This window comes from Papaver somniferum, chromosome 2, assembly GCF_003573695.1.
Source record: "Papaver somniferum cultivar HN1 chromosome 2, ASM357369v1, whole genome shotgun sequence".
Classification (NCBI taxonomy): Eukaryota; Viridiplantae; Streptophyta; class Magnoliopsida; order Ranunculales; family Papaveraceae; genus Papaver; species Papaver somniferum.
The window spans coordinates 62,036,632-62,108,720 of record NC_039359.1 but is presented as its reverse complement, the minus strand read 5'-3'; the positions used below and the strand labels follow the sequence as shown (position 1 = coordinate 62,108,720).

Here is a 72,089-nt window from a genome sequence, read left to right as displayed (position 1 = left end):
TGGGAATCATTCAGAGTTTTGATAGCATAATAAATCCCATGAAGTAATTTGTTTTCTCGGTGTCCTAAAACGACGCCTATAGCATAATATGAAGAATCACACATAATCTCAAAGGGTAGGTTCCAGTTAGGTACCTGGACTATCGGGGCAGTAGTGAATAAAGTTTTATGCTTCTCAAAAGCCTCTAAACAAACATCATCAAAGACAAACTTAACATCTTTTGCAAGAAAATTGCAAAGAGGTCTAGAAATCAAGCTAAAATAATTAATGAATCGTCGGTAAAAACCTGCATGCCCTAGGAATGACCTAATATCTTTTACGGTTTTTGGGACCTGTAAAGTCTTAATAAGGTCAACTTTGGCTTTGTCTACCTCTATACCCTTTGAAGAGACGATGTGCCCTAATACAATTCCTGATTTAACCATGAAATGAAATTTTTCCCAATTAAGCACTAAATTTTTTTCCTTACACCTAGTCAACACTAATGTCAAATGATGCAAGCACTCATCGAAAGATGAACCAAACACTGAAAAATCATCCATAAAGACCTCTAAGAACCATTCTACCATATCAGAAAATATGCTCATCATACAACGCTGAAAAGTTGCAGTTACATAGCCCGAAAGGCATGCGTCTATACGCAAAGGTACCAAAGGGATAGGTAAAAGTGGTTTTCTCTTGGTCTTCTGGGGAAATAACCGGAGTAGCCATCTAAGAAGCAATAGTGACTATGTCCAGTTAATCGTTCTAGCATTTGGTCGATAAAAGGAAGGGGAAAGTGATCCTTCCTTGTGACCTTGTTCAATTTCCTATAGTCAATACACACACGCCATCCCGTGGTCACTCGGGTTGGGATTAATTCATTATTATCATTCTGGACTACAATGATACCTGATTCCTTGGGGACAACCTGAACAGGGCTGACCCACTTACTGTCTGAAATTGGGTAAATAATACCCGCATCTAACAACTTAAGCACCTCTTTTCGAACTACCTCTTTCATGTTAGGTTTCAGTCGACGTTGCATCTCCCTAGAAGGTTTGGAGTCTTCCTCTAAATGAATCTGATGCATACACACAGTAGGACTTATACCCTTAATGTCTGCTATAGTCCACCCTAAAGCTTCCTTATTGTCTTGAAGTACATTTACTAGGCTACTTTCCTGATCACTATCCAAATTGGAAGCTACAATCACAGGTAAAGTCTCGGATGCGCCTAAAAACACATACTTTAGAGTATCGGGTAGCGGTTTAAGGTCCAACTTTGGGGGCTCTTTTAAAGAAGGAATTAGGGTAGTCTCAGAAACTGGTAACGGTTCGAACCTAGCTTTCCATCTATCAGTGTCTAACACAGGGGTAGAATCTAATAGAGCATTCACCTGTTCAATAGTGCTATCGTCGTCAAAATCTAAACCAACATGGTATAGACAACTTTCTAATGGGTCTTCAGACAAGATGTTTGGTAATGACTCCTGAACTAAGGCTTATATCATGTTCACCTCCACAACACATGTGTCATCTAGATCATGAGGTTGCTTACTGACATTAAAAATGTTCATCTCCATAGTCATATTGCCAAAAGATAAACTCATCACACCATTTCGACAGTTAATGATCACATTAGACTAGCTAAAAATGGGCGACCTAAAATCACAGGTATCTAGTTCTCTGGGTCAGGGACAGGTTGGGTATCTAGGACCACGAAATCCATTGGATAAATAAACTTGTCGACCTAAATAAGAACATCCTCGATAACACCTCGAGGGATTTTAACAGACCTATCAGCTAACTGCAGTGTCATCTGAGTAGGTTTCATTTCACCAAGTCCTAGCTGTAAGTATGCATGGAATGGCAGTAAGTTCACACTGGCTTCTAAGTCAAGTAAAGCTTTTTCTACCCCGGAAGTTACCTATTGTGCAAGAAATGGTAGGAGAACCTGGGTCTTTGTACTTTGGAGTTGTGGTGTTCAGAATGATTGAACTTACGTGACTAGCTAAAAAGGATTTCTTATGGACGCTAAGTTTTCGCTTTCGCGTACACATATCCTTAAGGAACTTGGCATAAGCAGGAATTTGCCTAATTGCATCTAATAAGGGAAGGTTTATGGTAACTTCCTTAAAAACCTCCACTATGTCATTAAAGTTCGATTCCTTCTTTGTTGGTACTAATAGCTGAGGAAATGGGGCTCTAGGCCTAAAATCAGACCTTTCAGGAACCGAATTCACATCATCAGAAACTTTATCAGTCTCTTCAGCTGTTGGTCCTGAGAGGTAAGATCCTGAGGGGTGAACTACAGTATGTTCACTATCGGGCTTGGTTACCTTATTGTCTACAACTCTACCACTTCTAAGGGTTCTAACACATTCAATTGATTCGATGGTTTTGCACCTAATTCATGAACTCCTCTAGGGTTGGGTTGTGTTTGACTAGGAAACTTACCTTTTTCTCTCAAAGAATCACTTATCAGACCAACCTGGGTTTTTAACTCGGAAATAGCCTGACTATTTTCTTGTCCTATCCTGTTACTAGCTTGTAGACTCTGTTCTACGGATAACTGGAATTTTGCAGTTTGCTGAGTTAACAAGGCGAGAGATTCCTCTAAACTTAGGATTTTCTTATCTGACTGATTCTGAAACTGAGCTAGTCCTGAAGGATTCTTAGTATAGCCAAAACCTGGGGGAGCATTAGAATTACTAAACTGACCTTGACTTTGGCCCTTAGACCACGAAAGGTTCGGATGGTTTCTCCAACCAGGATTATAGGTTTCTGAATATGGGTCAATCTTTTGACGGTTATCAAATCTAGTGTTATTATAAAGAGCATTGGCCTGCTCTTCAATATTCTGGCCTTCCCAAAAAGGCTCCACTCTACCACTAGTCTGGCCCACTTCTAAGGCTTCTAACCTTTTTGCTATAGCAGCAATTTTGGCATCTGATTCATAGCCTCCTTCTACCCTATTAACGTTTCCTCTACTTAAAAGAATTGTTTTCTGGGGTGCCCTACTATTTTCCCATTGCTGGGTTTTTTCGGCGATTTCATTAAAAAATTCCATCGCCGCATCAACAGTTTGGTTTTCAAATCCACCAGTGCATAGAGACTCAACCATGGTCGTTGTGGAATAATCTAAACCCTCATAAAGGATCTGAACTAGCCTAACCTTTTCTAAACCATGATGAGGACACTGGGATAATAAATCATTGAACCTTTCCAAATACCTATATAAAGATTCTCCCTCTTGTTGTGAAAATGTGCATATTTGCGTCCTAATAGACGATGTTTTGTGCCTAGGGAAAAACTTATTGAAAAAGGCAGATGTAAGTTGTTCATATGTCTCAATTGACTCGGAGTCCAAACTATACAGCCACGACTTGGCCTTATCTTTCAGGGAAAATGGGAATAACCTAAGTTTCAAAGCATCATCATCTAAGCCTCTAATTCTTAGGGTACTACAAATTTCCTCAAAATCCCTAACATGGTAATAAGGGTTTTCATTTTCTTTCCCTAAAAAGATTGGGAACATCTGTAAGGTCCCAGGTTTCAGTTCATAGGGTGCCTCCGTTTCAGCTAACTTAATACACGAAGGACGGGTAGTCCTAGTTGGATTCAACAAAGCTTTCAAAGTTGCCATTTCTGGCGCTATCGGAGCAACAGGGATTCTCTCCTCAGTCAAAGAACGTTCAAAAACAGACTCTTCAAAAGCCGGACTTTCTAGATTAAGGTAATCGAGACGCTTCGAACTACCAGGTTTCTCTTTAACAAATCTACCTAGTGCGTCTCTTTTACGTTCAGGCATACAATAGAATTTTCTAAATTGGAAGGGTAAGCAAACACAGATCAAGGTCGACTCAACCAAATCAAACCTATTGATTTCTAGCAAACAAAAAGCATGATGGCTCCACTTAGATTGTTTCTAGACCAGCTTCTAATCCTTCGACCGGGAATTCGTTATAATTTAAGAAAACCCCTCTGGAATCAATCCGAGTTTACGTAAGTTGAATAGAGTCGAGGGAAGCTCGGTGGAGTTTTGATACCCAAGGCCTCACTGGTATTACAAGGCAGCGCTGTCACGCATTCAACTTACAGAAACCGTCAAGAACTTCGAAGTATGCTTAAAAGAGTAACCAATATTTTTCGAATGACTTTCCTGTTAAGCTCGTTACCCTATCGGCCTCGTTCTAGTCAAAATTTTAGACTTAGGTTCGCGTAGGTTACGTGTTCCTAAAGCGGGAAAGAATAGAACGGTGATGAAATCCGAACCCTTATCTTGTATGGCCAGGCCTTGCCCTTTACTAGAAAAATAAATGTCCGTTTTCAGTCCTCAACATATATGCATACGAAGGAGTCCAGTAACTCGCTGACAGGGGATTCACGAGTGTTTAGAATCTTACTACCCGTTCCAGACGGGGGATGAATCGGTTGTAGTCGACTCGGGCCACTGACTCCGATGTCTAGTGTACGAACCCAAGGTGCAGAGACAATATCGTAATTTTCCTCCTTCTCTGCAAAAAGTTTATATTAAAGTACCCTTCCATGGGGTAATAAAAAAAAATGTCCCAAAGTCCAAAAGTCCAACAAAAATAAAGAAAAATTACAAAAATAATAAACCCTAATACAGTTTTTTTTTTTAAAAATAAAATAAACAAACTCTAAACTAAAATTGTCTAAAATAAAATTGTCTTCTTTTCTGTTCTTTTTGCTTTAATCTTTAGCTCCAAGTCTTATGAAATCACCAAACTCCTTGGCTCAATTTTCTTTATGATCCAGAACCTGTAGACACAAGATAAATACCCAAAAACATAAAAAAGGACAAAAAAAATAAAAATAAATCTAAAACCCTAAAAACAAGTCCGCGTCGGCGGCGCCAAAATTTGATGTGATTTGTAGATAGTGGTAAAAGTGGTTCGATTCTCAGACTTGTGAAGGATATTAATTAGACTTAAATTCTAATATCAAAAACTCACTAAAAATTATAGCAAACTCAATCAAAGATGATATCAATACTAAAAGAAACACTGAGGATAAGATTCCACTATTATCCAAGTTCAAAGTGACTAAACCAATACTTATATTTATGCAATTTTCTTGTTTAATTTGATTCTAAAATATTGCAACAAGTAGATTTTCAAAAGTAATAATTGTAAATACCAAGTATGAAGCATCAAAAGTCTTAAGACTAAGCATACTCCATCAAAATAGATCACAATCACTCAAATAAAAATCATATTCAATAATAGTTCAAGGAAAATAATCATATAATTATTGCAAATAAAAAGATAAAATAGAATATACCACTTTTTATTGGAAAAATAGCTTCCTCTATCGCCTCAGCAACGGGGTTTAGCTCCTCATATTAATCATGATCTTAAAATGTGTGTTTGTTGCTCAAAAGATGATTAAAATAGTGAAAAGTAATAACACAGACTGTTTGCAACAGTGTATTGGTGTTACAAAACAACTGTTACAATGGAACTGTTACAGAAAAACTGTTGCTTTGTCGCTGATTTTAAGACCCTAAAATAAGACTTCCCTGAACAACTTAATGTTCTTCAGCTGTTAAACAATGACACTGTTCTGCAACTGTTTACCGAGCGTCAATGTTCTTCGCGTTTTTCTTTTTCAGCAGCAGCAGAAACAGAGTTTGGTAAAGCTCTGATTTCTTCTTCTCTGGCTCTCCTTAGGTTCCCAAACCCTCGACACCTCTTCTATATGACCCAAGACATCTATTTATATCAAAAATACCGATTAAATCTCTCCCAAATCTTTCAAAATCTCTTTCCTTCTCTTCACGGCCAAGTTGCGACAATTTCTTGTTTTAGGATTTCTACGCGTTTCTGAGCTTTCCTTGTTATTCTAAACTCTTCCTTAGATAGATACAAATCTTTGGGAAGGTTTACAACGCTTTAATCTCTCTAAAATTCCCTAAAACAGGTCACACACGTGACTTTCCATATTTTCTTGTTGTGAGAAAAATCCGTCGATTGAGCCCATTTTAATCAATTTAAATACCCATATCAGATTCCTAGACTCATAAGGAGTCTATCCTATGAAAATCAGAGGTTTAATCGACCTCAAACTCCTTCAAATCACGATTGCCAAAACTGCTCTTTAACTGTACTTTTTTCCCGCCAAAAACCTGATTTTTGAATGTTGAAGATGGGTGCCCCTTATCCAGAGTAGGGGTGTGATTAGAAACTGTCTGGAAATGGGATGACCCTTAGTAATTAGGTTACCCCTTATCCAAAGTTAGAGTCCGAATAGCAAATGTCCTCCGGGTGCTTTCCGACAACTTTTCGAGCCAATTTTTTCCAAAAATGTTTATTGGCCAAAAATACCTACATTTTTTCCCTAACAACATATAGAATCGAGACAAATCGGACACAAAAATGTGTCTATCACTGCAACCCAATCATCTACAACTTCTAAATCTTCTCAACTACACAACTTCTGAATCTTCTCAACTCCACAATTCCATACGGCACATAACCTTAGAACCCATTAAAAAAACACCAGATTCCCTTCATATTCTTCCACCAACTTCATAGCATAACAACACCATCACAATTCCTACTTCTTAGACATTCCACATATTCTTCTATCAATCATAACCTATCTGAAAATCGATCACAAACACCATCTTCATATCAGAAACACCATCACAACAAAAAATCCTAAAATCATAAAACAAGTACCCATATTAGAACAAACCCTAAAATCGGTTCATATTTTGAAACCCTAAAATAGATATTAACATAAAACCCAAAAACCAGTTTATATTTTGAAACTTATACCTCCTAAGTTGACAGAAATTCTTCAAAGTTCTTCAAACCATAAAATGAAATTAGAAAAAACAAATCGAATTAGATTTATAAAAAAACGAAACTAAGATGAAACAAATCATATTAGATTCACGGATTAACAAATCGAAGAACTAAAAAATAGATAGATGAAATGAAATCCTAAAAAACAAATCGATTGTAAAACCGATGAAGCCCTAAAAATCGAAAAAAAACTTAAGATGATTAACACTTACACAGATCAATGATTGAAGGTTATTGAAAAGATTGAAGAGATTTCTGTGATGGTTTCTAGGCTAATACGAATTTTGAGATGAAACTAGGGCTTCATCGTCTGAGAGGAAAGAAAAGAGGCAGGAGCAAAAGAGAGAAAAAAGAAAAATGAAAATGAAACTCGATCTGGTCGATTCACCAGGATATCTTCAAAATCACGCATGTGAATGGCACACGCATGGGAGGAAATATCCTCTAGCATTACTCATCGAGGGTGGAAATATAATGTCACGCATGTGAATGGCACACGCACATTTTAAAGGTGTTACCACCCTGGTGTGACCAAGCGTGTGACTGGCACGCCTAAAAAAAAATTCGTAACGGCTTACCCTGTTACGAATTTTTAAAAAATTAGTAACGGCTTCTGCCTGTTACGAATTTTTGTAACGACCATTTGTAACAGAAAATTTGTAACAGCCCATAAGCCGTTACGAATTGCTGTTACGATTCCGGGAATTTGGTGTAGTGACGTGTGAGGCATCGGACGGATCCAACAGTGAGGTGTGTATGGGGAGACGGGGCATTAATTGTTGCTGCAAAGCATGTGTGCGGAGAAGAAGAGTCAAGTCATGGTGGGCCCGAAGCCAGAAAGACAGTGCGATCTGATCGGGTATCGGGCAAAGACATATCGGAAGGTATACTCTTTGGATAAATATAGGTAAGAGTATTGGGTATCGTAATAAGACATTGGTAATTACCCTATAATACTAGCGAAGTTGATAAAATAAGACCAACACTGTAACCTTGTTGTATGAGCACCTCAGCTATAAATGAACGCATTTGTGTAGAGAGAAAGGCAAGTGATTAATAAGTGAGTAAGGAGAGAGGCTAAGTAGAGTTGAGAGATATCATTATTGTAACTTGAAAGAAATAATAAGATCATCCTTTGACCCTCGTGGACGTTGGTAATCATCCCAAACCATGTACTTCTTGTGTTAATCTTATATGTCTTGGTTGTGTCGAGTCAATTCATCTAGTAAATCCGGTCGTTTGAAAAATGGATACTGGCTAGGGATGGGGAATTATAAATACTTCATATCATCACTACCTTTACTTCTTTATTCTAATGAATCTTGATTCAAATCTTGATTGTTGAGGGTTCCTTTTTGATTAGTTTAACAATATGGAAACTCGAAGAGAAGATACTCAATCAATACCAGTTAGTGGCCGAATTACTAGGTTTTTTTATTCCTCTCTCCACCTCCATAAACGCCAATGAATCAACAAACACCTTCTCCCACCGCCAATCCGTGCTCACACACATCAGAAACTCAACTGCAACTTACATTACTTCACTCTATTAACTCTAAAAAGTACCATGGATTCACGCAAAGTACTCCATGCATGTATCCCATTGAAGAATCGTACTTGATTAAAGACAACCAGAAGACGAAGAATAAAAGCCTTTTTGAGGATTCGCAGCAAACCTTCTTCTCTTTTCCATCTACATATGTTTCGAGCAACACATAAAACCTTTCCAAAATAGAAAAGGAAACAAACCATAGATTTTCATCCAAACACTTAACAACCCATCATATCATAAAAGAGTGCAACCATTCAAACTATCAGAATCACCAAAAAAATTCAGAAGAAAAACCTTTTTTTATCAAAAAAGCCAAAAGATCTTCATATCCCTATTTTTCAGCTAACCAAAAGGATGCAGAACCTAATGTAATCCCACAATGAGCATAGTGTATCAGTAAAAGTGGTTGGAGGGTTTGAGGACTTTTCTAAAATCAAAAGAGCTTTGAGCAACAAAATATTCCCTATACAGATCCATTATATTGAGCCCAACACAACTTTTCAGGTAATTCAGATGTCTCTAAAACACAAATCTGACAAAGAGTTTATACTTTCGAATCATCCTTGGATAGCAGGATCGCATGTAATACTCTGTGAGGATTGGAATTTCTTTGTGCAACAGCCCAGTAACTGTTTGAAGTTTGCTCCGTTTTGGCTCCAAGCGCTTAATATACCTAGACTCTTCATGGATGAAGAGAAAATTAGAGAATCATATAACGTTCAGAAACGGTGCTACAAATTGATCTAGAGATTTCTCCACCTAGAGCCTTAGTCATGATGGACCTAAACAAACCCTTCATGATGGGAGTGATGTTAAGTTTAGGTAAGGGAGTTTGGGTTCAGTTTGCATATGAAGGGATATCCGCGTTATGCTTTGTCTGTGGTTTCCCTGGTCATGTCTTCAAAACTGTCACAACTCCAATGGTTTGAACCAACCTTTGCATCATAGGAAGTTCCCAGACTTTCCTTATTCAAAACTAAATGCAAAAATGAAGGCTTCAACCTCAAGAGGAACAAGACTCAATTCCATGCAAGAATATCGCACTACACAGGCACTCATGGGAGAGTCATCATCAACAAGAGTTGAAATGATAAAAGAACATAGAATGGATACTCATCAGACCGCTGAACAACCACAGAAAGGCAATAAGGAGCCGATCCAAGAAGGACAGAAGGAAGCGACTCAGGAAATTAGGGTAACTGAGTCGGCAAAAAAAAAAACACAACAAAACACTGTTCCCAGCTAAGTTATCAGAAGAAATGACTCGGCGAGGCCTTGCATGGAATCCGGTAAATCAACAAAAGAAAAATGACACAACTACTGATACAAGCCAGAAAACTCAGCCGCCACAAGGTAGCAATAAAGAGTGTTCCCATGCACAAACTGCTGAAAAAGCACCTGCGGGGATAAAAAATGTCGGGAAAATTGCTGAGGAGAAGGACCCACTTGCTGCCACGTCAGCCCTGCCAACTAAACCTTTAAATGGACCATACACACAGGGGAGGAACAACCATAACCAAATGGCTTGCCCGACCAAGACAAATCCCAACAACAAAGGGAAAGAAAAAACAACACCAGAAGAAGCCCAACCCACTAAATCTGGGTCGATGGATCAGATACGACACCCAATTCCGGAAGCTTCTCCGCAACCGAAATCCAAACCCGGTATCAATAGAATGTTAACTTTTTTTACACCTGAATATACTAAAGTTCTATTGAATAAAGTGCAAAACAGGGGCATGCAGGTGAACTTGCTAGTTCACATGGAAAACGACAAGACGGAAGTAACTGTAACAACCTCCTCTGCACCATCAATTCAAAAAGAAGTGCAGAACACCTACAAGGCTTCTAGAACATTTGATGCTCCCTAACACTCCAGAATTCGCGGCTCAACCACCTCCTGCCAAAGTCAGCAAATTTTTCTCGATAGCTCAGTTGGAACTGCAACAGACCACTAGACCAAGAGTCCCAACATTTGAAATACCAACAGTGAGACAACGGAATCCAAGGAGTGCAAGGAACATATTTCAACAGGCAAGGAATGTTAGTGCTGCTGATCAAACAACAAACTCCAAAGATAACACACATGTGGAGCGAAACAAAGGAAATGGCAATAACTCTACTTCAACCTCAGTCAAACCAGCTTGGAGATTATCCTCAGATGCAAGGACTATCGCAGAAGCTGAAGAAAAAATTGCGCGTGGTGTTGGTTTGAACCAACACACGCATAGGCCATGAGTTACTTGGCTTGGAACTGTCAAGGAATTGTCTCTAAATTACGTGACTACAAGCGTAAATTTAGACCATCCTTATTGTTCTTGTCTGAAACTTTGGCGATTGTGTTGCACATGACTTTTTTGGGTACTTCTTTAGGTTTTTTTGGTTCTTTTTCTGTTCCTTGTGAGGGACATGAAGGTGGCCTCTGCTTGATGTGGACATCCCACCTTAATGTCTCAGTTTTAGATGCTAATCAAAATGTTATCCATGCCTACATCACTCCAACTCGACCTCAGCTCACACCACCATGGATGTTCACTGGCGTCTATGGACCTCCCCAACCAACTCCAAGACTTGCATTGTGGAAATTTTTTGAAAAAATCATCACTCCACCAACCATCCCTTGGCTCCTTATGGGGGATTTCAATGAAATTATTGATCAACACGAAAAGAAAGGAGGAAGGCCTGTCACTAATAGTCAGGTCAGAATTATCAACAACTTCATAAACTCTCACGGCCTTATTGATTTAGGATTTCAGGGAGACACTTTTATCTAGACCAACAATGAAACTAATGGCAATTTCATCATGGAGAAACTAGACAGAGGCCTTGCAACACAACTATGGCTAGATAATCACCCACAATCACTACTCAGAAATTTACCAAGAATTGGATCATATCATGCACCACTTATTCAAAATGAAAAAGCAACGGCAAGAAGCCACGCAAAAAATTCCCGTGTTGAACACTTGTGGTTTGCCCACCCACAAATGAAGGGCGTTGTTATCACAACCTTGCAACAACACTTTTCTCATGGGGAGGCAGCTTCTGTGGGACAAAAGCTACTAACAAGAATGAGAGAAACTTCCATGGCATTGCAACAATAGCACAAGCAAACATTTTGTCACCTCCCGGAGCTCCTAAAAGAAGCGGAGTTTCAAATACAATTGGCTCAATCAAAATGTGCAACAACACGCAGTAAACTGATGTTTTGGCTATAATAAGAAAAGGAGCCTAGAAATTCACACCTCATGCTTCTGCACTGTCATGATGAATATTGGAAACAAAGAGCCAAAATCGATTGGTTGAACAATGGATATCTCAATACCATATTCTTCCATACAAATGCTACAATTAACAGTAGAATCAACCACATTCACCATCTCCAGGATGCAAACCAAAGATGGGTGTACAACCAAAGTCAAATAGTTACAATGATGATACAGCATACATAGCAGCACCAACAAGGATATACATGGAACTATTTGCCAACGTGACACCAAGAATATCTCACTATCATTGCAACCAGTTGATGAAACGTCCAACCATTGAGAAAATACACAAAGCACTAGAAAGTATTGGATTTGAAAAAGCTCCGGGGCCAGATGGATTTACAAGTATGTCTTTCAAGACCTTTTGGGACACAACCAAAACTCAAGTTATAGATCTTGTGACCAATTTTTTTGAAAATGTGGAACTTGCAAACCCATTCAACCACACCAATATTACCCTCGTACCAAAATCAGATATCCCGAATTCGGTAAATGAATATAGACCCATTGGCTTGTGCAATGTGGTTTATAAGATTATTTCCAAAGTTCTGGTAGATAGTTTGACAACAATATTAGAATTCATGATCAGTCCATACCAGAGTGCGTTTGTACCTAATAGAGTAATTCATGATAATATAGACATTGCCACTGAGATATTTCATCACATCCATTCCACACCTCCAACAAAAAACCCAAAAATTGCCATGAAATTTGACATCAAGAAAGCATATGACAGTCCCGACTGGGGGTTTGTGAGGCAAACTTTATGTTCATTGGGTTTCCCAGCTAAATTTGTGGAATATATAATGTTATGCATAACATCAGTGACGTATGCTATCAACATCAACGGAACTCCACAGGGCCACATCAATCCAACAAGGGGACTCAGGAAAGGAGACCCTTTGTCCCCTTACATCTTCATCATGTGCGCTGAAATTCTATCCACCAACTTGGCAATTCTGGAAAGTGAGGGAAAACTGAAAGGATTAAGCATTTCGACGAACAGACCACCGATACTCCACTTGATGTATGCAGATGACTTGCTTATTTCTTGTACGGAAAATCAGGAAACCTGTGACAACCTGAACAAAGGGTTACATTGCTACTCAAGCTCAGCAGGAAAACCAATAAACATACATAAATCAGTAATCATATATCACCCGAACACAACTCCAAGTGTTACAGATTAGCTGGCTTAGATGTTCGCTATACCAACAACTCCCAACCCACCTAAATACTTAGGTGATAGGCACATTTTTGTCTTATATAATCTCAATTGTATATATTATTAGTACTCGATTTTATATTTATTATGACTTTTTATGTCCCTGTAGGTATTTTTGGAGAAATAAGCTTTTGCGGCGAAATTGGCTAAAAAAGTGGTTTTTGCGCTCGTGAGAGAAAATTACTATACTGACTCTCACTTGGGATAAGGGGTAGCCTAATTACTAAGGGGTGACTAATTACTAAGGGGTAGCCTAATTACTAAGGGGCATCCATTTTCAGGCAGCTGCTAAAGGGAAACCACTGATGGATAAGGGGAGGTCATCTTCTTCATTTGAAATTTGAATTTTGGAGGGGAAATAAGAACAAAATTAGGGTTGAACAATTGAAGGTGTTCTAGGGAGATTCAATGGCTGAAATCAAATGGGTTTGTTCCTCTTGGATAAACAGGGCTGGTAATGGTCTTATTTTTGCCCAGAATTGGCTAGACAATCCGCAGGAGATGAATCAAGTTTTATAGTTTTTGGCGGGAAAAATATGCATGCAACTGGCAGAGTTGGGGATTGAATTCGATCGATTTCCAGAGTGATTCAATGGCTGAAATTGATTGGGTTTACTCCCTAGGCCTAAACAGGCCTGGTGAAGTCTTTTGTTTGAACCCAAATTGGCTAGAATAGCCGGAAAAAGAAATAGAAGTCAGGTTTTGCACGGGTCTCTGTATGACTTATTTTTGGAATTCTAGGAAGACTAAAGGCAAGAAACTCTTCCAAAAGATACATATCTATCTAAGGAAGAGTTTGAGATAAGTTGGAAAGCTCAAAAACGCGTGAAACAATTTTGGGAAGAGATTATTGCCGTAACTGCCAAGAAAAGATAAGAAGAGATTTCGAGAAGTTTTGGGGAGATTAAATCGCTCTGTTGGCTATATATAAGTTGCTGGGAGTTCATAGAAGGGAGTCGAGACTTTGGGGGACCGAGCTGAGGGCTTGGTGAAGCTGCAGAGGTGAAAATCAAGAGTTGCAGAGAAGACGTTTTTGCTGCTGAAGAACAACGTCGTAGAACACTTCGCAACTTAGCAAGAAACCGTTACCTAATCTTTCAAATCCAATACCTTTGTAACAGCTTTGCAACAACTATTCCTGTTAGAATTTATTTGTAAGGGAAGCTTCCGTAACATTGGATTCTGTAACAACTATATCTGTTACAGATTCACTTCTTCAATAAAAACACCTATTTGAGCCATGATTAAATATTTTGAGCGTGTTTTTGACATGAGGAGCTAAACCCCAACACTGGTATAATGTAGGAATCCCTATTTCACAATCACTTGGTAACTATAATTGATTCTTTATGACTTTTGCACTTGTTTTAATCGATTTATGATTTTTCTTGATTAGTTGTGATTTTGTTTGATGTCGCATGCTGGGTTTTAGGAACTTTTGATGCGTCATGCTTGTGATTTACATCTAATGATTTATAAAATCTACTTTTGCCAAAGAAAAGAGTCAACAAAAGAGCTAGAATTGTTACGAGTCATCATATGAACCAATTGGATGTGATTAGTGGTGAAATCCTAAGTCTCAGTACCTCTCGATATTCGTGACAACCTTGTGAATATATTTTTAGTATTTTTATTCTTAGTTCTTAAATCAAACCTTTACACAATCCGAGTTGAACGAACTTTACTACCACTTAAAAACTACATCAATTTTTGGCGCCACCGACGCGGATTTGTATTAGGTTTTAGGTTTTAGGTTTTAGATTTATTTTATTTCTTTTAGAATTTTGTTCTCTTTTACGCCTTTGGTATTTTTCGATTCTTTTCAGATTGGAGCGAAGCTACAAGGAAAGAAAAAAGTGCTATAAAAGGAAAGCATCGCCAAAGAAGGAAAGAAGAGACGAATCCGAAAGGAGTGAAGAAGAATATTTTGTATATAGTTATTTTTTTTTATTTATAAAAACTGTAAATAGGGTTTTAGTTTTTGTAATTTTTCTTTTTATTTTTGGACACTTTTTGGACTTTATTTTTAGACTGGACATTATTTTTTAAAACCCTACGGAAGGGTTAAGATTAAATATAAACTGTTTGCAGGGAAGGATGACAGTTACGATACTGTCTCGGCCCCTCGGGTTCGTACACTGACATCGGAGTCGGTGGCCTGAGTCGACTTCAATGGTTCATCGCCCGTCTGGTACGGGAGGTAAGACTCTATCCACCCACGAATCCCTTGTCAGTGGGTTTTATTTTGTGTGACAACTCACACCCCTGCAATAGAATTTTGAACAGGTATTACAAGAGCCAATACAACGAATATCCGACTGAGTTTCAAAATGGACGTTACTACTTTGACCATAATGTGAATAGTGGTTGGGAACATCAGCCTTTTCAAGGTTATGGCTCATACCTTGATGAGCCCAATTACTATCCACACACGCACCGGTCATACGAGCAAAATTCTTATATTTCTCCTTTAGAAGAGTCCCTCAGGAAATTAGAGGAGTCGACACGTAAGTTAGCTGAGATGAATAACTTAGTTTATGACGAAAGAGAACTTTCTATAGAGGAATCCTTCAAGTTGATAGCTGAGACGAACGAAAGAATTGCTCGAAATAATCTTAATTTCAAATACAGTGATTCCAATAGTACCCTTGAAAATGAGGATAGTTATTTGCATAATCAAGATGACGAGGATAAAATTGGTAACACTACTTGTTTAGATGAGGTTCAACCATTTTCATGTTATTATGATGATTATGATGTAGATAGTGTTGATGAAGAATTTGAAATATGTAGGCATAGTGATCAGGAATTTGTTACTCCAAATGAACTTTATGATGATAGTGTTATTTCTGGTTCAGATCCCGATAATTTTAATGATTATTCACCTATTCAAAAGGACGAGGATTTGATTAGAGATACCACTTCTTTAGATGATGTAGTATTTCCTTTTGATTACGAAGTCGATAATGGTTTAGAGGAACGAGTTTATTCTGAGAATACCGTTTTAGAGTCTAGCGATTTAGAAACAATGGTCTTAGACGAAGAAAATGAACTCGTACAACTATTAAATATGAGTGAGGATGCGTCACTTAAGTATAACCTAGAAGAATCAATTGACTATTTTCAGGATTCCAACGATCTAGAAATTAAGGAAATTGTAGCTAGTCTATCTAGAGATACCCAAAACTCTAAGTTTGGGGGTGATTATCATTCTCCATGTGCCTTAACTCTTAGAAAGGTCCCTCACTTCGGAATTGACATATGTGCCTCAACCATTTTGCAAGATTATCTTCATACACGTTTTCCTGAACCTAGTGATGTCCATAAGGAAGTTCAGTTGTTAGAAACCCATCTTCTGGTTGATGAGGTTGGACCAGGCTATGATACCAAGATCGACTTTGTTTTCCCACCAAATATTTTTCAACCAATTGTAGGAACGTATAAACTTCAGATATGTCAATTATTTAGTTTTGAGACTAAACCTAATTACTTTAAGAGATTAGGGTCGATACATTTGCTTAAGATTGACCACCAGTTTCATCGTGGTCGATTGTGTGAGTCAAAACTGATTGACTTTAAGGATCTTCAATTATTCAGGTTATTATTATGTACTTTTAAATTTTTACTTGAGTTTCTTCAGACTCTAATACCTGAACCGGATCTTAACTTTGAGGAATTGCAACCCATGAAAATATTTTATTTGGACCCAGTTATAGAACCTGAACCTGAACCACAGCTAGATGTAGTTGTCTTAAACATGAAACTAGAAAAGGGTGTGCTTTATTTGTTTATTTTGTTGACAGGTTACAGATTCATTTTATTTGTGATAGATCTATTTGGTTTTGATGACCCACAGAAATTTCGGCTATTACTTTATGATTCTATGAGGTGACTAATCCTTTCTTAGTATGGCTGAAGACTTTATGCTTAGCACTTCTTGGGAGGTAACCCAACATTCATGCGACACGGTAATATCTTTCCTTATCTCTTTTGCTTCAAATGGTAACAGTTTCTCCTTGTTCATGCTTTTAATTTCATCTTTAGAACATTGAGGACAATGTTAGATTTAAGTTTGGGGGTATGGGAGAAACTTTTTAGTTGCAGTATGAATAAATAAACTCCAGAGCTTAGAAATTTATGCCTATTGAGGATTGCACTAACTAATCTAAGTGGATGGAAGCATTTTGATCGTAGGAGTTGAGGAACCAATCTGATTAGATGGAAACATCTAGAAGAGTCTATTCATAAAAGCACAGAGCTCAGGTGTTAGAAATAACATGATAGTTTCACCATATCTCGTTGAGTCCTTTTCACTTCTATTTTTATTTTATTTTGTTTTTAAACCATGTTTCTCTAAGCGATAGGTGGGGCCCACGATTCAAGTTGTTACCAATGATAGGGTGAATTAGAGTGATTGAGTTACAAAGAAAAAGAAAAAAAAATACCAGACCAACTAGACCAAACGGATCAGAAAAAAAATAATATGAATGAAACGAAAAAGCTAAAAAAAAAATATAAAAAAATCAGTGAATAAAGTCGACCACTGGTTCCCTTGTATATGCTAGTAGTGTTGAACTAGAATTAGGATTATCGATCACTGGTTCCCTTGTATATGCCAGTTATGTTGATATTAATCAGACCAGTATCTCAATCCATTAGGATAGGTTCATTTTGGCGGAGGCCTTCAGACAGATATATGGGAAACGTCGTTCACTTAGTAAACATCAAAACCATCTATGTTTTTCTCTATATCCATCTTCTTAATCTATCCATGTGATTAGTTTTGACTCCGGAAATTGATGTCCAAAGTGCGACTATCTGAGTAGAGCTCTGTCACTTTATATGAATTTTAATATGCTTGAGTGAAAACTCGTGTACAACAATTGGAATTTCGCATCAGGGTACTTCCTCCTCTAGTCAATAAGTATGTCAACCAAGGAGATTCTTTAGTGCCTTCCAAGGTTCTGCCTAGATAGTTAGGGTCTGGAGTGTAAAGGTTTTGTGGGTATATCTCTTGTAAGCCCTACAGAGACAACACTCCGCCACTAGGGACACTTAGGAGTTTAAAGGCTTATTGCATACGCTAAATGCAATCGATGATGCCTGCGTCAGTGAGTTAGGATTTTATTTTATTTAATTTACTCGAGGACTAGCAAATAATAAGTTTGGGGGTATTTGATAGGCACATTTTTGTCTTATATAATCTCAATTGTATATATTATTAGTGCTCGATTTTATATTTATTATGGCTTTTATGTCCCTGTAGGTATTTTTGGAGAAATAAGCTTTTGCGGAGAAATTGGCTAAAAAAGTGGTTTTTGCGCTCGTGGGAGAAAACTACTATACAGACTCTCACTTGGGATAAGGGGTAGCCTAATTACTAAGGGGTGACCAATTACTAAGGGATAGCCTAATTACTAAGGGGCATCCATTTTCAGGCATCTGCTAAAGGGAAACCACTGCTGGATAAGGGGAGGTCATCTTCTTCATTTGAAATTTGAATTTTGGAGGGAAAATAAGAACAAAATTAGGGTTGAAGAATTGAAGGTGTTCTAGGGAGATTCAATGGCTGAAATCAAATGGGTTTGTTCCTCTTGGCTAAACAGGGCTGGTAATGGTCTTCTTTTTTTCCCAGAATTGGCTAGACAATCCGCAGGAGATGAATCAAGTTTTATAGTTTTTGGCGGGAAAAATATGCATGCAACTGGCAGAGTTGGGGATTGAATTTGATCGATTTCCAGAGTGATTCAATGGCTGAAATTGATTGGGTTTACTCCCTAGGCCTAAAAAGGCCTGGTGAAGTCTTTTGTTTGAACCCAAATTGGCTAGAATAGCCGGAAAAAGAAATAGAAGTCAGCTTTTGCACGGGTCTCTGTATGACTTATTTTTGGAATTCTAGGAAGACTAAAGGCAAGAAACTCTTCCCAAAGATACATATCTATCTAAGGAGTAGTTTGAGATAAGTTGGAAATCTCAGAAACGCGTGAAACAATTTTGGGAAGAGATTATTGCCGTAACTGCCAAGAAAAGAAAAGAAGAGATTTCGAGAAGTTTTGGGGAGATTAAATCGCTTTGTTGGATATATATATAAGTTGCTGGGAGTTCATATAAGGGAGTCGAGACTTTGGGGGACCGAGCTGAGGGCTTGGTGAAGCTGCAGAGGTGAAAATCAAGAGTTGCAGAGAAGACGTTTCTGCTGCTGAAGAACAACGTCGTAGAACACTTCGCAACTTAGCAAGAAACCGTTACCTAATCTTTCAAATCCAATACCTTTGTAACAGCTTTGCAACAACTATTCCTGTTAGAATTTATTTGTAAGGGAAGCTTCCGTAACAGTGGATTCTGTAACAACTATATCTATTAGAGATTCACTTCTTCAATAAAAACACCTATTTGAGCCATGATTAAATATTTTGAGCGTGTTTTTGACATGAGGAGCTAAACCCCAACACTGGGATGATGGAGGAATCCCTATTTCACAATCACTTGGTAACTATAATTGATTCTTTATGACTTTTGCACTTGTTTTAATCGATTTATGATTTTTCTTGATTAGTTATGATTTTGTTTGATGTCGCATGCTGGGTTTTAGGAACATTTGATGCGTCATGCTTGTGATTTACATCTAATGCTTTATAAAATCTACTTTTGGCAAAGAAAAGAGTCAACAAATGAGCTAGAATTGTTATGAGTCATCATATGAACTAATTGAATGTGATTAGTGGTGAAATCCTAAGTCTCAGTACCTCTCGATATTCGTGACAACCTTGTGAATATATTTTTAGTATTTTTATTCTTAGTTCTTAAATCAAACCTTTACACAATCCGAGTTGAACGAACTTTACTACCACTTAAAAACTACATCATTAGGTGTGGATTTCAAGATTGGAAGAAACTCGTCAACAATTTTTGCACAACTTCTCCAGAGATTGAAAAGAAAAGACAAAGGTTGGATGGCAAAATGTCTGAACCAGGCGGGAAGATGGCTACTCATAAATTCAAGTCTGATTCCTACAGCTAATCACATTATGCAAACCCAGCCGCTACTGGCCCATGTTCATCACAAAATAGACAAGATTGCAAGGAATTTTTTTTTGGGACATGACAAGGGAACAAAGAAACTGCATATGGTAGGCAAAGAGAAGCTACATCTACCAATAAAACAAGGAAGGTCGGGAATCAGAAATGCCAGGAAACACAATTTTGCACTGCTAGGTAAACGGGTTTGGCAAATACATGACAAACCAAACACAATTTGCAACACAATATTCAGAACCAAATACATGGGGCATGAATCGATCCTGCAAAGAATTCCAACCCCACAAGCAACAGCCAGTCCTGCATGGAAAAATATAACAAAAATTTCTCATTTTGTGCAGGAAAACTATGCGATCCAGATTGAAGATGGAAAGTCATCAACTCTTAATAACAATTGGATACCCATGCATGCACGTCTGCCAAGATTGGGAAATATGGGCAATAATTTGGTAAGTACACTGATGGTACCACACTCTTTCAATTGGAATACTGAATTGTTGGATCATATTTTCCCCACAAACATTAGTATTACAATTAGAGCCATTCATATCCCAAATCCCTCCTCTCCCGATAAACTAATTTGGCCTCATGCAAAAAAGGGGCAGTACACGGTTAAAAGCGGCTATGAGATGCTTACGCAAACTCAGACCTCAACAACCAACCAAAACCCACAGATAAGTACAATCAACATGTGAAAAAGGTACAAATCCATATGGAAGGCAGGCTGCCTCCAAAAAATCAGACATTTCCTCTGGAAAGTCAGTCATGATGGACTACCAACGCTCGTTCCCTGAACTATAGACACATAAACAGCACCAATCTGTGTCCTATATGCAACCTGCAACCGGAAACAGTCCAACACTGTCTATTTGATTGCCCACGAGCACGGGCGACTTGTGATCTATTTTGTAGACATGCCAACAGTAATGCAAATCAACAACATTGTTCTACCTCCTCATGCACTACCAACACTCATCGCCCAACGACAACATCACAACAGAAGACCATCTGGGAATCAACAGTTGACGAGGCACAACATCAATTCCCATGTTACATCAACCATTAAACTTTGAGTCATTTCTGGAGATGCATGCACGGAAGGAGGATTTCACATTGGCCTGTTACACGATGTGGAATATGTGGCTAGCAAGAAATTCTAAGGTCAACAACAACATCATACAATCACCGCTGCAAACATTCCATATACCCTTACTACTGAGCCAAGAATACCAATGGGCAATCCAACATAATATATGCACACAAAATACAACAGAACAACAACAAAAGAGGAATTTGAAAACAGTATGGATACAATGGAATGCTCCACAACACCAATGGTTAAAAATCAACACATATGGAGCAAGCAAGATGGACACTCAAGGGGCACCGGAGATGGCTGGAGCAGTCTGGATTTGCAGAGACGAGCATGGTGCAGTGATTATGGCAATGGCTGCACCTATTGGAAAAACAACAACAATCGTGGCAGAGACATGGGCTCTACTCTTAGCAGTGAGGATGGCATCTACCAAAGAATGGAAAAACATTCACTTCGAAACAGACTCAACGTCACTGTTATCTCTAGTCTCGAAGGAGCACTCCGAGGCACCATGGATCATTCAAAATATGCTACAAGAAATACGAAAACATCTCCGACATTTATAGGCATATGTGATAACACACAAATATATGGAAGCTAATCAAGCGGCGGATGGACTTGTAGACTTTGCAGCAAAAGAACAATTGCTGCACGGAAATGGAATCAGTAACATCACTTCAACTCACATATGGGAACACACACACCCTGAAAATTTCCTGTTTATTAATAATAAAAACTTCCTCTTTTCAAAAAAAAAAAAAAAAACTTCTTACAACTATACTTTGCATAGTCTAAGTCATTCATGATCACTGCTTTAGCCCGCTCCTACACTGCTTTGACAGAAATAACGTTCCGCATATATGCAAGATCTACACCTGAGAACCCAACTGTTCCTATGGATTTTGGGGTATACAAATTCAATGTTTTAGTAGTTTTGTTTTATATAGATTTGGAACACTCCCAAACAAATTGGTATCTCCAATTAGTGGTCATGGTAAGTTAGAGGATGACAGTTTGAATGTGAGTGGAGCTGTCATGACCTACTCTTCCCATGGATGGGATAGGAAACAAGGGCAGAGCTAGTGAAATCGTGGATGTGCAGTTGCACACCTAGCCCAACTGGCTCCCAAGGCTAAAACTTCAATGATTAATTTGCACTTCCAAACCAATTTTTACTTTCTTGCAACCCTTAACAAAACTTTGCTTACCCTTAATCAAGTTTCTTGCTCCGCCCCTGATGGGAAGAGGTTTAGACACGAGCAGCATGAGAAGGGGTTTACACACGAGCAGCTTACCTTCTCATGGAAAGATCCGGTGCGGAGATATTAAGGGGTCGGACAGGCTCTAATATACTTCTTATGTACGAGAAAAAAAAATCTTGGAGAGGGTGATTTGATCGAATCATTCCTGCCTTTTTGGTTGGTTCCACCCTAGATGAACATGATCTTTTTATGGTGGGTTCGGATGTAGAATTTGAAAGGTGGAATTTATGGGTCCAAGGGATTTGGTAGAATTACGTTTTCTTTTATATGTTTGGTTGTCCGAATCCCAGGTATCACGTTTCCTACGGGATTCAGTTTTCCACCAAATCCTCCATATGGAGTCGGATCCCCCCTAAGATTTGCTGGGAAACTTATTAAGGGATTTATGGATCCACTTTTTTTTAACTCTAAATCCCATATATATGCAATTTTAAGATCTGAGGATAATGTCAAATGGTATAAAGACTTTAATACAAAAAAGCCTTATAAATTCTCGGAATTTTAATTGAGTTACCAAACACACGAAAAATTTATATAAATCCCAGAATTTGTAATCTCTTGAGATTATAAATTCTTGGAAATGATGAATTAACAAACTTTTTAAATATCCCGACTCCCGAGTTTAAATTAAGGGATTATAGGTGACGTCACAACCTCGGTTATGTGTGGCGTCAGACTCGTCTGGCATTTAGTACTAAATTGATTTAACTTTAATTGTCATTAATGCGCCAGTTGTTTATCTGTAATTATTAAGCAACAATGGTTAATTAAACCAAAATTAATCTATACTCACCGCCAAGCTCAAAGTCATGGTCGACTCTCATTCTTAGCAACCGCTAACCTGTGAATTACTATCTCAATGCACAGTGGCGTCTTTGGTAACAACAATAACTCCAAAAAATTTTGGACATTTTTGATATAGCCTTGTTTTCTTTCACTGTATAATTAACCGTCTTTCAAGTAAATTATCCCAACTCACTGGACTACAATGTATGACTGTAATTCACATAAGTAGAACTACTTGTATTCTCTGTGCGACTGCAAAATACATCGTAACATGATTATATAAATTCTATTACATCCGGATGCGTAGGCAACGGGTTTGGAGCTGGTTAACATAATGCGTGACGTCATGACTATAAATGCAGCTTCACATTACGACTTCATTACTAGTTAGTGTTCGGGTTTTGTTTATTAGTAATACTAATATATAAATGTAATGACAATAACACTGAAATGATAATAGATGTCATTGACTTTGTTAAGTAATGCACTCATACATCTCGGCCTATCCAAGGAAAAATGGTTGCATCAAGTATGTATAAATAGGTATATCAGTAGTTACTGTTTTTACACTTAGATTTCTTACAACAACAACAACAAAAAATTAGCAGCAAATTATGGAGAGCAAAAAAACTCATGAGTTTGTTCATTGTGCTGCTGGTTACGATGCTTTGTGTCCTTTTAGCTTCTGCATATCCCGATTGTCATAGAGAAGGACAATGGTGCGGAACAACAGGCAGCTTCCTCTATATCCAACATTGTTGTGAAGGATCCTACTGCCCATTTCCTTATATAGGGCAGGTATGTGTTTCAAGTGTTTGACTTTGATCAAACATCCATATTGTGTAGGATTCATTTGTTTTGTGTATTTTTCTTATTTTCAAGTTCTTGTTTCAGTAATAGATCATTGAGATGTTGTTATGAATCAATTAATAACGGACGACCATTCTGGTGTACCTTTTGATTGATCAATCTCACGCTTTTTTCTGTTGTGTGATGAAGATGGTTGTATCTCAATGATTTGAGACTACTATTTTTAATTAATAAAATAAAGTGTTGCGTTTTTGTTTTTTTTTATCTTGTCTACTTTAATGATGTAGCAATGCCCATAAATTACTAATCACTAAAGTCTTCTTTCTTTCTCATGAGAGTCATAAAATTGAGTCATGATCGGGTGCCTGCGGTTTGGTGCATGTTTATGCACGACCTTACACATCATTCTAGGCATTTACGTACGGCTAGTTGCAAGAAAATGGGAAGCCTAAAAAAAAGTACATGTCCAAACATCCGGTACATCAACAATGTAACTGTTGAAAGATTTAACACCCAACTAAACTGGCGCCGATAAATAGTGATCATTTTGAAATAATTTAAAAAAAAAACGTTTGTAAAACTATTTTTGTTATCGGCTAATTTAATTAGTAATTATATAATCGTGTTAGATGTAAAATTAACTAGTGTAGATTAATTATTAGAATACATAAAAAATGGACCTTCTTTTGATTTGAAAATTTCAAAAATTAAGGAAAACTTCTGAGTCCAAGAACCATCGACCATTGTTGTTTTTGATGTTCATGATCTATAAAGAACACCAACCTGCAAGAATCAGCATATGTTATTCACTTATATGACATATTGGTCTTGATGTTCTTAATCCATGAAGAACATCAATTTCGAATCGACATATGTTCTTCATTTATATGGCCGATTTTTCTTGATCCACGTAGAACATTAACCTAGAATTTGCATATATTCTTTATTTTCATGGCTGATTAATCATAATCGGCAACAAAAAAAACTCAAAAACGATAAGGTTTTGCATAAAAATATGTCCATAATTGGTGAGTAAGGTCCCCCACATGTTCCCATTGTAATACTCTCAAATTTTAGAAATTTTTTGGATCCTTTTAACCAGAATCAGCTGATATAAATGCACTTATCAGCCGATTGTAAACCTTCGCTCGATGTTGTAACAACCTCGTTCTTTAGCGTTGAATTCATCTTTTGATTGTCTACAAGGAGGATATAAATAATAGCATATGTAGCTCAGTGTTAGTAAATTGTGTGAGAGAGTGATAGAGAAAGAGTCAAGTCAAGTCAGGTCTGTGGTATTGTGTAAATGTGTTACTCACACGTGCGTCTGTAATAGAGTCATGAATACCGTATGATGAATGTTTGAGGATATAAATTCAACAGAGTCCTGTAAAAATCTATCTTTTTTATCAATCAATTGACTAAATCGTTCCAATGTATATATCAGGATTTTCCCTGTTACTATGGTATTAGACTCAGAAATTAATTTCTAAGGGTACCGATCCTAGCCTATGATTCTTTACCAAAACCTCCATTACTTCATCTTCAACAATCTCCATTACCATTGATTCATCATCTTCTGCTGCTGCAACTGTAGATCGAAATTTGAAGGCCGATTTCAATAATTCATCTTAGATTTGAGGCTAATTCGACCCAACGGTGCGTTTTTATCTATATCTACAACAACGGTTGGTATTTTTCTTCATCCACTTCCATTAATGGGTTTTATGGTACAAACTAGGGTTTTGATTTGGTTGATACCTTTGCTACGTCAACAAACATAATTAAGCATGTATTTCACATCTAAAATTCAATTTTAGGGTTTGAGATTTTGGTTATTTCAATTTCCTGTTTGTTGTTTGGATTGAAATCTCTTATCTCATCAACTACAATTGAGTCTCTGTTGGTAGTCTCCAAATTCATCTTTAGATTACTTTAGATTTGGTCTCATGTGTTCAATTTCTACATCACTAGATCAACTACATCCAATTTCATCTTCGACCTAAGATTTCCATCATAATTAGCTTGTTTTACATCTAATTTCTTTATCAAGATCTGTTGTTCTTGTTCCCTGATGCCGAAAAGGTCTGTGTGTGTTCTAGTCCGCTACACCAAGGTCTAGTTAGGGTGAAAACTTAAAGTCATTCCACCTGATTGGATTCAGCAGAAGGTTTAGAGTTTGTGGTTGAAAATTGATGCTGCACATGGTGCTTAACGGCTCATTCTTCATTCTTGCAATCTCAATTCTTATTTCGAGGAAGTCCTCACTGTGGTGTTGAAGCGTCTTGCGTTTTTAATGATGTTTCTAAGTTTGGATTTTGAATTGGAGTTGGTGTGTTATATAAGTACAAGTTGAAGTTCTCTTTGTTGAGTATGTGTACACTTAGTATGCAACCTGGTTTTCATCTTGCATATGTGTTCAATGTGCAACCTGTTGTTCTTCTACTTTTCATGCTCTTCGAATAATTCAGTTGAAGTTTCAGCTTCGATGGTGCTTTTTACTTCTATTTATTATGTGAGTTAATAATCCAAAGTGCTATGCATGGAGAATAATACAAGTGTTGATGGTGGTTTTTAGCTTAGGGTTAAAATCGTAAAACCCACTACAAGAAAGTGAGTCTATTGCTACACCACTTCGCCACACATCAACAAAGAGTGAGGCAATAGGTAGGTTTTAACCTCACCACACTAAAAATGTGGCATTAAGTGGGACCTTTTGCAACACCTATAAATAGTCGAGGCAAAAAACTAACTTTTTGCCATATATAACTTTTAACTGCTGCAACAAGTCTATTTTATGCCACATCGGTGTGGAAATGCTTACAAATAAAATAATTAATTGAATTTTGATTCCTTTTTTGCCACACATGTGCTGCTATAATTATTTATAAAAGATTAATAAATCAATATAATTATTATGTAAATTAATAAATCGGTATAATTATTATGTAAATGGGACATTATGGATGAAACACCACTAACCGTCGGGAAGAATCCAGATTCTGGTGAGACTCTTACGTGCCTCATATTCTCTGTTTAATTTTACTTATGAATTGTTACCAAACTATACAGGACCTACATGTACACACGAGATGTACAGTTTGTAAACAAGCCTCCATGACCCACTAAATTGATTTAATATTAATATTACAACAATAATGAGTTTCTAGAATTAATAAAAAAGAAAAAAAAAATTGTGTTACTTCATGTGATTCACACGCGCGCATGAACCAAACCCCATTACTGGACGGAGAAAACGAAGAACAGAAGAATGAAATTTGAGTTTGTATGAGTCTTTCTCTTCTCTGAACAGCAGAACGATGGCTGATTACAAGGGGTTCTCTGTTTACTGTATTGGGTAAAGTTCGATTATTCTAAATTTGTATTGTGTATAAATTCGTAGATTTAGATTTGGGTTTGTTTCTTGTTAGGGCAGAGAGCTATTTTCATCCCCAAAATCCATTTTTTGTTTCTTAGTGTTTGATTTTTGATTCTTTTGAAATAATTGAGCCATAGGGTGATCTTCCCAATCTTGTAGAGTTAAAAAGAAATATCAAAAATCCATCCTTAAACAGGAAATTCCTCCCAGCAACGATCTTTGCGCAAAGGTATGTTCTCTCCCAACCTCCTTCTCTGCATGTCAATTTCTTATCCACCTTTTGCAATTTGATTTCCCTGATTAAGGGTTTTTGGTTTTACTTTTAATTGCTAATAACGAATTTGGTATGCAAAGATTTGGATTAGAGAGGATTCAGGATTTTTTTCTAATTTTTATTAGAAACTAGCCTCAGAAAAAGGAACATGGTATGAAAAGACTTGGTATGCTTAGGGTTTTAGCAACCTCTTTTAAATTTTTCCATGCCTTGTATCTCTGTTTTGTATTTGTCGATGAGTATATGCATTTGGTGGGATATTTGAGCGGCAGACTAGATTATGGTTTTAAGTTGAAGGTTTCTTTAGAAGGATTATTAAGGGGTGCCATGCTAGAAAGCATATGTAACTATGATGAGCAAAAGGGATTGTTAAGCACCCTGCCCGCAGGAACGCCAATGCTAGGCCTTGGTGTTGCCAAGTAGAGTACCCACAATTATGTAGATGTGTGGTTGGTTATGGGATTTAGGGTGTCTGGAATACATATCTTTAACAATGAAAGTCCATAACCAGCTCATTAAGGAGTCTAGAGTGTTTAGGTGTTCACAGAGGGTCTACAGAAGGATCTGATCTTGCATGTATGCAAGAAAACGCCTAGTGTCCATGAACTGACCAGATGGTCTTACTAAAAGAGTAACACCTGTTGACTAAACTCTTATCATCATGTGAAACAGGTCACATAATAAAGCAAAGTCACAAAGAAAAATATAACGTGAGAAAGAAAAAGAAAAGGAAATTATTTCCCATGGACCACGTGTTTTTTTTTTATTTTGATAAAAGAGGGGTGGTGGTACACGTGTTTTCCTATAGCTAACAAAACCAAGCAACATTGACCTATCTTCTCCACACCCAAACCCCAAATCCCCGTAATTTTCTTCATCTCCTAGCTCTGCAACTTAAACTTTAGAACTTTGTTTACAAAATCCAGCGCCAAAATTTCCCTCTAAAACTTTCGTGAAAATCAAATTCCCACCAAAATCCCCCAAAGTTCGCTCAATCCCTCAAAGTTTTCGCATCTTCTCAAATAAAACAGTTTCAGTTTTTCTCTCCAAAATGGAAGAAAAAATAGAATCTCTCCAAACCCTAAAAAGAAAATCCATCTTCTGCTCGAAATTAAAGAAAACCTCGTTCTCTCGAATCTGTGCAGTCTTGAATCACACCCAGATTCCCATAAAAAAAAGGTCACACACAGAAAGACTTGAAATCCCTAATTTTCTCTCTCGAACATCAAAAGGTATAACCCTAATTTATCATTTCTCATGTATTAGTACCATTACTGCATAGATAATCGTAAGTTATTCTCTGAATATTTTGCCATAATTTTTGTCTAGAGATCTACACAGCACTCTTGACTAATTTGGGGGTTTTGTTTTCGTCACTCTCCAGAATCTCATAGCAGGTCAATTTGTCACATCTCTCTAAAGTTTCAATTCGGGATTTCCTTAATTTGGGTTTTAATGTCTTACTTTTGTTATCTTTGCTGAAGATGTTGAGAAATTGCTGTGTAGTTGCTGCTGTTAGTTTATTTGTGGTCAATTATTTGGTTATATCCAAATGTCACTTGTATGCTATCCCTTGTGTTTGCTTTTGGCCTAGATTTCTGGTGGTTACGTTGTTATTAATCATGTTTAGGAACATGATACAACTGTACCCTAGATTTCATGTGAATGGGACAACATACAACTGTACCCTATGTTTGACACTGATATTTAGATGTGGATAGAAGAAAACTTGCATCTAGAGTGAAAAAGATTGAACTAATAAGTTAAGTTTAGCAGCAAAGTTATGTCCCTTTTACCTGATTTTGATCCTTTGAAACAGCAGATCGAGTTTTAGAGTTTGCAATTAATTTTTGGTCTAAAACATCCTTCATATTTTTGTTCTTGCTTGCATACTTCTTATATTTCTATATTATTTGGTTGTGAATATGATCAGAATTGAATTTCTTGTAACTGATTCTATAATCTACTCCACATGTATGTGGTTTTATTCTCATGTTCCCTTGTTCAGTAGTATAATATGCATTTGGGGTCGGATATGCTAATCCAAATCATTGGGAATGTGATAGTTCTGAACTAAATTGATTCCAATGCCGTGCTATTAGTTCAATAAAAGAACAATGTTACCTTGAATTAATTATAGTCAAATGAAGAAAACAAATATTTACAACTGCGCAATTGTGATTTGATTGCAAACTATTAGTGATCCTGCCTACAGATTAAGCTTATGTTGGGTTTTCTTATGTTTTGATTTCTTTTTGATTTTTTTTTGGTTTGTATGGTTCTATATAGGATGGAAAATGAGCAAAATGGTGAGCTTAGTGAGCAAATCAATACCTTAGCTACTGGTACAATACTAAACTGTGTTCGTTAATACTGCTGTGTCTAGACGTATTTTAGTAATACCATAGATTGCTAACTTTCCTCTCCAAGCAGCTGATGTCCCCGAAGAGAGAAAGGTCCGACGTGATACCACTCTTGCATCTTTTATGGCAAAGCGGGAAGAAAAGAAAAAAAGTTGATTGGGATGATGGAAAACCTAAAGGAGCCAATCAAGTGTGATATTCTGACGCCATTGGGGTATTGCTAAAACAATCTCGGAGGTTCAACTGTACAAAGCACTAGGATAAGCAGGATACAGTGGCGAAGGACTGGATGTGGGACGAGCTTCAGGTGAACATACTTAGCAGAAGTTTATACCATGTTTGTTTATTTTGCGTTCTAATTATAATGATAATCTTTTCTGTTCGGCGTTTTCAATGTGCAGCACGTACTGCTACTTTACAAAATTTATTTGTACCATGCTCTATGTTTGCAGGCTTGTAGACATCAACTCAGAACCAAACATCGTAAGAAATTTAGTCTTATGTAAGCAATTGATATTGTTATCATATTCCTTGTGGTCCTCATGTTTTTGTTGCTTTCAACCAGTTAAGTTGAAGAACTTAAATTGTTGATCAAAAATTTTTGAAAAAATACGAACTCACATGTCTAAGGTTTAATATGTTTGTGAATAAGTTATGATGCTTAAATTACTTTTTTGGTCACATCAATGATTTTGTGGAGTTATCAAATAAATATTCCTATGAACTCGTTGTTTGGCCACATCAATGATTTTTGTTATTCTATTTTGAAACTAAAGTTGTAAGTGTTTACCTGTTAGTTGTTCACAGATATACTCACTGCAAGTTATCATTTTTTGACTATTACGGGATTTGTTCATAGTAGATGAACTTTATAAAACTGCTAACCTCTCTATTTCTGGTGATATATTTAGGGGAAAGAAAGGTACATGGAAGGGAAAGCACTTTACACGACACGATACAACTGCAAAACGTCTTTCAGATAAACCACCTGCTTTAACTGAAGGGGAGTGGAAGAATCTTGTGACATTCTGGGAAACTGATGCAACACACCAGGTAAGTTCACACATCTTATATGTCTGGATTTATGTTTTGGTTATACATCATGTCTAATTAATTCTGCCTTTTATATTCGTAAGAAATTTTCCGAACAAAATGTCAAGAGTAGAAGCTTCCAACAAGTAAAGCATACAATGGGCAGGAAAAACCACGCTCGATGCAAAGCTGAAATGGTACATACATAATTTGGTCTTTACAACCACTTTTCAGTGCAACTTCAAAAAAATTTGGATATAAGTAAGGAGACATGAACCTGTAAAAGTTAGAAGTTTTTTATTTGTAACTGTACTTAGGCGTGTCTTTGTTTTCGCATGTTGTAGCATTTGTTGATCATCTGGATGACTTAGCTGCAAATTGCAAAACCTTGTCAAGAATTGGAATATCATATGCTAGGATAGTACCTGAAGCTTTTTGTATGTAGTTTTTCATATTTTACTTTCAATTACTATTATTCATTGTACGTGATGGAATTTGTACAGGCTGAAGATAATAGAGGAAACCCACCAACTGATGGTGATGTGTTCATTAAAACCCATGTGAATAAAAAACCTGGAAAAGCTTTGGACCCAATTTCACAAGGCTTCATAGTAAGTATCTTCTGTAGTAAGGTTCATACACTTCTTATCATAGAAGATAAAATCTTTTATCCTACATTTTTTCTGATATACATAGGTCCAGATGAGGGAGCAATCAGGGTTGGATGAGAATGGGTTTGATGAGGATGGTAACCAATAACCAATTAGTGATGAAGCCTATGGAAATGTAGTACCTACAACAAGGCAGAAACATGTAAGAGCTGAAAGATATCCGACATGCTCTAGTTATGAGAGAAATGAAGATTTTGAGAGACGAATGAAAGGGCGGGATGAAGATTTTGATAGGCGAATCAGGGAACGAGATGCAGAATGGGAGGCACGGCTAAAAGCACGTGATGAGGAGTCTAAGATGCGTGAGAACAAAATGTTGGAGTATGTTAGATCGTGTTGCAGGCCAGGGCACGTTTTGAGTCCGGGGCAGTTTTCAGGATCTTCAGATTACCACTTCAGACCTGCGCAGCCACTATTTGCACCTTGGGAGGAGCCTTACATACCTTTAGAGAAACTTAACAGATCTGAGGAGCAGCCTTATAGACACGAGGAACATCTTGTTAGACCTGCGAATCATCCTTACAGACATGAGGAGCATCTTGCTAGACCCGCAGAGCAGTCTAACAGAATTGAGGAGAAACTGTACAGATCTCAAAATGATTGTAAGTATCATTTTCCTTGATTTTAAACTTATATAATTCTGACTATTTCACACAAACATGTGAAGTGGTCATAATTGTTGGTATGTTAGTATGATATTTACTCTTTGCATGTTGGTGTTATATTGAATATTTCTCTTACAGCCCAATCTTTTTAGACATGATGATTCTCTGCCATTCCGTGATGTTTTTTTTACTTGTTGGTGTTTGTTTTGATCTGTGATGTTCATTTTTCTTGTTGGTGTTTGTTTTCATCTCTTTAGCAAGAGCACGAGGCCTAGGGGTGGACGGCTGGGATGGATTTAGCGTTGAATAGGTCTAGTTTGAAGATTAAAGTTTCTTTGAAGTTTGTTTACTTGGGGATTGTGTAAATGTTTTCTTATGTCAAAAGGGAATCAACATACTCTGGAACAGATATTTTTCGTTTTAATTCAATTTGAATTCTTTGTTCTGATTTAATTCATGCGAGTAAAATGATTTTTTTAATATAATTTTACTGTATAACGTCCTTGTTTATGAACGGGTTGGCGAACATGTTGCAATAGATATTTTGTTGCTGCAGTTAGGCTTTTGGTGTGGCAAAAATACATTTTAAATAAAAGAAAATTAAAATTACATCACTAGCAGTGTGGCAACAAATTTTTAGAATAAAATGAAACTAAAAATAAAATAATAATTAAATTATAAAAATGCCTTTTGCCTCATGTTATTGCCTCATCTTTTGGTGTTGTATAAAACCTATTTATAATTAAAATAAAATTGAATAAAATAATAATTAAATTAGAAAAATGCTTTTTAAATTAGAAAAATGCTTTTTGCCTCGTGTTATTGCCTCACCTTTTGGTGTGGCATAAAACCTATCTATTTCCTCACTATATTAAAGGTGTGCCAACAACTTTTTGTCACACGGTTTGTTTCCACACAGTGTGGCAAAAATTTTTTATGTGGAAAAAGGATGTTGCCACACAAAAAGTGGGTTCTTGCCATACAATCAACGTGTTGCGATACATGAAGTTTCTTGTAGTGACCTTAGTCAAACAGTGATGTCACTCTGAAAATAAACAGAACTTGAGTAATAATGTCTCCACTAAACGCATTTATTGAGCCCTTCAATATGTTTGTGAGAAGGCATGCCAACCATTCCAGTCGCACCACTGTGCCAAAAGCATTCCATGCCAGCCACATCTCTGCGCTAAGGCATGCCAACCATGCCAGATACATCTCCGCGCCAAGGCATGCCAACCATGCCATCTGCACCAATGTGCCAAAGGCATGCCATGCCAGCCATATCTCCGTGCCAATCCATGCCAGCCACACCACTGTACCAAAGGCATGCCATGCCAGCCACATCTTCGCACCAAGGCATGCCAGCCGCACCACTGTTCCAAAGGCATGCCATGCCATCCACATATCCGTGCCAAAGCATTCCAACCATGTCAGCCGCACCACTGTGCAAAAGGCATGTCGTGCCAGCCACATCTCCGCGCCAAAGCATGCCAGCCGCACCACTGTGCCAAAGGCATGCCATGCCAGCCAGATCTCCGCGCCAAGGCATGCCAACCATGCCAACCGCACCATTATGCCAAAGCCATGCCAATGGCTGCCAAACGGAGGGTTGCAACAATCAGCGGCTACCCTTCCTTTTGAGATTCAAATCTCAGCCGTACAATTTCGCCACCTAACGTAGGGAAACTTCCGGCGCAAGGCCAAACATCACGGTTTATGCCAAAACCCTAATTTTGGCCGCGCCCAAAACATGCCAAAGCCATGCCAGCCCTACCACCATGCCGCTGGCTGCCAAACGGAGGGTTGAAACAATCAACGTCTACCCTTCCTTCTAAGATGCAAATCTCAGCCGTACAAGTTTGACACCTAACACATGGCAACTTCCGGCCCAAGGCAAAACATCACGGTTTATGACAAAACCCTATTTTTTTCCGATCCTAAGACATGCCAAAGCCATGCCGGCCCTACCACCATGTCGCTGGCTGCCAAACGTAAGGTTGCGACAATCAACAGCTATCCTTCCTCCTAAGATGCAGATCTCAGCCATACAAACTTGCCACAAAAAGACTTGTGGAAGTCTCTTGGCCACGGTGCCAAAGCCCTAATTTGGCCACGCCAAAGCCATGTCGGTCATGCCTCCATGCCGCTGGATTCCAAACGGAAGGTTGAAAAAATCCACGGCTAGCCTTCCTCTCAAGATACAAAATCTCGGCCGTCGAAAGTCACCACCGAACTGGCAAGCCTGTCAATATTAACTTTCCAACCAATAGCAACATGCTACACGTTTTCCACGAAAACACTTGAGACATCAAAACATGTCACAAACTGGAGGATGCTCATCAGGGTATTGGTCTGGCAGTTTACAGCGTGCGGCCTACACTACGCCCATTACAATAAAGTGTCATAAGAGTGAGGCAGTTAGTAAATACAAGGAGTAATGGTGAAATGTTTCCTTCTTTATGGAAACATCAATTCCAGAAATTACCCGTTACCGCTTCCTTCCATTTACTCAACCGTTTCCACTTCTTACGAGACCAGGGTACGTTTCGTTGTGACTTTTATAAATATGTCTCACCTATTTCCACCAAAAGGACAATTTTTGGTTAGGAGAATACAATACTCAGAAATCACTTGTTAGCTTTCCCATCTATTAGCTTTCCACTTTCTGATACAAGTCGTCAAACAACTACTCTTCCCGAATCAACTATTCTGGTCTCAACACTCTCTTCGCTTCCCTCCCTATACCAACCCTTCTCCTTCACTTTGTGACCGAAGCAAGTCTGGAACGAACATTTCTTGGTTTAGGACGGATTTGTACAGATTGATCTCTCGAATCAAATTACTCCTTTGTAGTACATCGTTTAGGGTTCAGACTCGTTTCTCACCCACACACTCGAAATTACCAAAATCAGCAGAAACTATTTTCACCCTAAACAATTGGCGACCACAGTGGGAGATTAATCTCTCGGTTACATTATCAATTTTCGATTCCTGATTTCGTATTTCAAACGACGATCTCAAGATTGTAGAAGCAAAAAATCCGCTCAGGAATCAATGGCTAAATAATCAGCTATCACACGACAAGGAGTGACTGGGGACTTCTCGCGATCAAGGCGGCGCTTCCCACAAAACTCGGACTTGTGATAGACACATTTTTGTGTCCGATTTGTCTCGATTCTATATATTTTTAGGGCTCATTTTTGTACTTATTATGGTGTTTTATTTATTTGTAGGTATTTTTGGCCAATAAACATTTTTGGAAAAAATTGGCTCGAAAAGTTGTCGGAAAGCACCCGGAGGACATTTGCTATTCAGACTCTCACTTTGGATAAGGGGTAACTTAATTACTAAGGGGAATTCCATTTCCAGGCAGTTGCTAATCGTACCCCTACCCTGGATAAGGGGCAACCATCTTCAATATTTCAAAAACCAGGTTTTGGCGGGAAAATAGGTTCAGTGAAGAACAGTTTTGGCAATCGTGATTTGGAGGAGTTTGAGGTCGATTAAACCTCTGATTTTCATAGGATAGACTCCTTATGGGTTTAGGAATCTGATATGGGTTTTTAAATCGATTAGACTGGGCTCAATCGACGGATTTTTCTCACAACAAAAAATATGGAAAGTCACGTGTGTGACCTGTTTTAGGGAATTTTAGAGAGATTAAAGTGTTGTAAACTTTCCCAAAGATTTGTATCTATCTAAGGAAGAGTTTAGAATAAAAAGGAAAGCTCAGAAACGCGTAGAAATTCTAAAACAAGAAATTGCCGCAACTTGGCCGTGAAGAGAAGGAAAGAGATTTTGAAAGATTTGGGAGAGATTTAATCGGTATTTTTGATATAAAAAGATTTCTTGGGTCATATAGAAGAGGTGTCGAGAGTTTGGGAACCTAAGGAGAGCCAGAGAAGAAAAAATCAGAGCTTTACCAAACTCTGTTTCTGCTGCTGCTGAAGAGGAAGAACGCGAAGAACATTGACGCACGGGAAACAGTCGCAGAACAGTGTCGTTGTTTAACAGCTGAAGAAAATTAAGCTGTGCAGCGCAGTCGTATTCTAGGGTCTTAAAATCAGCGACAAAGCAACAGTAATTACAACAGTTTTCTCTAACAGTTCCATTGTAACAGCTGTTTTGCAACACCAGTACACTGTTGCAAACAGTCTGTGTTATTACTTTTCACTCTTTTAATCATCTTTTGAGCAACAAACACATATTTTGAGATCATGATTAATATGAGGAGCTAAACCCCATTGCTGAGGCGATAGAGGAAGCTATTTTTCCAACAAAAAGTGGTATATTTTATTTTATCTTTTTATTTGCAATAATTATATGATTATTTTCCTTGAACTATTATTGATATGATTTTTATTTGGGTGATTGTGATCTATTTGATGGAGTATGCTTAGTTTTAAGACTTTTGATGCTTCATACTTGGTATTTACAATTACTACTTTTGAAAATCTACTTGTTGCAATATTTTAGAATGAAATTAAACGAGAAAATTGCATAAATATAAGTATTGGTTTAATCACTTTGAACTTGGAAAATAGTGGAATCTTAGCCTCAATGTTTCTTTTAGTATTGATATCATCTTTGATTGAGTTTGCTATAATTTTTAGTTTGTTTTCTATTTTAATATTGGAATTTAAGTCTAATTAATATCCTTCACAAGTCTGAGAATCGAACCAATTTTACCACTTTCTACCAATCAAATCAATTTTTGGCGTCGCCGACGCCGACTTGTTTTTAGGGTTTTAGATTTTTTTTTATTATTTTTGTTCTTTTTTTAAAAAACAAAGAAAAACAAAATTGTATTAGGGTTTATTATTTTTGTAATTTTTCTTTATTTTTTTAAACTTTTGGACTTTGGGACATTATTTTTTTTATTACCCTACGGAAGGGTACTTTAAATATAAACTGTTTGCAGAGAAGGAGGACAATTACGATATTGTCTCTGCACCTTGGGTTCGTACACTAGACATCGGAGTCAGTGGCCCGAGTCGACTACAACCGATTCATCCCCCGTCTGGAACGGGAGGTAAGATTCTAAACACTCGTGAATCCCCTGTCAGCGAGTTACTGGACTCCTTCGTATGCATATTTGTTGAGGACTGAATACAGACATTTATTTTTCTAGTAAAGGGCGAGGCTTGGCCATTCAAGATAAGGGTTCGGATTTCATCACCATTCTCTTCTTGCCCGCCTTAGGAAAACGAAACCAAACGCGAACCTAAGCCTAAAATTTTGACTAGAACGAGACCTATAGGGTAACGAGCTTAATAGGAAAGTCGTTCGAAGAATATTGGTTACTCTTTTGAGCATACTTCGAAGTTCTTGAAGGTTTCTGTGAGTTGAATGCGTGACTGCGCCGCCTTGTAACCGGTGAGGCCTTGGGTATCAAAGCTCCACTAAACTTCCCTCGCCTCGATTCAACTTACTTTGACTCGGATTGATTCTAGAGGGGTTTGCTCAGATTGTAACGAGTTCCTTTTCGAAAGAATAGAAGTTGGTCTAGAAACAATCTAAGTGGACCCATCATGCTTTTTGTTTGCTAGAAATTTAGGTTTGATTTGGTTGAGTCAGCCTTGTTTTGTGTTTGCATAGAATTCCCTACCTTATTTTGTTGCATGCCTGAACGTAAAAGAGATGCCCTAGGTAGATTTGTTAAAGAGAAACCTAGTAGTTCTAAGCGTCTTGATTACCTCAATTTATAAAGTCTGATTCGTGAAGATTCCGTTTTTGAACGTCCGTTTGAGGAAAGAATCCCTGATAGTCCAATAACGCCAGAAATGGCAACTTTGAAAGACTTATTGAATCCTACTAGGACTACTCGTCCCGTGTATCAGGTTACCTGAAACTGAAGCAAATTATGAACTTAAGCCTGGAACCTTACAGTTGCTCCCAATCTTTTTAGGAAAGAAAATGAAAACCCCTATTTCCATGTTAGGGACTTTGAGGAAATTTGTAGTACCCTGAAAATTAGAAACCTTGATGATGATGCTTTAAAACTCAGGTTATTCCCCTTTTCCTTAAAGATAAAGCCAAGTCGTGGTTATAGTTTGGCTTCCGAATCAATTGAAACCTATGAACAACTTACATCTGCCTTTTTGAACAAGTTTTTCCCTAGGCACAAAACCTCGTCTATTAGGACGCAAATCTGCACGTTTACACAACAGGAGGGAGAATCTTTGTATAGGTATTTGGAAAGGTTCAATGATTTATTAGCCCAATGTCCTCATCATGGTTTGAAAAGGTTAGGTTAGTTCAGATCCTTTATGAGGGTTTATTATCCCACCACAACTACAGTAGAGTCCATGTGTACAGGTGGGTTTGAAAACCAAACAGTTGATGATGCGATGACATATTTGCATGAAATCGCCGAAAAGACCCAACAATGGGAAAGCAATAGGGTACCCCAGAAAACAATTCTTCTAGGCAAGGAAAACGTTAATAGGGTAGAAGGAAGCTTTGAATCAGATGCCAAAATTGCTGCTATAGCGAAAAGGTTAGAAGCTTTAGAAGTGGGTCACACTAGTGGTAGATTGGAGCCTTTTTGGGAAGGCCAGAATAATGAAGAGCAAGCCAATGCTCTCTATAATAACACTAGGTATGATAACCGTCAGAAGTTTGACCCATATTCAGAAACCTATAATCCTGGTTGGAGAAACCATCCGAACCTTTCATGGTCTAAGGGCCAGAGTCAAGGTCAGTTTAGTAATTCTAATGCTCCCCCAGGTTTTGGTTACACTAAGAATTCATCAGGCCCAGAAAACAAAACGACTAGCTTAGAGGAATCTATTAAGATGTTAGCAAAACTCAGGATATGTTAGCACAGCCAAATTAGTTTTCAACAGGAAACCAAGCAGAACTTTCAAACTAATGCTCAGAGCCTTGCTAAGCTAGAACTTCAAGTCGGCCAAATAGCTAAGACCTTAAGTGAGAGAGATAACGGAAGGCTCCCTAGTCAGAACCCCCAACCCTAGAGGAGTTCATGAAGTAGGTGCAAAACCATCGAATCAATTGAATGCTATTAGAACCCTTAGGAGTGGTAGAGTAGTAGACATCAGGTAACCATGCCCGATAGTGAACATACTGTAGTTCACCCCTCAGGATCTCATCCCTCAGGACCACTAACTGAGGGACTGATAAAATTTCCGATGATGCCAATTCGGTTCCTGAGAGGTCTGATTCTGTGCCTAGAGCCCCATTTCCCCAGCTATTAGCATCAACAAAGAAGGAATCGAACTTTAATGACATATTGGAGGTTTTTAAGCAAGTTACCATAAACCTTCCTTTATTAGATGCAATTAGGAAATTCCTGCTTATGCCAAGTTCCTTAAGGATATGTGTACGCGAAAGCGAAAACTTAGCGTCCATAAGAAAGCCTTTTTAGCTAGTCATGTAAGTTCAATCATTCAGAACACTACCACTCCAAAGTACAAAGACCCAGGTTCCCCAACCATTGCTTGTACAATAGGTAAACACCGGGTAGAAAAAGCTTTACTTGACTTAGGAGCCAGTGTGAACTTACTGCCGTACCATGTGTACTTACAGCTAGGACTTGGTGAATGAAACCTACTCAGATAACACTGCAGTTAGCTGATAGGTCTGTCAAAATTCCTCGAGGTGTTATCGAGGATGTTCTTATTGAGGTCGACAAGTTTATTTATCCAGTGGATTTCGTGGTCCTAGATACCCAACCTGTCCCTGACCCAGAGAACCAGATACCTGTGATTTTAGGTCGCCCATTCTTAGCTACGTCTAATGCGATCATAAACTGTCGAAATGGTGTGATGAATTTATCCTTTGGTAATATGACTATCGAAATGAACATTTTTAATGTCAGTAAGCTACCTTATGAGCTAGATGACACATGTGTTGAAGAGGTGAATATGATAGAATCCTTAGTTCAGGAGTCATTACCAAACATCTTGTCTGAAGACCCATTAGAGAGTTGTCTATCCCATTTTGGTTTAGATTTTGACGATGATAGTACCATTGAACAAGTGAATGCTCTATTAGATTCTACCCCTGTGTTAGACACTGATAGATGGAAAGCTAGGTTCGAACCATTACCAGCTTCTGAGACTACCTCAGTTCCTTCCTTAGAAGAGCCCCCTAAGTTGGACCTCAAACCACTACCAGATAACCTGAAGTATGTGTTCTTAGGCCCATCTGAGACTTTACCTGTGATTATTGCTGCCGACTTGGATAGTGATCAGGAAAGTAGGCTAGTAAAAGTACTTCAAGATAATAAGGAAGCTTTAGGGTGGTCTATAGCAGACATTAAGGGTATTAGTCCTACCGTTTGTATGCATCAGATTCATTTAGAGGAAGACTCCAAACCTTCTAGGGAGATGCAACGTCGACTGAACCCTAACATGAAAGAAGTAGTTCGAAAAGAGGTGCTTAAGTTGTTAGATGCGCGTATTATCTACCCAATTTCAAACAGTAAGTGGGTCAGCCCCGTTCAGGTTGTTTCCAAGAAATCAGGTATCACTGTAGTCCAGAATGAGGATAATGAGTTAATCCCAACCCGAGTGACCACGGGATGGCGTGTCTGTATCGACTATAGGAAATTGAACAAGGTAACAAGGAAGGATCACTTTCCCCTTCCTTTTATCGACCAAATGCTAGAGAGATTAGCAGGATATAGTTTTCTATTGCTTTTTAGATGGCTTTTCCGGATATAATCAGATCGGTATTGCCCCAGAAGACCAAGAGAAAACCACTTTTACTTGTCCCTTTGGTACCTCCGCGTATAGACGCATGCCTTTCGGGCTGTGTAATGCCCCTGCGACTTTTCAACGTTGTATGATGAGTATATTTTATGATATGGTAGAACGGTTTTTAGAGGTCTTTATGGATGATTTTTCAGTGTTTGGTTCATCTTTTGATGAGTTCTTGCATCATTTGACATTAGTGTTGACTAGGTGTAAGGAAAATAATTTAGTGCTTAATTGGGAAAAATGCCATTTCATGGTTAAATCAGGAATTTTTTTAGGGCACATCATTTCTTCAAAGGGTATAGAGGTAGACAAAGCCAAAAGACATTAGGTCATTCCTAGGGCATGCAGGTTTTTACCGTCCATTCATTAAGGATTTTAGCTTGATTTCTAGACCTCTTTGCAATTTTCTTGCAAAAGATGTTAAGTTTGTCTTTGATGATGCTTGTTTAGAGTCTTTTGAGAAGCTTAAAAATTTACTCACTACCGCTCCCATAGTCCAGGAAGCCAACTGGAACCTACCCTTTGAAATTATGTGTGATGCTTCAGATTATGCTATAGGCGTTGTGTTAGGTCAACGAGTAGAAAAATTACTTCATGTGATTTACTATGCTAGAAAAACTTTGAATGATGCCCAATTGAACTATACAACTACCGAGAAGGAACTGCTAGCCATCGTGTTTGCCTTGGATAAGTTTAGATCCTACCTGTTAGGCTCTAAGATCGTAATCTATACTGATCATGCTGCTTTGAAATACCTTTTATCTAAGAAGGATACCAAACCTAGATTGATTAGGTGGATCCTATTGTTACAAGAATTTTCTCCAGACATTAGATACAAAAAGGGTGTTGAAAATGTAGTAGCAGACCACTTATCCAGGTTAGTTGTTAGTTCCCCTAGTGATTCCCTTCCTATAAGGGATAGCTTTCCTGATGAACAATTGTTTTCTGTTTCCCAATCACCTTGGTATGAAAATATAGTGAATTATCTTGTTACTGGCCGAACCCCTCAACATTGGGGTAAACAAGATCGTTCTAGGTTTTTAGCCGAGGTTAAGCATTTCTTTTGGGACGATCCTTATTTGTTTAAGTATTGTCCAGACCAGATTATTAGGAGATGTGTACCTGAGAGTGACCAGTCCAGTATTCTCTCCTTTTGTCATGAACATGCTTGTGGGGGTCATTTTAGTGCTAAGAAGACTGCTGCTAAATATTGCAGTGTGGATTTTACTGGCCTTCACTGTTTAAAGACTCCCATAGTCATGTGTTTTTGTGATCGTTGCCAGAGGTTAGGAACCATTTCCCGTAGAAATATGATGCCTTGAACCCTATTTTAGTGATTGAGGTCTTTGATGTATGGGGCATTGATTTTATGGGTCCATTTCCTAATTCTTTGGGTTATCTTTACATACTTGTCGCTGTAGACTATGTGTCTAAGTGGGTTGAGGCGGTTCCGTGTAAAACAAATGACCATAGGGTCGTAATTAAGTTTTTGAAATAGAATATACTTACACGTTTTGGGACACCGCGAGCTATAATTAGTGATGGGGGTTCACACTTTTGTAATAGACCGTTTGCTCTGTTAATGAAACAATATGGTATTACCCACAAAGTAGCTACCCCGTATCACCCACAGACTAGTGGTCAGGTAGAGGTTTCCAATAGGAAAATTAAGCGTATTTTAGAGAAAACAGTTAATCCCAATAGGAAAGACTGGTCGTCGAGGCTTACTGATGCCTTATGGGCTTATCGTACCGCGTTTAAGACACCCATTGGAGTGTCACCCTACCATTTAGTATTTGGCAAGGCATGTCACTTTACTGTTGAGTTAGATCATAGAGCCTATTGGGCTATTAAGTAGTTAAAATTTTCACTTGACAAGGCAGGAGCTCACAGAAAGCTCCAGCTCAATGAGTTGGACGAGATTCGTAGAGATGCATACGATAGTGCTGAGGAGTATAAGAACAAAATGAAACTTGTGCATGATAAGCATATTTTACGGAAGTCATTTTCTCCAGGTCAAAAAGTTCTTCTGTATGACACTCGTTTGCATGTATTCCCCGGGAAACTGCGCTCTCGGTGGACCGGTCCTTTTGTGGTCCGTACTGTTTTTCCTCATGGCGCTATTGAGATTGAGACATAAGATGGTACTCGTTCTTTAAAGGTTAACGGTCAGATATTGAAGCCCTTTTTAGAGCCTTTTCCTACAGGTGATGTTGAGGAGGTCCCTCTGGAGGTCCCTGTTTACCCTTGATTGACCATCGAGGCGATTTGTATGTTGTATAATATTTTTGTCAGTTTTTGGTTTCACTTCACCCAGGTACTATGTTTCCGAACTCTCTCTTTACTATTTCCTCATGTTACTTATATTTTTGGTACTGTTCTTTGATTAGAAACATTGAGGACAATGTTAGATTTAAGTTTGGGGGTGGGGTAGAAACTTTTTGTTTTAAATAAACTCCAGAGCCTAGAAATTTATGCATATTAAGGATAACACTAACCAACCTAAGTGGATGGAAGCATTTTGGTTGTAGGAGTTGAGGAACCAATCTGATTAGATGGAAACATCTAGAAGAGTCTATTCATAAAAGCACAGAGCTCAGGTGTTAGAAATAACATGATAGTTTCACCATATCTCGTTAAGTCATTTTCACTTCTATTTTTTTATTTTGTTTTTAAACTATGTTACTCTAAGTGATTAGGTGGGGCTCACGATTCAAGTTGTTACCAATGCTAAGGTGAATTAGAGTGATTGAGATACCATGAAAAAAAAAAGTTGAAAAAGAAAAAGAAAAAGAAAAAAGAGATGAAAAAAAAAATTGAGACCAGACCATTTGACCAAAAGGAATAAATTCAATAAAGTCGACCACTGGTACCCTTGTATATGCCAGCTGTGTTGAACTAGAGTTCGGATTATCCATCACTGGTTCCCTTGTATATGCCAGTTGTGTTGATATTAGTCAGACTAGTATCTCAGTCCATTAGGATAGGTTCATTTTTGGCGGAGGCCTTCAGACAGATATGAGGAAAACCGTTCACTTAGTAAACATCAAAACCATCTACGTTTTTCTATATCCATCTCTTAATCTATCCATGTGATTGATTTGACTCCGAATATTGATGTCCATAGTGCAACTATCTGAGTAGAGCTCTGTCACTTTATATGAATTTTAGTATGCTTGAGTGCAAACTCGTGTACAACAATTGGAATTTCGCATCAGGGTATTTCTTCCTGTAGTCAATAAGTATGCCAACCAAGGAGATTTTTTAGTTCTTTCCAAGGTTCTGCGTAGATAACTAGGGTCTGGAGTATAAAGGTTTTGTGGGTATACCTCTGGTAAGCCCTCATGAGACTATAACTCGGCCACTAGGGCCACCTAGGGGTTTAAAGGATTATTGCATATGCTAAATGCAATCGACAATGCCTGCGTCAGTGAGTTAGGATTTTATTTTTCAATTTTATCTTTGCTCGAGGACTAGCAAATAATAGGTTTAGGGGTATTTAATAGACACAATTTTGTGTCTTATTTGTCTCGGTTCTATATATTGATAGTGCTCATTTTTGTAATTATTATGGTGTTTTATGTGTGTGTAGGTATTTTTGGCCAATAAACATTTTTGGAAAAATCGGCTCGAAAAGTTACGCGGGGCACCCCCGAAGGACAGTTTCTAAACGACCCCCAGAATTGGCTAAGGAGCACCCAGGATATGTATAGCTCAAATTTATCCTCAGCACCCACATTTGTCCACAACACCCAAGTGACCTACTATCGGCACCCCCTACACTGGATAGGGGCAACCAGCTTCTTCCCCAAAATTCAAATTCATTTTGGCGGGAATATTTGGTAGAAGTAAACAGATTTAGGGTTTGAGATTCAAGCGAGTTTTAGAGAGATTCAAGCGCTGATTTTCATGGGGCTGGACTTCCTAGAGCGTAACAGGATTGGAATGTTCGTTTTGATCGATCGAATTTGGCTAGATAAGCCGGAAAAAGGAAACAGAGGTGTGGAGTTTCACGGGTATCCTGATTCGGTAGTTGGAAGAGATTTGGTCGGATTTTTCTCGCGTTATGGATTAGTATAACCCTGTTTCGTCTAAACAGGGAATGTATGGCGGCCAGATTCGAGAAAGAAGGAGTTTCCATCGTGTTAGACCAAAACAGAGTCATGGAGAAATATTATCGGGATTTTAGAGTCCATGAAGATTTAGGAAAGAATTTAACGCCCAGGATTGAGTTAACAGGGTCCTGCTGGAATATTGTATAGGTGGGATTGACCCAGTTGACGTGTACAAAAGAGAAGAAATAAAAAAATCCGTGACTTGCCGTGAAAGAAGAATGAAGATGAACTCGAGTTGTTTAGGGTTTACTTGGGGGTTGTTGGCTATATTTAGGTTGGTTGCAAGTCAGAGAGGAGGACGAACAGTTTGGGGTAGTTTAGAGAACCAGAGGAGACAAAAATCACGAGTTGCAGGAAAGCTGTTCTGCTGGTGCTGCTGAAGAACACGAAGAACATCAACCCACGCCCAACTGTCGCAGAACACTGTCGTTGTTCTACAGCACTTCACTTCTATCGTTACTGTAGCAGTCTTATTCCTTCTGTTTCTCTTGTAACAGTCGATCTGCAACACATATAAACGTTGCGATTGAACTGTTTTACTCCCTTTGAGTCTCTTCACCTTTGAAAACACCTTTTGAGCAATGGAAAAATATTTTGAGCCTGTTTTTGATATGAGGAGCTAAACCCCATTGCTGAGGCGATAGAGGAAGCTATTTTTCCAATAAAGAGTGGTATTTTCTATTTATCTTATTTATTACAATTATTTATATGATTATTTGCCTTGTTTGAGAATTGTTTTAATGATTTTTATTCAAAAATTGTGATTTCCATTGATGGTATATGCTTGGACTTAAGTTTTTGATATCCCATGATTTTGATTTACACTTGTTATTTTAAAAATCTACTTGTTGCAACATCTTAGAATCAAATTAAACGAAAAAATTGAATAAATATAAATATTGGATTTAAATCACTTTGAACTTGGAAAATAGTGGAATCTTAGCCTCAGTGTTCTTTTAATATTGATAACAACATCATCTTTGTTTGAGTTTTCTATTTTTGTTTTAGAATTTAAGTCTATATTTTATCCTTCGCAAGTCTGAGAATCGAACCACTTTTATCACTATCTATAAAACACATCAGGTAACCTTATTACTAAGGGGCATCCCATTTCCAGGCAGTTGCTAATCGCACCCCTACCCTGGATAAGGGGCAACCATCTTCAACATTTCAAAAACCAGGTTTTGGCGGGAAAATAGGTGCAGTGAAGAACAGTTCTGGCAATCGTGATTTGGAGGAGTTTGAGGTCGATTAAACCTCTGATTTTCATAGGATAGACTCCTTACGGGTCTAGGAATCTGATATGGGTGTTTAAATCGATTAGATTGGGCTCAATCGACGGTTTTTTCTCACAACAGAAAATATGGAAAGTCACGTGTGTGACCTGTTTTAGGGAATTTTAGAGAGATTAAAGTGCTGTAAACTTTCCCAAAGATTTGTATCTATATAAGGAAGAGTTTACAACAAAAAGGAAAGCTCAGAAACGCGTAGAAATTCTAAAACAAGAAATTGCCGCAACTTGGCCGTGAAGAGAAGGAAAGAGATTTTGGAAGATTTAGGAGAGATTTAATCGGTATTTTTGATATAGATAGATGTCTTGGGTCATATAGAAGAGGTTTCGAGAGTTTGGGAATCTAAGGAGAGCCAGAGAAGAAGAAATCATAGCTTTACCAAACTCTGTTTCTGCTGCTGCTGCTGCTGAAGAGGAAGAACGCGAAGAACATTGACGCACGGGAAACAGTCGCAGAACAGTGTCGTTTTTTAACAGCTGAAGAACATTAAGCTGTGCAGGGCAGTCTTAAAATCAGCGACAAAGCAACAGTAATTACAACAGTTTTCTGTAACAGTTCCATTGTAACAGCTGTTTTGCAACACCAATACACTGTTGCAAACAGTCTGTGTTATTACTTTTCACTCTTTTAATCATCTTTTGAGCAAAAAACACATATTTTGAGATCATGATTAATATGAGGAGCTAAACCCCATTGCTGAGGCGATATAGGAAGCTATTTTTCCCACAAAAAGTGGTATATTCTATTTTATCTTTTTATTTGCAATAATTATATGATTATTTGCCTTGAACTATTATTGAATATGATTTTTATTTGAGTGATTGTGATCTATTTTGATGGAGTATGCTTAGTTTTAAGACTTTTGATGCTTCATACTTGGTATTTACAATTACTACTTTTGAAAATCTACTTGTTGCAATATTTTAGAATGAAATTAAACGAGAAAATTGCATAAATATAAGTATTGGTTTAATCACTTTGAACTTGGAAAATAGTGGAATCTTAGCCTCAGTGTTTCTTTTAGTATTGATATCATCTTTGATTGAGTTTGCTATAATTTTTAATGTGTTTTCTATTTTAATATTAGAATTTAAGTCTAACTAATATCCTTCAAAATTCTGAGAATCGAACCACTTTTACCACTATCTACAAATCAAATCAACTTGCACCCGGGAGATCTAGTTTCGTTAGGAGATCCAAAAAAACCGAGTAAGTCTTGTTAGGAAAAATACATGGTCTACTACTTCAAATCTTCACAGGGGTGATAAAAACCGATAGCCATATTGTTCCCATGTTTCATTTCATGCTTTCTACTGTCGCACAACATTACAATTCCATGACTTTCCTGGGGTACTCATACTACTTATAGTCATAACCAAAACAACATTATTCTAAAACAATTAATTCCAAAAGAATAATCCAAAATCCTCATATATAATAATTATCTATCAATTCAAATCAAACAATAAAACTACGAAAGCCATACCTATGGCTAGGGTTTGAACCGAGACGGAAGAACAAGCTAAAGCAGGAACGTTGGAATATGCTTGTTGTGTCGCTACTAGCTCCAAGACAAGGGAATAAAACTGATGATATGGGATAAAGAAGGTGGGTAGCGCCTTTTATTGGCACGATGTTTTTGGATCTCAAATGGAGGAAGGTTTCCTATTTTTGGTTACACATGGAAAGAAGGAACCTGTCCTGCTAGCAACGCTCCATGGAACCAACAAGCCGTGGCCAATCTATCTCCAAGAGACCGCCAGCGCTATCTCCACGCTCCAGCCGGCACCATCTCCACATCCTAGCCGTTCCCATCTCCGCGTCCCCTCCACTCCTAGCCAGCGCCAGCATCCTACATCTTTCCAGCGCCAACATATTGCATCCTTCCAGCGCTAACAACTTGCATCTTTCCAGCGCCAACAGCTTGCATCCTCTCAAGCGCTAACAACTTTCATCTTTCCAGCGCTAACATCTTACATTTTTCCAGCGCCAGCATCTTGCATCCTTTCAGCGCTAACATCTTGCACCCTTCCAGCGCCATCTCTTCACTCTACAACCATCCAGAGTCCAACGCCATCTTCTCCGCACCACAACCAGCCAAACAGCGCCATCCTCACCCTTCGAAACAGCGCCTTGGCTCCAGCACTCCGTGATCAAAACCGTGCTATCTTTGCACGATACACCTATGTTCACCAGAACCAGAGTCGCTTCCGCCACCTCAACATTTCTTCAAGTATGACATATCCAACCGTCACCAGAGCCGCTGGTACTCCACCATCAGGGCAAGAGGCTGGAAGAGCTGGAAGAAGCCGACCTCCTTTTACCACTGCTGATTCTCGTGAGGCTCAGACAGACTTTTCTATCACTCAGAAAGAGATACCTATTTCCTCAAGACACTGACGGAGTGTCAACCATAAGAGTCACGTCAACTCAAGAGGGAGATGACAAGGAATATTTTTAACATCCGGCGCAGGCACTTCAGCATGACGTGGGTTTATAGATGAAGGGGCTCGCGTTGCTCTTGAACGCACAGTATAAGGGAATCAGCAATCCAATTTCATCACACGTAAAGATCAGGAACGACTTCTCCAAAATCGAGGCAAAGGAAATCAACAACCCTCTTGAGTTCACAGAGACCATCTTAAAGTCAGGAGCCGCATGATTTCTGGGGACTTCGCCCACAAAATCGTGCAGTCTATGATGAAATATTTATATGAGATTCTATATTTTTTCAAGGTGCAGCGTCAAGACATATTTGCAACCCTCAACTACACTGCATCAGGAAAGCAGATGTTCCCAGCCAATGAAGTCGTTCCCAAATCCCAATCTCTCCTGGAAAGCACGATTGATAGATAAGACTGGGGACTCCTAACTTCTATTCACTTGAAGGATGTCGAGTTTGACAACACGCTGATTGACGCGGCTCCGCTTCAAAGTTTGCTCCAGAAACGTCGCCGCTTCTACGTTCTCTCCAGCAGCCTCTACGCTTCAATGTCCTCCAGCAGAGGCTCCATTTCAACGTTCGCTCCAACACCCGCCCCGCTTCATCGTTCTCTCCATAAAATGCTCCAGGATCCGAAGCCGAAGCTTCGGGGTTTTTCTCCGTAAGTTTCAACGTCCTCTCCAATATCCGAAGCCGCTTCAACGTCTCTTTACTTGCCAAGGATCATGCCGTAACCGCCACTCCTTCCTTCTAAGGGTCGTGCCACCACACTCCTTATATCAAGGATCATGATCGCAGCCAGCCAATTTTTGTAGTCGTGACCACCATTCGATCATCCCACGAAAGCTCGTGGTCATGGACAGTTTGCTTGCTTACGCATCCAGCCAACCCCTTTACTTCTATGGACTCCCATACAATCCATCCAACCTACTTTGTTTCCACGACAATGTAGTCTCTTCTGCTTCCACGAACTTTTGCCGCTCGTTTGTTGATACCATCCAGAGATTCACCATAACAACAATCACTACAAATATGGAAACATGTAAACCACACTTGGGGATTGAGGATCAACATGGAATCCCTTCACTGTCAAAGCCAAGAAGACACGGTCAACCAAAAGGTCGTAGCCACGACAAGGTCATCTACCCTTCAAGGGTGTAGCGTAAAAATATCATCACCTCGTTGTCTACAAGATGCCTGCAATACTTTACATGGCCGTGGTGGACCCTGAACCTTCTCACAGGAAGCAACTTCAGGAACTAAAGAAAAGCGCGACTGGGGACTGCTCATCTCAGTCCATTCCGGCGACTATCAAATATTCATGAGATAACTCCAAAGATTCGGATGAAACATTTTCTTGAAGAAACAGAGAGAGCCACGATAAACAACATAACTCTCTCATTTCTACCTCTTCGCTATCTAGAATACTTCGTCCATATGATATTCTGAGCATCCCAGTGTCACATCTAGAAAAAATAATAAGCTTGTATCAAATCCCGTGGACGCGGGTTCAAGATGATTCAATGAAAGTAAGATACATACGGGGACTAACAGCACGGGACGCTTTCACTCCCCTCAACCAAGTTATTTCTGATTTCAACATCATCACTGTCGAAGTTTTACGAGTCGAATTTATGCAAAGCTGCCAACCCAAAGAGTCACGAATTCTATCTTCCTCCCGAAAAAGAACTCTTAGTATTTGGCTAGCATCGTCTTCGCTCATGCCAGCTACAAGAGATTGAAAGAGAAACGCTGGAGTACATACCTTGAATATGCTTACGTGCTTTATTGTTGCCGCTAACACCAGGGCGTGAGAACAAAGATACGAGATAAAAAGCAGAGCTAACCCCTTTTATATAGGCGTCACACTTTTGGAATTCGAATAAGGAAAGGATCTCCTATTTGAGATACGCATGAAAAGAGGAAACCGGGCCCGCAAGGGCAAGCTTCACAGTGCCAAAAATTCGTGCCCGTGCCATGCCAACAGTCCGCACCGTGCCAAGCCAGCGCCCGCGCCAGGACAACAATCCGCGCCATGCCTAGCCAACAGCCAGCTCCCTCCAAGTCCAAGCCAACCAATGCTAACAGATCCCCTTCGCGCCAAGTCTATGCTAGCGGCTCCGTTCTGCGTTTTCAAGCCTATCCCTGATGACGCACAACCATTCCAAACCGATGCAAACAGTCTGCATCCCGAACAGCAATCGCCTCTACCACTCCGCGGCCTAACCCTCAGCGCCACGAGTATAATTTACGCAACGCCGCCAAATGCAAGAATCACGGATTCTCCTTACTTCACGAAAAAGGTTAGACAGATCTTCCTAATCATCTTTCATGACTTGCCGTTTCGATGCTGTCCTTATCTGTCACCATCTTATGCTTACCTCGTATCAATTCCCCTGTTCCGAGCTAAGCAAGGGACTTAATGTTGATGGTGGTTTTTAGATTAGGGTTAAAATCATAAAACCTTAGTCAAACAATGACATCACTCTGAAAAGAAACAGAACTTGAGTAATAATGTCTCCACTAAGCGCATTTATTGATCCCTTCAACATGTCTGTAAGAAATTTACCAGGGTACCTTTTCTTTTTAATGCTAATTAGGGTTTCGACATGCAAAACCCTAATTTCCACGTCACTGTGCCAAAGGCATGCCATGTCATCCACATCTCCGCGCCAAGGAATGTCATCCATGCCAGCCGCACCACTATGCGAAAGGCATGCCATGCCAGCCGCATATCCGCGCCAAGGCATGCCAACCATGCCAGCCGCACCACTGTGCCAAAGGAATGCCATGCCAACGCACCACTGTGCCAAAGGAATTTCATGCCAACAACATCTCCGCGCCAAGGCATGCCAACCATTCCAGCCGCACCACTGTGCCAAAGGCATGCCATGCCATCCACATCTCCGCGCCAAGGCATGCCAACCATGCCAGCCGCACCACTGTGCCAAAGGCATGCCATGCCAGCCACATCTCCGCACCAAAGCATCCCAACCATGCCAGCCGCACCACTGTGCCAAAGGCATGCCGTGCCAGCCACATCTCCGCGCCAAAGCATGCCAACCATGCCAGCCGCACCACTGTGCCAAAGGCATGCCGTTCCAGCCACATCTCCGCGCCAAAGCATGCCAGCCGCACCACTGTTCCAAAGGCATGCCATGCCATCCACATCTCCGCGCCAAGGCATGTCAACCATGCCAGCCGCACCATTATGCCAAAGCCATGCCGACCCTACCACCATGCCACTGGATGCCAAACGGAGGGTTGCAACAATCAACGACCACCCTTCCTTCTGAGATGCAAATATCAGCCGTATAAGTTCGCCACCTAATGCATGGTAACTTCCGTCCCAAGGCCAAATATCACGGTTTATGCCAAAACCCTAATTTTGGTCGCGCCTAAAATATGCCAAAGCCATGCCGACCCTACCACCATGCCGATGGCTGCCAAACGGAGGGTTGCAACAATCAACGGATACCCTTCCTTCTGAGATGCAAATGTCATCCGTACAAGTTCGCCACCTAACGCCATTGAAACTTCCGGCCCAAGGCCAAACATCACGGTTTATGCCAAAACCCTAATTTTGGCCGCGTCTAAAACATGCCAAAGCCATGCCGGTCCTACCACCATGTCGCTGGATGCTAAACAGAAGGTTGCAACAATCAACGTCTACCCTTCCTTCTGATATGCAAATCTCAGCGTACAAGTTCGACACCTAACGCATGGCAACTTCCGGCCCAAGGCCAAACATCACGGTTTATGCCAAAACCCTAATTTAGGCCGCTCCTAAGACATGTCAAAGCCATGCCGGCGCTACCACCATGCTGCTGGATGCCAAACGGAAGGTTGAAACAATCAACGACTATCGTTCCTCCTGAGATGCAGATCTCAGCCGTACAAACTTTCCACCAAACGACTTGTGGTAGTCTCTTGGCTACGGTGCCAACTCTTGGCCACGTTCCCAAAACCCTAATTTGGCCACGGTGCCAAAGCCATAATTTGGCCACGGAAAATCCATGCCGGCCATGCCTCCATGCCGCTGGCTGCTAAACGGAAGGTTGCAACAATCAACGGCTAACCTTCCTCTCAAGATACAAAATCTCGGACGTCGAAGGTCACCACCGAACTGGCAAGCCTCTCAATCTTAACTTGCCAAGAAATAGAAACATGCTACACGTTTTCCGTGAAAACACTCGAGACATCAAAACATGTCACAAACTGGGGGATGCTCATCAGGGTATTAGTCTGGCGGTTTACAATGTGCGGCGTACACTACGCCCGTTAGAAGAAAGTGTCATAAGAGTGAGGCGGTTAGTAAATACAAGAAGTAATGGTGAAACATTTCCTTCGTTACAGAAACATCAATTCCAGGCGTTACCCGTTACCGCTTCATTCCATTTACTCTACCGTTTCCACTTCTTACGAGACCATGGTACGTTTCGTTGCGACTTGTATAAATAGGTCTCACCTATTTTCACCAAAAGGACAAGTTTTGGTCTGGAGAATACAACACTTAGAAATCACTTGTTAGCTTTCCCATCTGTTAGCTTTCCACTTTCTGATACAAGTCGTCAAACAACTACTCTTCCCGAATCAACTATTCTGGTCTCAACACTCTCTTCGTTTCCCTCCCTAGACCAACCCTTCTCCTTTACTTTGTGACCGAAGCACGTCTGGAACGAACATTTCTTGGTTTAGGACATATTTGTACAGATTGATCTCTCGAATCAAAGTACTCCCTTGCAGTACATTGTTTAGGGTTTACACTCGTTTCTCACCCACAAACTCGAAATGACCAAAATCAGCAGAAACGGTTTTCACCCTCAAACAACAAGGTACTTTTGTGAGTCCTTCAATAATATGCTTCAGGTCCTGATTATTGGTGATGAGTTGTTATGTTGGTGTTAGTGGTGCTTCTAAACATTTTTTTTTTCAGTTGTTTGCTTCTGTTGTGCCTTCGTCGACTGTATGTGTTTGCTGAGCTAGTCAGTATGCTTCTATCGGTACATCAACAGTACTACTTCTAGTCTCATATGGCTATTATCTTACCCAACTGCCTCCTATAGTCTATCTTCTTCTACAACTCCATTTGGTTCAGGGACTTCAGGCTAATCTGGGATATATATACATTTCATTGGAATATGGTGCTAGTGCCAAGTCGCAACTTATCAGCTGCTCAAGGTGTTAATGAACATCTTATTCTACACCTACACCTAATGCTGCAACACCATTTTATTTTCACTAGCACACAATAAGGCAATCAATTCAATCCCGGTTGTGTTCTGTGATATCATATTTGCTGTCAGACTTGTCTCCATATCAAATTCACTATAAAAACTTCTCCTACTTATGCATCTTGGTGGCTACCATAACATGTACTGGCATGCTATATCTATTATATCATCAATTGTGCCTGTTACACCAAATCTTACAGTTGTTCCCTATGTCTATCATATGTGAAAATGATTTGATATGAGTGTTGCGTTTGGTATGCATATTGGTGTTTTTGGTTGGTAATTCGAGCATAGTTTTCATTAGCTTTCATTATGAGAAAACAGTTACAGTGTGCTGGAAATTAAGAAACCTCTTCTTATTGCCTGGTGATTTGAGTTTTATATCTGTTTACTCATGGTCTTTGCCAACATACTCTTGGTGCCGATTACTGTCTTGTTTTGTGTAAATGTGATACCTTCCGTCACCAGCTTCCTGTGTTTAATTGGTTTGATTCAACTGCAAGCTATTTCAGTTCGTTACTATAATATAATGGCGCAACTGGTTATTGTTTGAATACGTTGTACTCAACTCTCGCAGTCATCTGCAACCTTCCTATCTGTTGTGTAAGCATATGCAGCTCAGTGTTGTGTGATCTGTGTGAGTGACGAGCTCAAGGTGCTGCCCTCTTCAGTCCCCCCCTTGACCTTGCGGGAGGGTAATAGCATATGTAGCTCAGTGTTAGTGAATTGTGTGAGTGAGTGATAGAGAAAGAGTCAAGTCAAGTCAGGTTTGTGGTGTTGTGTAAATGTGTTACTGACACGCGCGTCTGTAATAGAGTCATGAATATCGTGTGATGAATGTTCGAGGATATAAACTCAACAGAGTCATGTAACAATCTATCTTTCTTATCAATCAATTGACTAAATCGTTACAACCTAGATATCAGGATTTCCCCTGTTACTAATAAAAACTACTCAATTTGGACAAGTTAAAAATGGTCTTGGATCCATCTTTACATGAAGTATTTTTACTTCCATGGATTTAACACCAAGTGTAACTTGTTCAAGCCCAAGAATTCTTATCTGTATCTTTTCGCAAACAGATTCTTCCTTCTTGGAACGAAAAAAGAGTAGACCCTTGGGACCATTGTGCTTGTTTGAGAGAATTTATGGCAAAGTGGAAAATCCTCTTATTGCTTTTGAGTCTTGACACTTAAATCATGGCTATATACTTGGGCAAAAAAAAAAAAAAAAATTATAAATTTACAACTCGAGTACCATCTCATTGTCGCCTCTCGTACAAAAAAAAAAGCCTATAAATTTCGGGTAGTCCTACTAGCTCCTAAGCCAACATTTTACTCCCTACCAACAACCCTCGCTTTTTCATACAACTTTGGCGGCTATAAGGAAATAAAAATACCGACGTAGCAACAAGAGTGTTAACTCCAAATTTAAAGGACGGCTTCCGGCTAGTATAGCAAGTGTTTAAACCTAACATGATAGTGAGAACTGCAAACAGCTGTTGGAACTTGATGTTACGGGGATGGCATTCCCCCACGTTGTGTGTAAATTGGTAGTCTTGTTGTAAGATAGGACCACTTGACAGTCAATTGTTTGCTGGTGGCAATGACCATTCAATTCCCAAGTTATTTAGTCTATTTTGGAGGATAATAATGATCATTAAAATTTACTACACATGCTTTATTACAAAAATAAATAAAATAACCCACTCAACACAAATAAATCCAGAGTTCATTCGCTATGGATTGTGAAAGTTTTGGACTCATTGATTATATATGACCGCATCTAAGGCTTACAAATACGTATTTTAAATTTGATGATTATAAACTTTCAACACTTGAATCATCCAAACCGGAGACAGACTCGAGGCATCTATTTCGTAGTGGGAACTTTTAGCCAGATTTTGGAACACATGAAACGAACACATTGATTAAAATCCCAGTTATTTTCATGAACAAAGGACCCATTGCGAGAAATATGACTACAGAAATGGTCCCATAATCATATGGTCCGACAAGAAAATATATCACTATCTGGCAATTTCCAGGATCTTCAATCCCAACTGCAAGTTGAGACATTTTATGCTGTCGATAATATCTCAAATCTCAGCTTGTGGCTGTGCGCTTATGTAACAATCATTAGCAAACTATCACCTTTCAATTCAGTCCAACAATGCATTATGCGGTCAGACAAATTGAGACATCATCGGTCATATTCACTATCTGGCAATTTCCAGGAACTTCAGTCCAACCAAGTTGGGTCGTTGTACACTGTTGATAGTCTCTCAATTTCATCTTTTAGTTACACTGTATAGGTAATAATCAACACCAAACTATCACCTCTCATTTCAATCCAACATGTGCCTATTTGCAATTTGCAGTCAGCTAAATAGAGACATCGCCATATTCACTATCTCGCAATTTCCAGAAACTTTTCAATTCAACCAAAATTAATAGATGTCTCAATCTCATATTTGTTCCATTCTGTAATATCAACCGTGGAAGTATCTTCTAATTCAATTCAGCATGTGCAAAAATGCAGTTTTCGTTGGACAAATTCGGACAGAACACCAATTTCATACTTTTCTCTGTAGAGTCTTTAATCAAGTGGAAATTTTAGGTGGATTAGGTGATGGCTCTGAAAATGACCACAGTATGTGACTTGAATGATAGACAAGACGCAAAATGATGTCTTGTTCAATATGGAAAATAGTAAGTTAAAAGAAAAATGAATTTGCTAAAATAAATTCAGATAAACTTAATTCTACTCTAAATTATAAGGTTACCAAAACGTTAAATACTTCTGCACATTGTGCTCGCCTCTGAATTTACGCAAACATGACAACATGAATGGAATTCAATAGGAAACTAGCAAAATGTAAAAGTTTCAAAGTCTAACCCCAAAGGTGAAACCTAACAATGGAAATATGAATACGCTAAGAGTAGAGAAAGATAACGTCTTCGAGCTCACCCTAGGCGTTTATTGCGAAGACCCCGTTTTGGATTGCCATTTTTCTTCTTTGAATCATTCAGAACAGGCTGAGACGCATCCACAGAAGAAGGCAGAATTTGCTTTTTATCGACTCTGGCAAGTAAATCACTGATCTGACTTCCTGTGAGTGTTTCTTGCAGAAGCAAGGCATTAGCTAGTGCATGGAGTTCTATGATGTGAGTAGTCAGGATTGATTTCGCGTTCAGGTAAGCCCTATCCAAGAATCCTTTCACCTCCTTTTCAATGAGAAGTCTAGTTTTAGTGCTCATACTCTTCCCATTATCATCATAGTTGTGAGTGACGAGCCCAACTTGTTTGCTCATTCCATATTTTGTGACCATCATTCTGGCTAACGATGTTGCTTGTTGGAAATCTGAATATGCACCTGCAGTGACTTCATTTACTCCAAATATAAGTTCCTACGCTACTCGCCCACCCATGCAAACATCTAATCTAGCAAGCATTTGCTTGCGAGAAACAGTAGTCTCATCTTTGTCGGGCAATTGAGTTACCATTCCGGCAGACGTTCCTCGTGGAACTATTGTTGCCTTGTGAACTGGATGAGCTCCATCTGTGTGGATGGCTACTAAAGCATGACCACCTTCATGAAAAGCTGCTAGTTTTCGAGTTTCGTCAGAAATCACAGCTGATTTGCGTTCGCTACCCATTATAATCTTATCCTTTGCATATTCTAAGTCAGTCATGCTCACTGCTTTAGCACCATCCTTGGCGGCTTTGAGAGCTGCGACGTTCACCATATTTGCAAGATCTGCACCTGAGAACCCAGGTGTTCCTTTGGCAATAATAGTTAGATCAACATCTCCACCTTTGAGAACCTGTCAAATGGTATAGCCGGTGAGAATAACCCACAAGTTAGTGACTTAGTTGTCTTGCAATTAGACATTGCAGTAGGGCTGTATATCCTAAACAATGCAGTATCAGTCTTTATTCAATCATGTGAGATGTAAGATTACCTTAGACATGTGAGATTCCATTATCTGTCTCCGTCCTTCAACATCTGGATTTGGAACAACAATGTTACGGTCAAAGCGTCCAGGTCTAATAAGTGCTTTATCCAAAGAGTCGGGGAAGTTGGTTGCAGCAATCACAATAACGCCATCATTTTGTTTAAATCCATCAAGCTCGACAAGAAACTGATTCAGGGTAGTCTGTGAACGATTCAGATCTTTGGAGTCACGGCGCGCTCCAAATGTATCTATCTCATCAATGAAAATAATACATGGAGACCGCTTCTTTGCTGCAGCAAATAGATCCCTCACTCTTCTTGCTCCCACACCAACAAGCATTTCCTCAAAGTCACTCCCGCTTTTGATAAAGACTGGTACTCCTGCTTCTCCAGCAATGGCTCTTGCTAACATGGTTTTACCTGTCCCAGGTGGACCAGAAAGCAACACTCCCTTTGGGAGCTTACCTCCTAGACTTGTGAACCGCTGAAACAATAAAAAGGTATCATTAAGCAAACTTAACCTCATGACTGGATAAGAACTTTGATCCAATGGGGAAACCTTCAATCTAGTTTGGTGCATGCAGCATGAACAAAATCTATACTACAAACAAAGTTGAGCCAAGTCTCCACATTTTGTTTACAATGTTGTTTAATATGACGGTAAAAAACAGTATTCTGTAACATTCTCGGAAATTTGGCGCAACATGTTCAACTCTCTCAACACACATGCGGAATGAGAAACAAGATTCATGTTCTCAGATCATAATTGGTGCAGCATTTGGGATCTGTAACGAGCATTCGCACACTCTAACATCTTATATTGCATTTACCTTAGGATCACGAAGATAAAGGACAATTTCTTCAAGGTCCGCTTTGGCCTCATCAACTCCCTTAACATCACTAAATTTCGTAGTGGACGTGGTGGGTTGGATCTCCTGACTTAATCCAAACACTGAACAAAAAACAAATCAAAGCAATCTTTAGATTTAAGCTGCACATCTTAAAAACTACCCTTACTCATTGTAAAGCGTCATAATACACCATAAGTAATACCTTTAAGAATATTTCCTTTTCCAAAAATTGCTCTAAGAAGGAGGATTGCCAGTATAATGGTTATGAAAGCACCAAATAACTGCTCTTTGGATATCCCTTGGTCTACCATCACCATGTGAAAAGGAGCCCTAGCAGTTCCAAGATAAACTGGGTCTTGCTCCATTGAGGCACTGGATGTACCTGGAAACATAGCATTGTTAGCACAAACTACTGCAAGTCCCAGATAAAGCTTAATATTATGATTGTAAGATGGCAATGGAGACTCAATCACCCGCAAAAGTTGATACGCAAAACAAAACCAAAACAGAAACCAACACTGCATACAAATTGGCATTTCAATAAACTTGTAGATCTAAATGGCCACTGTTAACAAAATGTGAAAACAGCTATCTTCTGCCATTGTAATTGATACATGTGAAGAAGGCTTACAAAATTAGGAAGCCCACAACTTCTTCAAAATGCGAATTTCAGTAGTTACATAGAACTCCAGTGTTGAATCCTTGAAGATTTTCAAGATGTATGCCAGGCAAAGATTGGTGCACAACATGAAATGCGAATGCTACAATCAATTTAACTCAGAGTTACCACATCTGTGAACCTTTTAATGGCTAACGATTAGCGAGATTTTCTTATGATCCAATTTTTTTTTCTTGGAAAACATTTAGCCTCTAATCAGATTAAAGAAAAGACATGATCAAGAATCCAGAAATAGCAACCACCATTACAAAATTACAGCAAGAAAAAAAATTACCTTTTTGCAGTACAGTCTTAAACAATTCACTGTCCTCAAGCCTACCAACTTTCACCAAGGCTTTCACATTATCAACAAATGCTGTTGAGTTAGAATGCTGTTCAGTATGATTTTCAAACAATCTTATAACACTTTCAGCATCTTCTAGCAATGTAGTAGCATCAGCTTCACCTTCTGAATCACGTACTCGAGTAACTCCTTCAGCATCCTTCAGACCTTCTGAACCGCGTACTCGATTGAATCTGCCACCAGTAATTGAATCAAACTCGGCCTCAACCCCTTGACGAAAACTTCTAAGGTCATCTCCTAGATAATCATCAGGAATTAGAAAGAGGACTAAAATGAAAACATCAAAAACAATGATGGGGGCCAGCACCCCCACTATCACTCTCTTAATATGCTTGTTTATCCCCTTCTTCTTCATTGTTACTTTCTCTGCCTTGAGATGATCAAGCAGTACAGAAAATTAGATCTATGTCTAAACCTAAGAACACCAAGAAATACCACCAAACTCAAAGTTGGAGAAAACCCTGATTTTATTATATTTCAGAAGAGATGTGCAAATACTTAGCAGCTAAGAAAATGAATTGAATAATGTACTCCCGCTGCTGCAAATATTTTCCTTGACATACTACTAGGATAGCAAACATGTGCAAAGACTGTAAAAAAAGTACCACCTAATAACTTGCTATATCATGCAATTTGTTAGGTGAAAGTTATTATTTAGGAAGAGTAATAAATATTTTTTAATGCAGAACGAAGTAGTGGATTACACCACATCAAGGGTTGGAACTTGGAAACAGGCGGAAGCAGTTTTGGGCGGGTGGGATGACATTGACTGAGCTATTACATGGGAAAGGAATAAGAATTGAAGTGGGTCTTTACTCTCCATTCTCTGCACACATTTCCTCGAGTCTTATTCATTAGGGTGAAATACAGATGTATCCCTGTTTTTTTAAGCGCGTATAGATGTATCCCGATTTTTTTCACATTTACAAATGTACTCCTATTTTGACCGTTTTTTTGAAAAAACGGCCAACGGAAAGTTAACCTCCATGTCAACAGTTAAATCACCTAACTCACTTGTCAAGTAAGTTGTGTACACTGTTCAACTCGTCTATTCTTCCACGTAAGTTGTATACACGTGGCTGGTCCCACATTGAAACGGTCAAAAAAATTTCTCTTCTATGATATATACATCTTCTCTTACTGGACACTAACCATCTTTCTCTCCTATATATTTCTACTTTCTCTACTTTTTGGTGACTGTTTCAGATTTAAAACGGGTGAAATCGGTAGCAAAATCATGTGTTTCATGTGTGACATTGAAGATGATCATGAAACCAAAGGTTGTCCTTGGGTTTATTCAAGGTGCAAACATGTACCTTGTAATGGTGTGAGGGCTCTATTGAGATCTAAAACACTGTGAAGCATTCAGATGGGCTTCAGATGCAATAGTTATAGAAACAAAGAAACACTCAAGGGAAAAGTACATGAAATGTGTAAGGAATTCAAGAAAAATCTGCAAATGTAACTGCAATAGATTAATAAAGACTAAATTCTCTGCATTGTCTTGTCTTAACATTACATCATAAACACATAAACATAAAAGAGAAAAGACACATCTAAAGCTTCATATACTTCTTTGCTTTCTTCCTTCCTTATGGGTCAGGATCTATAAAGGTAACTTTGTTGCTCACAGATCCTGCATGGTTGTTGTGCTGACTGAAAGCTGGTTGAGAACAAGATACATCACCTGCCTTTCTATTGAAACCTGTGGATTTTGCAGAATATGTTGTTGTTGGCTGAGCTCTAGCTTTGTACTTTCTCTTTGGTGGAGCTTCAACTATTGTCTTCTTTGTGCCATCAACACATGTTCTAGGATTGAATCCCTTAGGATTTCCTCCAACTGGTCCTCCAGCACAAGACTCATATATGCTCCTTCAATTGAACAAGACTCATATCTGCTCTATCCAAGCCTTTGAATTCAAAACTCATCACAGTATTGATGACCTTCACCTTTATGTCTCTCAGGATACTTGACTTCAACCTAAACTTCATGTCTACACAAAATGGACAGACATAGAATTAGTTCAAACATACTAATAAAAAAACACATACAAAGACAGAGGGAATGCAATATGCCATTTCAACAATCAATTAAGTTCACCTTTAGTTCAAACATACTAATAAAGAAACACATACTAATCAAGTTCAACAATCAATCAAGTTCATCTAAACAACTCTGATTATTACACCAGACATATGCATCTGACAGTATCAGCTTATGCCAGAAAGCATTTCTTCATTATGAAGTTCAGACATATGCACAACACTCAAGTCAACTTGAAATGAAACAAACCCAAAACATATTGAATAGAAACAAGAAAAGATTTTCAAAACCCCGGCATCTAGCCACTGGGGGTACATACTCTCATGGTGGCAAAAAAACAGGAGTACATGGTGTCTCCATTTCTGTGAAAACTCACATTTTCATGGTGCACATCAAACAACCAATTGCAAAGAAGTAAAAGGAATTTTTAGAATGAATCTGCAGTTTAGTGCAGTCCTATTCTCTGCCATCTACTTACCACCATCAAATACCCAACAAATTCCACAATATTCAGCAGAACTGATTAATCTTATTTGGGTGTTTATGGATTCATTCATTCTCAAGCTTATTCTGAATCCTGCAAATTAAGCTTAACCCTAACATGAATTTAACCCAAACATCAATTTAACCCTACAAATAATTTTAACCCTAATATCAATTTAACCCTACAATCGAAATCCTATACCCTATCATGGATTACTTCAGAAATAAACAAAACCCTAAGAACAGAAAACCCTAGAACCAAAAATACATAAACCTACTTATTTGTTACTGAAATCAAACAAAGGAGAAACTCATTATTCATTCGTACACATACATCAAGAATAAACCCATAAAATCAATAAAATCGAAACCCTAAAAAAACAGAAAACCCAATAATCACTAATCTTTCAATATCTGGTTTCTTCTTCTTCTTCTCCTCCTTCTTCTTTCCTCGTCTTAACTTCACCATCTTCTTTTCAGAGAAACGATCTTTGGGTTCCTTTGGATGGGTTTGATTTAGGGTTTTTCTGAGAAACGATTTCAGAGAGAAACGGAGAGGGGAAGAGGGAAGAAAGTGGAAAGAAGAAGATAATGACGAGATTTCTCTTCTTTTCCCGTCTATATCAGTCCACTTTTCCCACACGTGTTGGCGGAGAAAGTAAAGGAACTAAACGATCTGAGCCGTTGATTTTCTACGAGATTTCCATCACACAGATTGTGTCCCATGTATGTGACACGTCGACTTAATACGTGGCATCATTTTCTCATATCGGAAAACAATTACGTGGCATAAACTTTTCGTCTCGGTCAATGATAAATTGGAAATCTGACCGAGAAATTAACTTTTCTCACGATTTTGGATGGAAAACATCCAACAGGAGTATATTTGTAAATGGGAAAAAAACGGGGATACATTATTAAGTCGGATATAAAAACAGCGGTACATCTGTTTATAACCTTTTTCATTATGATCTGTCTATCTGTCCTTTATATGGTTCTAGGCTTCTAGCCTCTAGGTCTAGTGTCAAGTCAAAGCACTGGAAAACTTACCTAAACTGGTAAGCACTCACCTGTGTATCAAATTAGGACTCGAGAAATTTAATGCTACCTGTTCTCCTTGTAACCCTCCCTAGTTCATTCCAAAATTACTATTCATGCCACTACTATCCAAAATTTTCCAGCATGTTAATTATCTTAAGGATCCAATTTTGTTCTTTCTTCAATTGTTACGGATCCAATTATGTTACGGATCTCAAGGATCCAATTTTCCAGTATGTTAATTATCCCAAGCATGTTAATTCTCCATGTATTAATACATGCATTGTTTCTCTAGCTGGTTTCTCTAGAGGCCAGTTTGTATTCCGAGAAGGCCTCAAGCATTTGAAATGATCGTAAGCCTATGACTACGGAAAAAAAATATAAATAAGATATTATACATAAACCAATATATAAAAGTAAAATAACTAAAAGAGGTTCTGTTAATTTTATGTATGTAGGGGAGGTAACTCAAATTATAATCTTCATCAGGGAAGGTAACGCAAATTATCCCAAACATCTATTATACCAAAACAAAAAGATAACTGGGTAAGAGCAGTACAACCCGTAATTTGTGTTTCGTTCCACCTAGAATCTTTGCAAAGACTGTCCATCACACTAGCAAGGAGGGTGGTGCCCCACGAGTACCTAGGTACCTCATTTGTTTCCGGATCGAGACTGAGAGTCTTCAACCACTGCAAATAACAAGCATATTTACCTTATTTCCTGAGAAATTAGGGAAAAAGACGGTTCCAAGAGCATGCAACAAGTAAGTTATAGCCGTATGTCTAGCTAGTTCTGCGTCCATCACCACCTCTCCACTAGCAGTCTTGCGGTCAGAATTCTCAAACTTCCCCCTCAGATGAACCAAATTAATCTTCCTTGCCAAATTAACTGTTTCATTAAGTTCACCCGGTTGACTAAATCCCCTTTTAGCTCTAGGCGCGGCTCCATACCCTATCTCAAACTCTTCTTCCGCTTCGTATTTGCCCCACCCAAGACAGTCTTTCGCCAAGACACAAAGCTGATCAAAAGGAATAAAATTGTTGAAACCCTCAAACACGGCCTTTCCTTCCAAAGCAAGACTGGTGATTTATTTTGCATCATTCGGAGTCATATTCATCTCGCCGAACAGGAGATTTTACCAAAGCTACCACATCTGGATGCACTTTGTCCAACGGCCAAAACTTTCCTTGTTGGTGCTTTAGTTTGAGGACCGCTTTATCGGGAAACTACAAAGAATATAAAAATTTGGTTGTTACAATTAATTATCCATAATAAAATGAAAATAACATATATTAAGTTTGATTTATTACCTTTGGGGCACAAACCCTAGCAGCCCATGATGACTGGTAACCAAACAAGACAGATCTATCTCTTGGCTCACCCCAAGGTCTCCCATTCCTCTTGGAAGGTAAAAACACCATAGCATCGATGATTTGTCTTGCACTTTATTTTGGTGGATACTTCTTCTTTCCCTCCTTATTGTCCTCCTCAACTACAGATTTACCTTCATCAATTGCAACACCATTAGAAGTACCAACTTCAGTTCCTCCAGTAACAACAAGTACACCTTCACTTCCTCCAGCAAATCCAACTTCACTTCTCCACCAACTCCAACTTCACTTTATCCACCAACTCCAACTTCAGTTCCTGCAGTAACAACAAGTCCAACCTCACTTCCTCCACCAACTCCAACTTCACTTCCTCCACCCACTACAACTTGACTACCTAAAACAGTTCCAGCTCCAACTCCATCTCTACCTTCACTTTCTCCACCAGTCACAACTCCACTTGCATTCCTTGCGTTTGCGCCCAATGGTTTTGCTTGACGAGGTTGCGGAGTCGGGTCACTACGAGGTGTTACTTCTTGTGACCTTTTCTTCTACTTTTATTTTTCTCTGTTCAAAGTTAAATAAGGCCGAAAACCAAAAGTAGATAAGTAAAAACGGCTGGGAAATTTTGACATAACCAAGCCGTGAGACAAAAAATGGCTAGGATAAATGGATAGTCTTAGACGCAAACACAATTACAGATGGGAAATTTAGTAGTCGACCTAGACGTAAAACAAATAACATCTAACAAACATAATTTGCGGCTTGGTTACTCCTATTACAGACAGGAAAACCTATACGTGAATATACATATGGTTTAATATTCAGCACAATAACACATACGGGTAGGAAAAACCAAGCCGTAATATAAAATCGGCTAGGAAGCTAACGATTACGGTTAGGAAACAAAATTACGGATAGAAAGACCGAGACGTAAACACTACCGCTGAAAAAATAATTCGAACATAGGAGAATATACGGCTAGGAATAACCTAGCCGTATATAACTTGTTACAGATAGGATTCTCAATCTCGTACGCATCAACTATTTTACGGCTGGCAGTTCTTGAAAATCCCAACCGTAAAGATTACAAACGACTAGGAGTTCTTAGATATCCCAGCGTAGGACATATACACGGTTGGGAAAACAATAGTTTCCAACCGTGAGACCGATTTACGGTTGGGAATACAAGAACTTCCAGCCGTAAGCATTCTCAAAACTGTTTTTTCAGACCTAAAATTTTCGAAACCAACTGAATAATCAATAAAAAGTTTAAATAAAGACTAAGTTTTTCAATTCATACCTTATTGCTATCATATCAAAAGTCTCGGAGGCTAGTGCATCTCCTTCATTCACCTCTTCTTGATCTTCAATTTCAATTTCATTTGATGAAGTTTGCTTCTCTGCTTCAGAAGGAGGTGGATTCGACGAAGATTGACCTAGCTTTTCCTTAGGTTTCATGATTTTATACAATGAATTTAATCGACAACTATATTTTTTTGAATCGACGATTAATCGTTTGTTTCAAAAGAAAAAGAAGAAAAAGAAGAAGGAGAAGAAGAAGGAAAAGGAAAACAGAAAGAGGAGAATGTGGGAAGAAGAGGAAAAATGAAGAAAAAGGGGATGGTTTTAAAAGTGGGTTTCAATGTTTTCAGTTTTTTTTTCTTTAATGATTCTTATCTGATTTATTAAGAAGAAAGTTTACAATTCATAAAGAATATCTTATGGTAAGAAATTGGTCGGAAGCCTAGCAATAAGCTGAGCTCCCACACCTTTTTGAATAACTACACCTAACCTAAAAAAAGAAATTCTCCGACCCGAATATTGGCATCGTCGCTAGCAATATAATTGCACAAGCGTTTCAGAAAGTTTATAGTACCATCACCCAACTCACATAAGGTGGTAAAAACAAGTGTCCGAAAACCGTAACCATGAGACGTGCACTTTTCTAAATACTTAGCATTCTTGCTAGAAACAACATTCTTAAAGGCAAGGCTTGAGGAAAAAGTACGAACTCCACCACCAGTAAAAGGTGAAACACTAGTCACGTCCAAGCACACATCACGTCCATTCTCCCAGTTATGCAAAAGTATGCCAGCCGGTCTCAAAGTAGTGCCATTATTCGCGAGAAGTTCCAAGTCAACTTCCTTCCTAGCCGGCACACCTGCACGGTCAACTTTCTTTCTTTAATGATTTTTCATTTTTTTTTATTTATTTTATTAGATTAATTAGTTAATGGAAGGGTAATAAATGAAAATTATTGAGTGTATTTTTTTTTTTGATTAGATTAATTAGTCCCTTTATTTATATGAAAAGATTAGACTAGTTTTCAAGAGCAAAAATGCCAAATCAAGAAAATTATTTCTGATCTGTAGCGACATACGAGACAACTTATCACGTCATAATCAACATCTTGCCTTCGAAACAAAAATTACCCTGTAATTTAATCAATTGTGTTGTGCAATGATAAAACTGTCAAAGTTTGAGAATACTGGAAATGTCCACGTCAAGATTAGATCCTGTTACTGTCTAACTTTTAAATCAAATGGGAGATTAATTTTAGAAAAAGAATTCTCCCTTCAAATTATCCGTCAGTCTAATATGACCAAAAATCATCTTTCCCGAATTCATTCTGGCTTTCCCTATAACAACAACCATCTACTTCTTCCTGCCTACTAACAACACTACCCAGTTCCGGGTTATCCAAAACAGGCTGCATTTCCTTTTTTTCAAGTAAAGCAGTGATTTGACTTCCTGTGAGTGTTTCTTTCTCAAGTAGTTAAAATTGTCTTGGCGTTGTTGTAAGCCTTGTCCAAGAGTTGTCTCACCTCTCTTTTAGTTTCAGCGTCCATACTCCTCCCATTACCATCGCAGTCGTCAGCTACGAGTCCAACTACTTTGCTCATTCCATATTTTGTGACCATCGCTCTTGCTAAAGATGTTGCTTCTTGGAGACCTGAAGATGCGCCAGAGGTAACTTCATTTTCTCCAAATATAACTTCCTCCGTAGCTCCTCTACCCATGCAAACATCTAACTGAGCAAGCAGTTGCTTGCTAGAAGCACAAGTCTCATCTTTGTCAGGCAACTGCGCTACCATTCCTAGAGACGTTCCTCGCTGAACTATAGTAACTTTGTGAACTGGATGCGCTCCATCTGTGTGGATGGCTACTAGAGCATGACCACTTTCACGAAAAGCTGTTAGTTTTCCAGTTTCAACAGAAATTACAGCTGATCTGCGTTCACTTCCCATAATAATCTTATCCTTTGCATATTCTAAGTCAGTCATGCTAACTGAATTAGCACCAGCCTTTGCGGCTCTGAGAGCTGCAACGTTCACCATATTTGCAAGGTCTGCACCTGAGAACCCAGGTGTTCCTTTAGCAATGATACTTAGATCAACATCTTCTCCTTTGGGAACCTATCAAATGGCATAGTTGGTGTGTATTCATTTTGAACATTAAACAGCTAAATAATCTGAAAGATAAACGGAAGGGTTTTATAAGTTACCAAAGCAGTAGAAGATTTTCAAAGATGAGCTAATTTACCTTTGAGATGTGAGATTCCATTATTTGTCTCCGTCCTTCAACATCTGGATCGGGAACAACAATGTCACGGTCAAAACGTCCAGGTCTAATAAGTGCTTTATCCAAAGAGTCAGGGAAATTGGTTGCTGCAATCACAATAATTCCAGCATTTTGTTGAGAGCCATCAAGCTCGACAAGAAACTGATTCAAGGTTGTCTGTGAGCGTTTCTGATCTTTGGGGTCACGGCGCCCTCCAAATGAAAATAATACATGGACACCGCTTTTTTGCTGCAGCAAATAGATCCCTCACTCTTCTTGCTCCCACACCAACAAGCATTTCCTCAAAGACTCCCGCTTTTGATAAAGACTAGTACTCCTGCTTCTCCAGCAATGGCTCTTGCTAACATGGTTTTTCCTGTCCCAGGTGGACCAGAAAGCAACACTCTCTTTGGGAGCTTACCTCCTAGACTCGTAAACCGCTGAAACAATAAAAAGGTATCGTTACGCAAACTTAACCTCATGACTGAATAGGAACTTTGATCCAATGGGGAAAGTTTCAATGTTGTTTGGTGCATGCAGCATATGCTTCAAGCAAGATTGTGCCAATTCTGAAAATTTTGTTTACATTAACGGGAAAAAACAGTATTTTGTCTCGGAAATTAGGCGTAACATGTGCAACTCTCTCAACATGCATGCAGAAATGAGAAACAAAACAAGATTCATGTTCTCGGATCATAATTGGAGCAGCAGTTGATAATAGGATATATCTGTGACGAGCATTTGCACGCTCTAATACGTTATATTGCATTTACCTTAGGATCATGAAGATAAAGGACAATTTCTTCAAGCTCAGCTTTGGCCTCATCAACTCCCTTAACATCACTAAATTTCGTTGTGGAAATCGTGATGGGTTGAATCTCCTGACTTAATCCGAAAGCTGAAAGAAAAATAAATCAAAGGAAGCTTTAGATTTTGGCTGGATATCTTACAAAATACTCGCAGTAATTGTAAAGCGTCATAATGAACCATAAGTAATACATTTTAGAGTATTCGCTTTTCCAAAAATTGCTCTAAGAAGGAGGATTCCCAGTATAATGTTCACGAAAGCACCAAATAACTGCGCTTTGGATATCCCTTGGTCTACTGTCACCATGTGAATAGGAGCGCTAGCAGTTCCAAGATACACAGGTTCTTGCGCAGTTGATGCACTGGACGTACCTGAAAACATAGCATTGTGAACACAAACTACTGCAAGTCCCAGATAAACTACTTAAAGATTACAATTGTAACATGAAGAATAAACATTGTCATGTTAACAAGTGAGACTCGATCACTAACAAAAGTAGATGCACAAACCAAAACCAAAATCGAAACCACCATCGCATAAAAATGGCCCAGCCTTCGAATAAACTTGTAGATCTAAATGGCCACTGTTAACAAAATCTGGAAACAGCTATTTTCACTTCAGTAGAAAAGAAAATCTTATCTTCTGCCATTGTAATTGATACATGTGAACAAGGCTTACTAAATCAGGAAGCCCACAGTTACTTCAAAATGTGAATTTCTGGAGTTGCAAAGAACTCCAGTGTTGAATCCTTGAAGATTTTCAAAATTGTAATGCAATGCAATTCAAACCAGATTTACCAGATCTGTGAACCTTTTAAGGGCTGCGATAGGGCAAAATTTTCTTATGTCACAATTTTTTGTTCTTGGAAAACATTTAGCCTCTAATCAGTTTTATGATAATTTCGAAATTTCTAAAAGATTAAAAGAAAGGACATGATTCAGAATCCAGAAATTACCATGATTTTGTAGTACTGTCCTCAAGCCTACCAATTCACTGTCCTCAAGCCTACCAACTGTCACCAAGGCTTTCACATAATCAACAATTGCTGTCGAGTTAGAATGTTGTTCAGGCTGACTTTCAAACAATCTTATAACTCCTTCAGCATCATCTAGCAATGAAGCATCAGCTAGACCTTCTGAATCACGTAATCGAGTAACTCCTTGAGCATCCTCTAGCGATGTAGTACCTTGTGAAAATCTGCCACCAGTAATTGACTCAAACCCGGCCTCAACCCCTTCACGACAATTTATAAGGGTATCTCCGAGATAATCATCAGGAATTAGAAAGAGGGCTAGAATGAAAACATCGACAACAATGAGGATCACAGTATCACCAAAATCACCCTCAGAATTTTGAGCCTCTTGTTCACTGTTATTTTCTCTGCCTTAGATCAATGACTAAACCTAAGAACACAAAGATAATATCAAACTCAAAGTTGAGAAAAACCTGATTTTATATTTCAGAAAAGATGTGGTAGCTAAGAAAATGAGTTGAAGAATGTGTTTCTCTGCAATGTTTGGTAATAATTACTAGCTTACTGTATCCTGCAATTTGTTAGGTGAATCTGCTTAAGTTGAATAAATAAAATACTTTAAATGTAAAAAAAGTGGTTCACCGGTGGAAAAGAAACGCCGAAACTGCTATGAGTAAGTGGGATATTATAAACTAGGGCCTAAAGCTTACTTAGGCCGGTTCCTATGAGAGCTAGTATAAAAGTTGTTTCCCCCACTATTGTAGAACTGACAAATTTTATTAAAATAATATATTATGTTATATTTTGTGGTACCTTTACTAGTAAAAAAATTAGTTATTTGTATTTGGTGGGGTTTTTTTTAAATTTTAGGAATTATATATTATTTTGTGGGGTCCTCTTGTAATGAAAATCTGTTATAATAACTAAAAAGTAAGAGAAAAGAAAAAAAAAACTAAACTATTAATAAGCGATCTAAATTACACCGTTCGGTATAGTGTTGACTGAGCAGTCGAGACTCGACCGCTCGGTGGATACTTGATTTAGCCTGGCTAAGTGGCAAATTTACCACTTAACCAGGCCAGTTTACCTGTTTGCCAGCTTCATAATGGGTGTAAAAATGACAAACTCCTAAATTTGCCATATCCATAGGAACCGGCCTTGTGATGTAACAGTAACACTGTAACACGTCTTAAAGGCTTGAAAAATGGAGTAGTCTGCACGCGTTTCCATGGGAAAATACTAGTACTATTGTGACCCTGGTTCGTCTCAATATTATTATTCATGCCATTGCTCAGCATGTTTATTATTTCAAGAGACGAGAGATCCCATTTTATTATTGAGTAGGCTGGGTGAAATTACAGTTTCTCATAGTAACAACGAATCCGTATTAGACTTTTTCTTTTTTAGTTCTTGAACAGTAGAAAAAAAGAGGTGAAATATAAGACACACCATAAAAATAAAACAAAGGTAACAACAGCCTATGAGAATCCAACTTAAACAATGGCAACAACCTACAAGAATTAGACTATTACTGCCCACTTCTTTCCCTGATATCCACTTTATCCTTCCTTCCCCAGTTTCGGGTTATCCAAAACAGGCTGCTTAAACCTCATTTGCTTTTTATCAAGTAAAGCAGTGATTTGAGTTCCTGTTAGTGTTTCTTTCTCAAGTAGAGCATTAGCTAGTGTATGGAATTCTTTGTTGTTGGTAGTTAGAATTGTCTTCGCATTATTGTAAGCCCTGTCCAAGAATCCCTTCACCTCTTCTTCAATAAGAAGTCTAGTTCAGTGCTCATACTCTTCCCATTATCATCGTAATTGTGATCTACAAGCCCAACTGCTTTGCTCATTCCATATTTTGTGAAGATGCACCAGAAGTAACTTCACTTTCTCCAAATATAAGTTCCTCCACTACTCGCCCACCCATACAAACATCTAACCTAGCAAGCATTTGCTTGCAAGAAACGCTAGTCTCATCCTTGTCAGGCAACTGCGCTACCATCCCAAGAGACATTCCTCGTGGAACAATCGT

At 38.7% G+C, this 72,089-nt stretch overlaps 1 protein-coding gene and 3 pseudogenes across 1 annotated transcript; 1 reads left to right on the top strand and 3 right to left on the bottom strand.

The window, feature by feature from the left end:
- Nucleotides 1-3,163: 3,163 nt before the first annotated feature.
- LOC113354674 lies at nt 3,164-3,263 on the top strand (annotated as a pseudogene).
- A 35,057-nt stretch (nt 3,264-38,320) lies between these two features.
- On the bottom strand, nt 38,321-38,420 carry LOC113354629 (annotated as a pseudogene).
- An 18,564-nt stretch (nt 38,421-56,984) lies between these two features.
- LOC113351191 (ATP-dependent zinc metalloprotease FTSH 5, mitochondrial-like) lies at nt 56,985-60,172 on the bottom strand. Its single transcript, XM_026595221.1, has 5 exons — nt 59,749-60,172; nt 58,998-59,177; nt 58,775-58,896; nt 57,952-58,428; nt 56,985-57,813 (listed from the first exon to the last, which is right to left on the bottom strand). Exons 1-5 carry the CDS (start codon nt 60,170-60,172, stop codon nt 57,397-57,399), a joined length of 1,620 nt encoding a protein of 539 aa, XP_026451006.1. The 3' UTR covers nt 56,985-57,396.
- A 6,964-nt stretch (nt 60,173-67,136) lies between these two features.
- LOC113347820 lies at nt 67,137-70,566 on the bottom strand (annotated as a pseudogene).
- Nucleotides 70,567-72,089: the final 1,523 nt, after the last annotated feature.

Coding starts and splice junctions, on each gene's coding strand:
- LOC113351191 (XM_026595221.1), bottom strand. CDS start 60,172: ATGAAGAAGAAGGGGATAAACAAGCATATTAAGAGAGTGATAGTGGGG. Junction 58,897..58,997: donor AAAAGGAAATATTCTTAAAG/GTATTACTTATG, acceptor TTTTTTGTTCAG/TGTTTGGATTAAGTCAGGAG. Junction 58,429..58,774: donor TTTATCTTCGTGATCCTAAG/GTAAATGCAATA, acceptor TTATTGTTTCAG/CGGTTCACAAGTCTAGGAGG.